We start from the raw sequence: 72,089 nt of genomic DNA, 5'->3' as shown, positions 1-72,089 counted from the left end.
TGAGCGCGGGCCTGCGAACCAGAGGATCGCGGTTTGATTCCCAGTCAGGGCACATGCCTGGGTTGCAGGCCGGTTCCCTGCAGGCCAACTCCCAGCAGGGGACGCACAAAAGGCAACCATACATTGATGTTTCTCTCCCTCTCTCCTTCCCCTCTAAAGATAAATAAATAAATAAAGAAAGAATAAAAAATTTAAAAAAAATAAAAATTAAAAAAAAAAAAGAAGAAAAGAGAGAAATGCCAACATGCATGTGGAGAAAAGGAAACCCTTGTGCACTGTCGTGTTGATGCAGCTACTATGGAAAACAGTGTGGAGAATCCTCAAAAAAAAAAAACAAAAAATAGAATTACCAGTAATTCTGATGATCCAGTAATACCACATGATCCAGTAATTCCACTTGTGGTAATATATCAAAGGGAAATTAAAACAATAACTAAAAAAATATCTGACCCCCATGTTCATTGCAGCATTACTCACAATAGCCAAGACATGGAAACAATCTAAGAACCTAAGTGGCCACTGATGGATCAACGGATTAAAAAATAAGTTGTGGTATATATACTTGTGAGATATAGATATGTAGATATATAGATATATATGATAAATAATGAGGAAATATTACTATTTGCAGCAACATGGATAAACCTTGAAGACATTATGCTAAATGAAATGTCAGACAGAGAAAGACAAATACTGTGATCTCATTCATAGGAGAAATCTAAAAAAAAAAACCTTGTAGAAAAAGAGATCAGATTTGTGATTACCAGAGGCAGATCATGAGGGAAGGTGAAATTGGAGGACTGTAGTCAAAATATACAAACTTCCAGTTGTAAGACAAATAAGTACTGGGGATGTATGTACAGCACGATGGCTATAGTTAACATTGGTGTATGTTACACAGATACATAGAAAAATTGTGAAGTGAGTAAATTCTAAAAGTTCTCATCATGAGAAAATTTTTTCTTTTCTTTTTATTGTATCTCTATAAGATGATTAATGTTAGCCAAAGTTATTATAGTAATCATTTCACAATCTATGTAAATCAAATCATCATTTTTAGGCCTTAAACAGTGACGTATAGCAATTATTTCTCAATAAAACTAGTTGGGGGTGGAATTACAGCACCTGCTGACTCTCCTGGGTGCCTTATTTTCCCGGGTTTGCATTTCCAGATCTTAGACCTAACAGCATGGCTTCCTTTTCCAGCCCACAATGTTCTTCTCTTCCTCAGTCTTTACACCTAGACTAACAACTATACATCCATGAGCCAATGATAATTCTCCTACATCTTCAAAGAGAAAGAAACAAAGAAATTATGATCCTTGCCAACCTTTATAAATTAGAAAAAAAACAGTTACTCTCAGTGCCTTACAGGCCAAACAAATTAACCACCGGCCTGTAATGTTTGGTCAGCTACGTTCTCCCAAGGTTGTCTTAAGGACATCAGGCAGAGCAGGACTGTAATAGACAAGCTCCTACCTTACTCAATATAAGTAGGTCATGCAAAAGTTGGTGGAATTTTGTAGTCTGAATACGAGTATTTAGATCCCAACAGAGTTGGCCCTTCTCTTTGAGACCAGTTGGTCTTAAAGGACTCTCCCCTCTTCTCTGATATTAGTAGGCAGCGGCTGTGCCTTCTACCCCCTCCAGAGTGAGGAAAGGCTATTATCTTTCTCCTGGATTTAGTGAATCAAAGAGAAGCCTGATTTCTTTTCTGATAAAAGAGATGATGCAAATTAGAGTTTTATCTTGCATGGAGGAGTGACAAAGTAGGGGAATGAATCCTACTTGATTACAATCTTCCATCATTCTGATTTTATAATTACTGAATAGAATCAATCAGCTTTCAATTGTTACCTTGGTGAAAGATTAAAACTTCATTACTTGTCCTACATACTTCACACTTTAGCAAATTTTAATAAACTGAATGCAAGAGAAATGGTTATACTATCTTTCATGATATTGGGATGCTAATGATATTTCTATTGATTTTAATTCACATTTGTTGGTCAAAAAGAGTCACATTCCAATGAGGCATAGAATTATATAATCAACACTAACAAATGAAGACCAGTGAACACTAAAATGGCCCAAATGAAATCATTACGCAGAAATATAAAATAATTGCTAAAAAAACTAGGGAGGTCTTATCTTCCTAATGAACATCTTTTACACTATACTGATTCATTTGTAACTCTTACACATTAGTGATTTCTCCATTAAGATATTTTAAGTGAGCACATAAAAAACACTTTGAAAAAACAAAATTGGGAGAGTACCAAATTATCAGTACAGGGGCGTCATAGAACCTCCCCCTAGAAGGTGAAAAAGCTACTAAAGATAGAAAAACATACAACTCTTCCTTAAACCATTCAAGGTTGAAGAAGTTTTTGCCCAGTAGTGGGAAAGATCAGAGTTATCAGTAACATAGAACAGAATAATATATAAAGGTAAAGCTTCTGTAGTCAGACATCATTGCTTCAAATAGCTTTGTCTACTGCTTCACTGAGCCTTAGTCTCCTCATCTGCAAAATAAGGATTAATACTAGCACTCACTTCACAGTGCTGGTCTCAGAATGAAATGGGATAATCTATACAGAGCATATTTCAGCATACATCAAACTGCATTTCCATGGTCAAAAACACCATTAAACTTTATATAGGCAAAGACTGTATATTAATTCTCCCAAATTTTCTTTCTGTTAAAATTTTTTCTTGCTTATTCTCTCTAGACAACAGATTAGACCATGCATCCTAGAAGGGTTAATCATTTGGGGGGGTGTTGTATCTAGAGTTCAGATTTTCAGGAGGCAAAAAGTACGGGTTCAAGAAGAGGCAAAAAAGCACAGACTCTTAAATGTTCTGCAATCTGAACCTTTCCCCCCACAGCCCAAGTCCTTAGTAGACCTATAAAAATCATGATAAATGTCCTCTGTGGGATTCAATTTCTTGCAAAAGCTGGAAAAGGCAATGTTTTGTTTCAAAAGGCTGTAGAATGTAAAATATAGATGGCTCTGGGGAAACATGCAAGTGGAGAGTAGGGAGCCCAGCCTTATAAGAACAAGGACATGCAGAGACTCATGGGAAGAATGTTAGCTATGTCTGAGACAAGAGGTGGGAGGTGAAGAAATGAAAACGTGGGTCCCAGGTGGTATTACTGGGGATTCCAACATCAGATCAATTCTTCAAAGTGCCATTTTCTCAATTCAAGTATCACTGGACTTCCTTTCCATTTGAGTTTCGCAAGAACCTCCTTATACCAGTTCAACATACTATTCTTCAAGTTCCAGTTAAATTCATTCTGCCACCATTTTTAATCAGATTTTATTATCCCACATTTTAATTTAAGGTTATTCGAAATTTGTAAACAAGGTGATATTGAGGTTTCTTGTTATCAAAGCACTAGGTCAAGGCACCCCTCACATTAGCTGGGGGAAAAATTATCTAGGCCACCCATGCCCTGACTACAATGATGACAAGAGCAGCAGCTGTTGTTCACAGAGTGCTCACATGAACCAGGCATCATACTAACTGCTTTACTTGCATTAATGCAGCCCAATTAAGCAGATTCTGTTATTACTGATGAAAAAGCTGAAGTTGAGAGGTCACTTGTCCAAAGTCATAAAGTTAGTGATAAAACCAGAATTAGTTCATTCTTTCAGCAACAATTTTTTAGGCCAAAATATATCCAAAAAAGCTACAATTTTTTAATCTAGATAAAAGAGAGGTATGGCCCTGGCTGGTGTAGCTCAGTGGATTGAGTGCGGGCCTGCGAACCACACAATCGCGGTTCGATTCCCAGTCAAGGCACATGCCTGGGTTGCAAGCCAGTTCCCTGCTGTCTTGCAGGCCAGTCCCCAGCAGGGGACTCACGAGAGGCAACCATACATTGATATTTCTCTCCTTCCCTTCCCCTCTAAAGGTAAATAAACAAAATATTTTTAAAAGAGAGGTATGGTTACATTTTTAAGTATACAGGTTTACAGTTGTTTGCAAGGAAAATAATACAATAATTAGTCCTGGCCGGTGTGGCTCAGCTGATTGGAGCATCATCCCATAGCCGAAAAGTTGCAGGTTCAATTACTGATCAGAGCACATGCCTGGGCTGTGTGTTTGTTCCCCAGAGTGGGTGTGTATGGGAGGAAACCAATCAGTGCTTCTCTTTCACTGTTATGTGAAAACATAACAGTGAAAGAGATCATTTCTCTTAATGTTTCTCTCTCTCCTTTCACTTTTTTCAAGCAATAAAAAAGTGTCCTTGGGTGAGGATTAATTTTTAAATACAATAACTAATAAATAATAATATAAGAATAAACCCTGTGTTTTACATACTCCCAACTGTAAACCTACTTTTGCCCCATACTGTATTTGTTCACAAGAGCTGTGAAAGCAAACCGAGAGCAATCACAAATAAATGGAGAGCTATACTTCAAGAACCTTGTGGTTCTTTTTATTTTTCAAAATTAACCATAATGATAACTCCCATCCTACATGCCCTTGATGTGACTGTAACTCTCCTCAAGATATGAAGGTCCAGTTTCCCTCCATTGATCCCTAGTAGAACTTATGACTAACGGTGGAACTGATACTATGTACTTCCAAGACAAGTTCATAAAAGGGCCACAGCTTCTGCCTGGTTCTGTTAGGATGTTTGCTCTTGGAACTCAGCCAACAGGCTACGGAGAAGTCCAAGTATGAAGAAGCCACCTCTCAATGTTCCAGCCAAGGTTTCAGCTGAGATCTCAGCCAATAGTCAGCATCAGCCCATAGACATGTGAGTGAAAGAGGCTTTGGGGGATTTCAGACCTTCATCAAACTGAACCCTAATCTCCAAATCTTCCCAGCTGAGGCCCAGACATCAAGGAGCAGAAATAAGCTGTGCCCACTCTGCTGACTATACCTTTTCTGAATTCCTGACCTACAGTATCCATTAACATAATAAAACAGTTACTGTTGTACAGCAAGTTTGGAGTGCCATGTTATGTAACAATAGTAACTGAAAGAGCTTTCTACAAATATCATTGGTGTTTGCTAATTAAGCACCAAAGCATAAGAAGTGTAATATTGCAGGTGACTTACAGAGTCCTATGAACCTTTTTCTCAAGTTTAGCCAGATCAATCTTAAATTCTCCCAAAGAGAAAAACCTCTAAACTTAATGAGTGTTTCTGAAATATTTTTTTAAATGATCATAACAGATATTACATTATGACAAGGAAAAGACTTCAGGTATGACACTAAATGGAAAGAAAACAAAATATCAATTTTATATGCTATTATTACGCTAGGCAGAGATTGTTTATGCAAATGAAAAAAGTCTGGACCTTGGGTCAGGTGTCATGGCTCCCAAAAAGGAGGGTGGCAAGAAGGCCCTTCTGCCATCAACACGGTAGTGACCAGAGAAAACACCACCGACATTCACAAGTGCATCCGTGGAGTGGGCTGCAAGAAGCACATCCCTCAGGCACTCAAAAAGATTCAGAAATTTGCCAGGAAGGAGATGAGAACTACAGATATGTCCATTGACTCCAGGTTCAACAAAGCTGTCTGTGCTAAAGGAATAAGAAATGTCCCACACTGTATCTGGGTGTGGTTGTCCAGAAAATATAATGAGGATGAAGACTCACCAAACTATCTCTCTATACTAGCCACCTATGTACTTGTCACCATTTTCAAAAATCTACAAACAGTTAATGTGAATAAGAACTAATGGTTTATTGTCAAATAAAGTTATAAAACTACAGGGGGGAAAGGAAAGAAAGAAAAAGTCTGAAAGTCAGTGTAGAGACATTAAAATAGTTGATCTGGTACCATGGTAAAATCTCCTAGGAACTCATTCACATAGCTGTAAACACTTCCTTAGTTACATAATCTCTGCGTGTCTCACTCTTCTTTCCTATGACATTGGAATAATAATAGTATTTATTTCATAGAGTTCTTATAAAAACAAATGAGAGCCCTGGCTGGTGTGGTTCAGTGGACTGAGTGCCAGCCAGCGAACCAAAGTGTCGCTGGTTCAATTCCCAGTCAGGGCACATGCCTGAGTTGTAGGCCAGGTCCCCAGTAGGGAGCACGCAAGAGGCAACCGCCCATTGATGTTTCACTCCTTCTCTCCCTCCCTTCTTCTCTCTCTAAAAATAAATCAATGAAAATCTTTAATAAAGTAAAAAATAATAATAATAAATTTTATAAATTAATGAGGTAAAGCCTGAAATAGCACCTGACACGTGGAGATTAACAAACATTAGCTCTTTGTTATTATCTAATTCAACTCCTAATAATATAGATTAGATCATCTTTGTTAATACTGCCTTTGATTCTCAAACTTACCCAGTAATAAACACAAGAGGACTAGACTTTTTTTTTTAAGATTTTATTTATTTATTTATCTTTAGAGGGGAAGGAGAGAGGGAGAGAAACATCAATGTATTGTTGCCTTTTGTGCATCCCCTGCTGGTAGTTAGCCTGCAAGGAACCAGCCTGCAACCCAGGCATATGCCCTGACTGGGAATCGAACAGCGAAGGACTAGACTTTTATGTCCCAGTGTCAACTAAGGAAAGGAGCTGAGTCTCTCAGTCTCCATTATGTTATATGTACAATGAAGTTTATGCCTAGTTTTCTGAGTTCTTATGAAAATCAGCTGATGTAACTAACACATTAGCAATATCTGGTCAAAATCCCAAACGAATGCTATTTGTCTATCTTCTTATCGCACCAATTGTATTTGTTTGCTAGGACAGCTATAACAAAGTACCACACACTGAGTGGCTTAATCAAGAGAAGTTCATCATCTCACAGTTTCAAAGATTAGAAGTCTGAGACTGAGGTGTCAGGGTTGGCTCTTTCGGCTAGCTGTGAGGAAGAATCTGTTCCAGACCTCTTCCCCGGCTCCTACTGGTTTACAGGCAATCTCTGGCATTCCTTGACTTACAGACATATCCCCCTGATCTCTGCCTTGATGTGTGCACATGCTGTTCTCCCAGTGTGCATAGCTGTGTCCAAACTCCCCTTTTTATAAGAACACTAGTCATATTGCATTAGGACCCACCCTAATGACTTCATTTTAACTTGATTACCTCTGTAAAAACCAATCTCCAAATGAGGTCACACTCTGACACCAGGCGTCAGGGCTTCAACATATAAATTGCAGTGGGGAGACACAATTCCACCCATGAAAATCAACGAAGAGATGAAGACCCAATGCAAGTAGTCCACTCATTTAGGGAAAGCAGAACATAAATCCAGCAGACAATGACAACTTGCTCAATGTCTATACAAAGTAATGCGCAAAAACACTTCTTTTGAAATTCCAACGGCAACTCTGGCTGGGCCCTTTTATGAACCTCAAATTCAACCCAAGTCCATAAATCCTTGAAGAAAACCCATGCCAATTTTGTAGTTTCTGACAAGCTCCAGAGGCTAAATGGATCAGACAGAATTTCACTTGGTATTTAGGATTATTGAGTCTAACTTGAAACTTAATGCAAATTCATAGAATACAAGCCTCCTACAAATTGAATAGGAGCAAAGAGTAAGGGCTCATGAGCCATCTGGAATGCACATGCTCAATACTGAGGTTTTCCATCTCAGTAAGTGGGGGTTGGGGGCAAAGCCCAGGTTGGCAAGGTCTCACCATGGCCAACACTACAGTATTTGCCTCTCATGTGAATGTGAATTATTTCAAAAAGTGTGGTGCACATATAACAATAAAGTCTCACTTTTGAGCAAAATTTGAAACAATATGAATCTCCTTAGATGTAAAAAATTGTCAAAATTTGCAAAATTTCAAGATGGGCAAACTGAATGACTTGCAAACTGTATTTTTTGTTAATGCCATAGGACAGTGTCACCTAACTGGTTAACAGGAATGCCTGCCATCTTTGATCAGCAGGCAACATTATACCTGTACCTCCAGACTCCCACCAGTGATTTTAGTAGCCATTGTGCTCATTTTATATCTGACAGCTGTTAAGAATTAAAGTCACTTGAATAGTCTATAACAATGTCATCTGGGTGTTCATCTAAGTGATCACTCTACTACTGAAGAATACACTGGAAAATCAGGAGCTTTGACCTGGAAGTTAGATGTGATAAAAAGCAAGGGATGAAGTCCAAATACCAACCTCAATACAGTCTATTGTTAAATTAGGAGCATATACTATGTAAAAGATATAAGGCTAAGAAAACAAAAAGTAGTTAAAGCACAAATAGCCTACAATAGGTATAGGATTTTATATTTTGAGAATAAATCCCCTCTACGTCATAATTATTCTTATGGGAAAATTAGCCTCAAATTGTAAAGTATTCAATTATGCAATGCTTTCAGAAACATGTCTCTTACCCTGGCTGGTGTGGCTCAGTGGACTGAGTGACGGACTATGAACCAAAGGGTCACTGGTTCGATTCCCAGTCAGGAAACATGCCTGGGTTGCAGGCCAGGTTAGGCCCGCAGTAAGGGGTGCATGAGAGGCAACCACACATTAAGGTTCCTCTCCCTCTCTTTCTCCTTCCCTTCCCCTCTCTCTAAAAATAAACAAATAAAATATTTTTTAAAAAAGAAATAAACGTGCCTCTTGAATTATAGCCACCGTCTTCTACTTCCTTCACAATTTTATTGAAATACAATTTCTATATCATGAATTTCACTCTTAAGCATGCAATTCATTGATTTCTAGTAAATTTATTAGATTGCATCATCATCACCATAACCTAGTTTTAGAGTACTTTTATCACCCCGGTCAGATTTCTCAGACCACAATTAATCCCCATTCCTACCACCAGCCCCAGAAAACCACTGATATGCTTTTTGTCTTCTTAGAGTTGACTTTTCTGGACATTTCATAAGAATGGAATTATATAACACGTGGTCCTTCGTGTCTGGCTTCTTTCACTCAGCATGATGTTTTCGAGGAGCATCCATGTTTTAGAATATATAGGTATTCTATTCCTCTTCGTCACTCAATAGCATTTCATTGTATGGAACCTGTTGTTTGGGGGGCTTAAGTTTAGATGACCCAGAGTTATGGCTGCTTGCTAGTGTGTGTACCTGATGTAACTATGAATATCTGTGATAGATAGCACCCAGATACAGTCACCACCACCCCCTCCACTCTCTATGCACTCTCTTTACACTGAGAGGTGGAGTCTCTTTCCCCTCCTCCTCCCCCTTGAATCTAGGCTGGCCCGGTCACTTGTCTTGTCCAATATACGTAGCAGCAGTGACATCCTGAAACTTCTATGCCCAGTAAGAGAATGGCCAGCTTCTGTTTCCTCCCCTTGGAAGCCAGCCATCTTGCTATGAAGGAGTTAGGGCTGGACTACCTGACAATGAGCCGTCACAAAGAGAAAGGCCTTCTCTCAGCGTTCCAGCCCCAGCCAAGGTCCCAGTTGAATGCAGCTGTGTGAGTCACTGGAGTTACACCACACGGAGCTGAGAAACCACCCAGTTTAGCCAAAGCAACCTGTATGATCATGAGAAATAAGAAATGATTATCATTTTAAGCCTCCCAGTTTGGGAGAGATTTGTTATTCAGCTATAGATAACTGAAACATGAGTTAACCAAAGTCAATTCTTTGGCTGTCTGTGGTACATGATTCCTAATATTTATATGCTGAAACCTTGAGACAAAATTTTTAAATGCGCTGAAGAGAATCACCTGGGGACCATTATAAAAATAGATTCTCCATCCTCCCCCTCACTCCCTCACCATGATGGATAAGGAATCTGTAGCCAGCTGCTCCCATAACTGTGTATAAGTTAATTTAATAATCTCACCAGGGAAGCTATTTCAATAACTCAATTAAATACATCTTCTGAATTTTGATTAAAGGAAAATCAGCATGATAAACATGGTGCATAAGGACACAAAAACTATCATCATACAACCCTTATATTGAAAAACTTTAGAATACAGTTACCAAAAAAACTGATGTGAATATCAGATTAATATGTAATCAGCCTGTCCTCCAGGTTGCACAACTCCAGGGGGCACCATTCACATCGAAAATAATGGGAACAATGTCTCCCTGGAGTTATATAACCGACTGCCCTGAAGATCCCAAACCAGGTAGTTTTAACTCATACAATGTTACGTTTCAGTTATATCTCAGTAACGCTGGGAGAAGGGAATGCCCCCTTTACCTGTGGAAGGCCATCCCTGCCTCTTCTCCATGCTTTCAGTCAGGAGTCATTGCCTCCAGCCTGGTTAATCAGAGGACCTCATCCTCTGGCCACAGTGATTGGTTCTGGGTGGAACACATGACCCAGTCTGAGTCAATGAGACATAGTCTAGACCTTTGCTAGCTCTGTAAGAAAGAGGTACTCTCTTTTTTTCTCTGGATTTAGAGTTGAAGATGTAAGCTTAGAGTTGTTAACAACGATACTGCCACTTCACAGGGAAACCCTATCTTAGAAGTAAACCACATATTAAGAAAACAGAACTTAGAGCTGTCAAGAGAAATTGGACCCTCTGGTATCAATTGAGCATCTCTTTCAGGGCACAATGAAAACTACTTCCTGTCTTGGACTTTTCAGTTCTGAGGAGAGAGGAGGGAGAAAAGGAGAGAGAGAATTTGTATTATTTAAGACAGTCTGAGTTGAAACTTCGGTCAATTTTAACACATCTTAGAAGCAGATTTTTAATCAGGAAAATGAGGATAAAAGTTGCAAACAAACTTAGGTGGCATCTGAGTATTTTGGAAAGTCTAAAGCGCATTGAAATATATACTTCTACCTTTTCTTTTCTGTTCTTGTGCGAGTTTCTTGCATAGTAATACTTTTAAGAACAAAACACTACAGCAAAAAAACAATTTCATGACCAGTTATGCCTGTTATGTGTTCAGGGACTTCTGATCCCATCAACTCCACGGAATTTTTCAAATCATAGAATTCCTTGAAACCAGGTCAGTAAAGTCCTATTTCAATGAACCACTTGTTCCCTAGGCCAGGAAATTAGCTTCTGCAAATAAAATCTTATATTAAAAATGGTGTTTGCAAAAACATCATTTTACCTGTGATAATATGCAAACATGCTTTGGAAATGAAATTGCCTTGTAAATTTTTGGTTGATGTGTAGTAAATTTTCACTGCTACCAATCAATTAAAATCTAAGTTCTTCCTGGTTTCTTGATCTTGAGACTTAGTGCTCAAAAAAGACACAGCCAAGTGGGATATCAAAAATGGCAGCTCTTTGGCTTTTATTAGAAAGTATTAAGATTTCTTTTCAATAATCAACTTCTTATTTTACTTCTGTAATTCTCTTTTTCCTTCATTTCTGCTTCTCCCTCCTTTTCATGCCTCTTTAATCTGGCTTTGAAATTTGATTCTTTGATTTCATCCATCTGCAATACTTATCCCTCATAGCCATTATCAGTGCCTTTGCACAAATTCATCTGATGCCTGTGAACATTAGAAGACAGGAAGATGCTAGGCATTTTGGTTGCAGCTTTAAAAATTAGCTAATAGAAGCAATATTTTGATATGCAAATTCCATCTTGATAAAGCCGTTACTTAAAAAGAAAACAAACAAAAACAATGACTTCATACTGATCCAGCCCCTCAAGAACTAACAGAGTCACATACTGACCTCCCCAGAAGAGTTCATCAGCATGAGGATGGTGACATTCTTCTCTTGTACCCAAATAAAACCCCCCCATACTTTTCTGCAAGTGCTACCAGTGAGGCATGAGGAGTCACAGTGAGTGGATTCAACTGATAAAGGCATTATATCTGCCAGCATTTAAATGTGCCCTTTAAAGACTAAACTCAACTCCAACATCCCTATTTACACTCTGGTGGTGCACGCGTGTATACATAGCAAACCAGCCATTAAGAAAGAAGCTTTGCATCTTCCCACATAATCCAAAAAGGTGGCATGTTATGATGTGGTAATTGAATCAAAACCTTCCATAAGAAAAAATATATTATGGACTCTATACATTCAAAACTGCCCTCTTTCTAAATTTTATTTTCCATTTTTTTACATTCTACCCCACCTTGACAGTGTGCTCTCCTTGTAAGTCATTCTCTAGCTAAGCTGAACTCATTACTACTTAGGGTGGCAGATATGACAGCAAAAAGATGATGTCACCCTTTAGCCAAATTGCACTGCTATTACAGAACCGCATGTGCTCTCCTCATTCATTTATCTTTGCTGACATCGCTCCACAGGAAGATTTTCCAGGGCAGCTGTGAACTCCCTTGGCAACCAAAGTGGTGGAGAGTGTACATTCATTTTAAAATCCCAAGAGGTAGAATTTAGTAAATCTTGACTTTTTAGAAATGTATTATGAATAAGGAGACATCAGATGCTTTAACCTGTTTTGATTAAAAAGCTCAAAGAATCTCGAGCATGAAAAAATCCCCAACATTTATTCTCATTACAGAAATATTTTCTTCATTTAAAGGCATGCTTTTGACCCACATAAATATCATGCAGACTGAAGTAATGTATTTTGCAAGTATATGCATATACACTAAGAAATGACTTTACATTTTAGTTATCTTTTGATTAGGAGTTGGGCAAAAATTAGTAAAAGATAATTATGCAGGCTTCCATCCATGAAGGTAAAAACAGCTTCAGAATCAAATGCAGACATTAGATAAAAAGGGACCTTTTGAAGAGGAAAGCAGGTAATCAGAGAAATGGTATAAAAAGCAACCTGGGAAATGAGAGTGAAAAGAAAACCCAGGAAAAATCAGTTTCATTTGAGGGGTACTTTCTCCCATAGCTATCCATCCTTTTTCTTTTTTCCCTGGTTCTTTTGAGTAGTAATTTTAATATATATCTTAAATTGTGTATATAGATTTATATATAATATATACATTATATATATACATTCCATGCACATAGAGAAAATTCCAATGGTACAAAAGGACATACAAAGACTAGGAAATCTCTCTCCCACTCCCGACCTGGCCCTCTAGTATCCACTTCTTCCTCACCCACCCAGGTAAGCACTCATCACTTTCTTGTACTGCTCTATTTTTATGAGCATGCCATGGACCCCTTGGCTACCTGATGAAGCCATTGGATGCTCCTCTCAGAATAATGCTTGAAAATATATAAAATAAAACACAAAGAATTACAAAGGAAACTAATTATGTTCACATATGGTTCTGTCCATGAAGCCTTTAGGGACCCATAGACTCCAGCATAGGAGCCTCTGCTCTTACAGTTCCCATGCATGTGCAAGCACATACATGTACACGTCTATCCTTTCCCACAAATGGAAGCGTGCCTTCTCCAGCAGGTGCTGCTGGAGCTCTACCCAGATTTCCTGCACAGCCAGTGCACCCACCCCCCAGCTGCTGGGTGTGCTGGCTAGTAATGGGTCACAGTAGCCCCCTTCTACAGAGTTCTTATTGCCACTACCCAATCAGGTGGCACACTGCAGCCAACACAGGGGTACAAAATGATGGATGACTCTGGTGCAATTCACACTCCAGAACTACCAGTGGGATCAGGCCAAAGCAAACATCCACTGAGACCACCCCCTTGCTAGCTTCTCTCTCTCTCCCCTGCTCCTGGGAGCATTCTGTCCCAAAAGCACAGGAATCCCTGTCTCCGTCTTAGCTTCCAGAAGTACTGATGTAAGACACTTAACCATCCTTACCTTCACTTTTCCACTTACTGATTTCTTGGAAAAGATTCCATATCTGGACATATGGAGCCATTGGATTCTTTTAACAGCCCATACTCTTCCATTAAATGTACTTACCATCATTAATTGAGCAGTCATTTTCAATAGTTCCTCTCTGAAAACTTAAAAATATAATTTTTACCCATTTAAATACTATTATTGCCTTACCACATTTTAAGTATCTAGTTAGTTGCTGAGAGGTTTTCTTCAACCTCATTAGCTTCAAGACTTTAGCACCTTGCTATATATACCTTGCTATAGATCTCAAAGCAATTTATCTTTAAATTTGACAAACTATCAAAAGATGCAGCTGCCTCCTTGCCCACAGCCTGATCCTGTTGACACCAGATCAACAACCAACCTCCATTCTGAACAGAGGAAAACAGGGACCTACAAAGGCTAAACATGGAACCTCAATTCACTACTGGGCCTCATCGTTTGCCTCCCTGCTGGTGAAAGGAATCGATGTGACTCTTGATTCTCACAGGAAACAGCTGGAGCTTCTGCTCTCGCACACCCCTTCCAACAACAAACACGTAAGTATTTCCAAAGACAACACAGCGTAAACCCCAAGGGGAAGAGAAGCCGGCTCCTCTCTGTCCTCCCCCACAAACTGAAAGGTGGTTTCACCCCATGGGATATCTGTGTTTGAGGCTGAGCCCGCACCTTTTGAGGAGACTTCCTGTGTGCAGGAATTTGCCACAGTAAGTTCCACCTCCCCAGAACTGAAACCAGAACTCACTTTTCCCACCCAGAAGTTGCTCACAGTGTACACAATGACAAATCGTGACCTGTAGAGCGAGGCCAAGAAGCAAGTACTGCTCAGGATCCATTTTCTAGCCAGGAAGGAAGTGATGGACAGACCTAAGGTCGCCAAGCTGGTGTGCGCAGTGGGGTCTCTGCTGATCCATTTGGCCAGGTTAAGTTCTATATGAGTATAAGAATTAAGACCCAGCCCTGGCTGGTATAGCTCAGTGAATTGAGCGTTGGCCTGCGAACCAGAGTACCGCGGTTCGATTCCCAGTCAGGGCACATGCCTGGATTGCAGGCCAGTTCCCAGCTTGGGACACGCGAGAGGCAACCATACATTGATATTTCTCTCCCTCTCTCCTTCCCTTCCCCTCTGAAGAGAAATAAATAAAATCTTTAAAAAAAAGAATTAAGACCCAATAATTTACTCTGTATTCATTTGTCATTCCCTCATAGGTTTCATCTTCCCCCAACCATAAAAAGATGCTCAGTTTCACTCAAAATCAGAGAAATACAAAATAAATTAAGATAAATATTGTTTTCTATCTATCAGACTGGTGAAGATGAAAGGGTTCAATGAACTATGTTGGGGAGAACATGGGTGGAAAAATGCTGCCAGTGGGAGAATAAACCAGCATAATCTCTACAAAGAGAACTGGGCCACTAACCATCAAGTGCAGGAAGCAAAACCCTTGACCCGGCAACTTCCCAAATGGGAATCTGTTCTGTAGATCTGAGGCAAGCCCAATTTCTCTTCAACGGGCCAGACAGTAAATATTTTAGGTATCCAGGATATATATCACTGTTGCGACTACTCAGCTCTGCTGTTGTGGCATAAAAACAGCCACAGAAAATATGTAAACAAATGGGTATAGCTGTGTTCTAATAAAACTTTATTTACATAAACAAGTAGCAGGTTGAATTTGGCCCACAGGCTATATAGTTCACCAACCCTGCTAGGTATTTTAGCACATATATACAAAAACTTACACTGTTCACTGTATTCTTCACAGCAATAGCCTAAGAATGGAAACCACGTGATACACAAAAAGAGAGAACAGGCTAAAATGTGACATATCCATTCAATGGAATGATTGTAGCCACTAAAAAGGAGGAAGCACCTCTACGTGCACTGAAAAGGGTTGACATCCAAAATCCATCAAATTTGTTTTAATGCAAGGTACAGAACAGGGGGAAGCATGTTTCCATTTTTATTAAGAATTCATATATGTACATGTTTGTGTTTGTTTATCTAATCATAGTACATATCTGAAGGAGGGAAACTAGATGGCCATCAGACACACACATAAGGGCAACTTTTTTTACCCTATGCCCTTTTTCACTCCCTTGAATTTTATACCATGTGCTTCACTGATGAGGAACAAGTAAGTAGTATTTAACTTTTTAATGCATGTGATTTTTTAGTAGTGCATTGGATCAGCAAGTATAGACAGAGAAAGTGTGGTTCCAGATGGCTGACCTACCTACTTCCAAAGTCCCCTTCCATGGCCAGAGACTGCATTGTGTCCATCAGAGGCCATCATAGCGGGAATCTAGAGACCTGGCTTCAAGTCCAGCCTCTGCTTCCAACTCACCATGCTGCCCTGGGCCACTCATCTCATCTCTCTGATCATCCATCCCTTTCCTCTTCTGAAAAACAGAGTCAATAGTGCTTTTGTGAGTTATGTTATATAAAATAATATTACTGTTGCCCCAACCAAGTGTCTCAGTTGGTTGGAACATCGTCCCATACACCAAAAGGCTTCAGGTCCAGTTCCCCATCAGGACACGTACCTAGGTTGTGGTCAGATCCCCAGTCAGGGCACGTTTGGGAAGCAACTGATCCATGTTTCTCTCTTACATCAATGTTTTTCTTTCTCTTTCTCTCCATTCCTCTCTAAAATCAATAACCATATCCTCAGATGAGGATTAAAAATAATCACAATAATAGAGATAATACTAATACTAATGTTATTAGTATTACTATATTAATTCATATTAAATAATACTAATATTAATTGTATAATAATACTAAAATAATAATAATAATGTTATTGGAAAAATCTGTTAATGTCTCTGAGCCTCTTTCTTCAACTTCAAAATCAAAAAGTTAGACAAAAAGAGCCTTTCAACTTTCAAATGCATGATTTCATTCATAAAGTTTTCACTTATAAGACTTCAGGCAAAATCATGAACTTGGCAAGCCAGTGAGGATCCCTTTTTGTTTATCTCAAGAGAGGGACCACCAAGTCCAAAAAGGAAATAAGATATATGTTTGTACTTAGAAATCCAGTCCAAAGTGGAGGTGGAAAAGGAATGCCTTCTTCCAGGGACAGCACATTTTCTTGGTCCGGTCAACCCACCAGCAGTTGTCAGAAAGCAACTTTTTTTTTTTGAGCTACCTCTGGGTATAGAACAGGCACTGTTGGGGTGCAGGTGGAGTAGTAAATGTCACTCATCAGGAGGATAGGCAATAGTATCAAATAATAGACTCATGAGGGCTGACAGGACAAAGAAATGGAAGGATCTAGGTCACGGGGGGCAATACAGGAGGGCCTCCTGCCCCATCCTGATTTCTGGCCTCTGCTAAGAGCCATCAGTGGCATTGGTTTGGAACTCCAGGGAGATGACAGTATGGTGACAAGGAAGAGCAGTTTTGCACTATCCTATTTCTGAGAATTTCTGGTTATCATTAAACAAAAGTTTGGAGAAGTTAAACCAATAGGAAATCACACACACGTTGAGTTACAAGGTAGCAAATGTTGTGAAATCCATTTTCAGAAAAGGCCAACTGGGTGAGAGTGTGCTAAGGTGATAAGGAGCAGAGGTCTCAACACCATCTCAGCCTGTGGAAGACTTTCGTTTCCCTTCCTTCCTCATTTCCATGCGCTCAGGAGCAACTACCCAGATGCTTTGAAAAGAATGTCATGAAGACTCTTCATGTCTGGGGCTTTAAAGAATGTTTTACTCTGGAGTAAACCATTTTTGCCCTTTCAGTCTTAGCACCAAGGCAGCCAGTCCAAGTTAAGAGGTTTTAACAAATCACAGACTCTCCCCAGAAATGCAGAGAGCATGGTGGGGAGTACATCTCCAAAAATGATGGGCAGGGACAAAGGAAAGAGAATAGGAGGGTGGGATTTCTAATGTGAATTAGAGAATTGCACTTTCTCATTGAGAGGTAGACCCCGTAGTGTACTTGCCTTCAACTTTACCAAATAGTACTAAATTATTTTCCAAAGTGGTTAAGCCAATGTATCCTCACACCCACTTCACACAGGATATTATATGACTTCTTTTTTCATTTTTTGCCATTCTAATATTTATAAAGTGCTTTCTTGTTTTAGTTGCAATTTCTAATTACTAGCGAGGTTGAGCACCTTTTCATATGCATTTGAAACCTGTGACTTTACCCATTTTCCTATTTGTTTTAGTTTGTTTCACATGGGTTTGTAGGAGTCTCTTATATATTGGGGATATATATATATATTCTTGAAAATATATATGTAGCTGAGCAGATTTTTTATTTTTTACACAAGAATTCGGAAACTAAAATATCATCAATCAGTTCTATAATGTAAAATTTAATTAATGGGTTTCTTATGAGAAAATAATCTCACTTGATTTTCTGCTCTAAAAATGTTATTAAATATTTTGTATCTTTGATTATGATGCAAAAAAACAAAAACTCTACAGGCTAGTTCCTAGCCTGTCCAAAATATTTCATCATAGGATCCAATAAAATCAGATACAATAGAAGAAATTTCTCACAGCCTTTTTTAAAACTTTCTATGTCAGTCAAAATAAAATCAGAAAACCCATGGTACACACAAATTAGGCAAATTTGAAGGACTGATTACACAGCCTGCGTGGATACGGAGACGCCATGAGAGGGCAGCAGTGAGGCACAAAGGGGAAGGAGAACTGGCCAGAACAGAGCCTAGAAAGAGAGAGTGGTGTGGAGTGGGCTGCCTAGGCAAGAGCAGTGGCCTTCTGCTGAGAGACACAGCAGCCTGCGACAACCTCCTAGAAAAGAACCAAGTAAATAAATACTCTACCCCATGTTCTGCTCTCCCTGCCTCCCGTCTCCTGCAGAAAGCCAGAGAACATAGGTGTCTTCACTGTAATCCATGCCAGCGGCCTCGCAGGGCAAAGAATGGTAGGAAGAAAGGTGGAGAATGGGTGTCAAGGGGCACACTGAAGAGATCCAACACCCTTGCCCAGCCGAATCACATCAGATTCTAACCCAAGTGTGTGAGAGGCAGATAACCTAATGAAGCTATGAGGAATTTTGGAGCATTTTTCTTCATTCCTGAATATGAGTTTAAATCATGAGTTGCTAAACTGAGAAATCCACTTGGAATTCTGTACAAGGCACAGGCTACAACCAGTAAAAAGTCATTTAATGAAAATCAGAAAGGTTAAATAACTCAGAATTTCCTATAAACCTAAGTGCTCTACTTGTTCTTTTTACTTACATGTTCAGGATAACTTTTTGAAATTATATAGGAGTAATAAGAATACGGAGGTGAAAGACTGATAAAAGAGGCAGACACATAGTTCATAGAATACTTTGTCTCCTGTTTTCCATCTTCCATCTCTGCCAAGGAGAAGGATGATTGGACAGAGACCAGTAGAACACTCATGCAGATGAAAGACCTAAAAATCCAAACTGGTGGAGAAATTACAAGTGAGCCCCTGCGTTCACAATATCAGTGCCAACCTCCTGGTCCCGACAAACTCCCTCCCTGCCTACTTCTGCAAGGACTTGGTAATAGAAAGAGCTGCTATTATCAAAAAACAATGTCAGAAACTGGGGCAGGAATGGGCAAGCAATTCTCAGACAGGTTTTCAAACACCACTTGAAGCAAAAAGAGAGTAACAGAGAGCACTTAAATGTGCCTAGGAGCCAGAAAGGACAAGTCATGATTTAATGAACTAACAGCACTTCCCTTTCTATCCATACTCTGTCTGACCAGTAAATCAGAGGAAGCCGTCAACACTCTGCTTCAGCATTGGATCCCAGCATTTGACAGAGGCTCTCGCATTGTGAACGAGATGGAGGAAAGTGGCCCACAGGATCCCAAAGATAGATGTTAATTATGAATCAGTGTCAGCCCAGTGTCTCTAATGCCCCGAGATTCTGTCTTCAGAGTTGTCCCCTTCATTGAATAAGTATCTGAGTGTACAGCTGGCTTGCTTTTCCATTTCTCTAATGGCCAGGAGACGTAGTCAATGTATTGAATGGCAGAGTAAAGATCCAAAGGCCATAACAAAAATCTTAATTGGAATAAATGTAAAACCCTACACTTATTACCTCTCTCTTCCAAAATCTACCGAAGTGACAGTAGACAAGTTTTTCCTTAAATAAAAGTGTAAGTCTACAAGAACAAGGAGAATGTGTAGTTAGGAAATGTGAACAATAATTTGAAAGATGGAAAGCAAACAGTAACTGATTTGGCAGAACCCACCCCCAAAGTGCCTGCAAAGAGGGATACCAATGAGAATGAAACCAGTTCACCTGGAAGCGTCCTGGGAAGGCCTAAAATTAGGAGGCCCAGATTCTGCAGAAGGGAGCAGTGAAAATCTGAAATCTGTGAAAATATTAACAGATGAATGGCTAAGTAAGAGTGTTTCCATTCATTGAAGAGGTTCAACAGAAGTTAGACAAATGCTAATCAAATGTTATAAGAGAAGTTCAAGCTTTGAGTAAAAACTTGGCTCAATGAACTTTTAAAGTCCCACCATCTCTGAAATCCTAAGATTCTGATCACTGGACTCCAAAAGACTTTGGTAACTTCTACACGTAGTTCCTACAGGCTTCTTATAGGTGGCGCTGTGGTACAAGACGAGCCTCTGCAAAGGGCTACTCCTGCCTGATTTTCCTGGGCTATACTAGAGTGTCTATGGTAACACATAATAATGAGAATGTTTCTGAATTATTAAAATAAGAAACGTGAACCCATTGATTCAGAACACCTAGGTACTGTAATTATGATGACACATGAGCCTTTGTATGCATTAATTTGTCATCCCTCTCAGCTCTGGCCTTCTGCCTTATTCATATCTCAGTTGTGACCCTTCAGTGTATGTCATTCTTGGACAGCAAAATAAGTCATTTGCCAAAGCAACTGCTCCTTCACATCCCAGGTGTCCTGCCTCATTATGCATACATTTTACCTTAAGGCTTATGAAAGCATGGGGCTTTATCTCCCTTGAGTTAAATAATAATAATTAGTGATAATAATAATAAAATAAGAACAAAACAACTTTTTATCCTGCACAATTTTAGGCTAATATCTCAGATATGATTGTCTCTAGTCTCCTCCTTTCCCCATAGCTAAAGGAGATTTATATTTTGCTTTTTAAAAGTTATTACTTACTATCTAGCTCTTCCTGACAAATTTTGCCACTCACCAAGGAACGCCTACATCAACTCCATAGATTCAGATAATTCTGCTTCTACATTAGGTCCCAATTCCAGGAAAACTTTCCAACATTAGGAATCTATAAAACTGTCCAATCCACCCACTTTTTGCATAACTTCCCTCTTTCAACACACTGATTTTTTTTCCTAATGCTATTAGTCCACCCCAAAACGTGGGTGCTTCTTTTTATGTTGAGTTTAATCTAATTGACAAAAAATGGTGAGTTGAGTGGGGGGAAAAAACCACACTCATTCTTCCAGTGACTAGATTTTCAATAGTAATGGCATGCTTGTGCCTGATTCCAAGTACATGTCCTAACTTGGTCCATTATATGCAGTTAAAAAAAAAATCAAGCCCTGGCTGGTGTGGCTCAGTGGATTGAGCGCGGGCCTGCGAACCACACAATCGCGATTCAATTCCCAGTCAAGGGCATATGCCTGGGTTGCAGGCCAGTCCCCAGCAGGGGTCAGTTCCCAGCAGGGGACGCACGAGAGGCAACTGTGCATTGATGTTTCTCTCCCTCTCTCCTTCCCTTCCCCTCTAAAGATAAATAAATAAAATCTTAAAAAAAAAAATCAAGATATCCAGCCAAGATGGAGGCATAGGTAGACACACTGTGCCTCCTCGAACAACCAAAATAAGGACAAAAACAATTTAGAAACAAAATAACAACCAAAACTGAGAGAAAATTGAACCGTATGTAAATCCGACAACCAAGGAGTTAAAATAGACACATTCATCCAGACCAGTAGGCAGGACGGAGTTGGGCAGCCGAGCGGAGAGGGGATGTGGCACAGGAAGTGGTGACACTGGGCGCGTGAGAAGGCACCAGGCAGACCCTGGGTGCCCAGGCGGTGGCTGGCAGACCCCGGGCGTGGGGTGACAACAAGCAGATCCAGCAAGGCAGCAATTGAGAAACAGGGCACTGTGCGCAATGTGGCTAGCTGACCAGGCAGTGGTCCCACATTCACGTGCAGATAACTGAATGAGACACGGTCTCATTTCAGAGAAATAAAGCCTCAAAACACTGATTGAAAATACCTGTGGGGGTTGAGGCGCAGCAAGACTCCCAGCCTCACAGGAGAGTTTGTTGGAAAGACCCACAGGGTCCTAGAATGCACACAAGCCCACCCACACAGGAATCAGCACCAGAAAAGCCCAGTTTGCTTGGGAGAAGTGGTGGAAGGGACTGAGATGCAACCGAGAGCAGAGTAAAGCTCCATTGTTCCCTCTCGGACCCCGCCCCCACATACAGCGTCACTACTCAGCAACTTGGGTTGCCCTGCCCTGGTGAACACCTAAGGCTCTGCCCCTCATATGTAACAGGTGAGAACAGACCAAAACATTATGGCTCAAGCAGAAAAACAGCTCAAAGACCCAGAGGCAATACTAAGCAACCAAGAGATAGCCAACCTATCGGATGCACAGTTCAAACCACTGGTGATCAGGATGCTCACAGAACTGGTTGATTTTAGTCATAAATTAGAGGAACAAATGAAGGCTACACTAAGTGAAATGAAATGCACAGGGAACCAATAGTGATGGAAAGGAAACTGGGACTCAGATCAAGGGAGTGGGCCAGAAGGAAGAAAGAAACATTCAACCAGAACAGAATGAAGAAACAAGAATTCAAAAAAATAAGGAGAGGCTTAGGAACTTCCAGGACATCTTTAAAAGTTTCAACATCCAAATTATAGGGGTACCAGAAGGGGAAGAGGAACGGTCACGAGTGGAAAACTTATTTGAACAAATAATAAAGGAGAACTTCCCCAATCTGGCAAAGGAAATAGACTTCCAGGAAGTCCAGGAAGCTCAGAGTCCCAAAGGAGTTGTACCCAAAGAAGGAACACACCAAGGTATATCATAATTACATTAGCCAAGATAAAAATGAAGGAGAAAATCCTAGAAGCAGCAAGAGATAAGGAGACAGTCACCTACAAAGGAGTTCTCATCAGACTGTCAGCGGATTTCTCAAAAGACACCTTACAGGCAACAAGGGGCTGGCAAGAAGTATTCCAAGTCATGAAAGACAAGGACCTACAGCAAAGATTGCTCTATCTAGCAAAGCTTTCATTTAGAATGGAAGGACAGATAAAGTGCTTCTCAGAGAAGGTCAAGTTGAAAGAGTTCATCATCACCAAGCCCTTATTATATGAAATGTTAAAGGGACTTATCTAAGAAAAAGAAGATAAAAAACATGTATAGTAAAATGACAGCAAACTCACAATTATTAACAAGCACACTTAAAATAAAAACAAAGTAAGGAAACAACTAGAACAGGAACAGAACCACAGAAATGGAGATGACATGGAGGGGTAGCAACAGGGGAGTGGGAGGAGGAGAGGGGGGAGAAGGTACAGAAAATAAGTAGCATAGACGGTGGGGAGAAAATAGACAGGGAAAGGGCAAGAATAGTAGGGGAAATGTAAAAGCTAAAGAACTTAAGACACATGGACATGAACTAAAGGGGGGAATGTGGCTGGGACGGGGTGTGCAGGGTGGAGGGGGATGAAGGGTGAAAACGGGACAACTGTGATAGCATAATCAATAAAATATATATTTTTAAAAAGAGCAAAAAATCAACTGAGTAAATGTAAAGGTTTAATTGGCTTTACTAAACCATTCACGGTTCAGTAAAGCTCTAGTAGGGCCCAATAACTTGCATTCTTGACAAATCTCCAGGTGATTCTGAAGCTTTTGACTCTGAGATCACATTTCAAAAACAACTGCTTTAGCTCTAGGTTGATGCTCCTTAGATACGGTAATAAGTTATACGATTTAGAATGCAGCATCTATGAGCAAGGAACTTCCAAGTTCCATTCCCCTCAGCAAGAGGCCCTGGGCACAAAACTTTTAATATGGGCTGTGAGCAGGCAAGCCATACTCTGATATTTTCCCTGTCTAACCTTTTCCGAAGTGAGGTTCAACAGCATGCACTGAGAGCCTACCATGCGCCAAGCCTTCAATGTACTAAGCCCTGGAGATACAAAAACCAGGTAATTTTAACTTGCAATAATCAAACACTCAACTAAATGATTTTAGTAGTTTGTAAAAAATCAAGTAATATGTTTTGGTTCTCTTTTGAATATAAAGACACAATAAAAGAAAACTACAGAAATTCTCAAAATTCTCTACTCAAATACTGTGGTGGAAACAGAAGAGTGAGAGGTGCATACCCAAGAAAAGCATATCCAAAAAAATTAATATAAAAGAATTAGCTATGAACTACTCAGAATTTCTAACTCTAAGTAAACCAGAAGATATATTATGATGAAGCACACTAGGCTCTGTGCTTTTAAAATCCAACTGTATGCAAAGGAGTAAAGTTGAGTTTATCTGAAAAGGAGGAGATATTCATCAGATCTGTAAGAGACAGGAAAAAGCCAAATACAGGGTCCAGCACAAATGACACCATTTTTCATTACAAAATACTAAGCATGTAATTCTGTAACATAACAATATCACACTCAAGCACACCATTTGACATTTTAGGTGAAATGTTCAAATTAAGACTATAAATTATTACCCTACCAACCACACTCAACCAGACCTTGTACTTCTGCCGGACCTTGTATATAGTGGCTTTAGAAAAAGTCACGTATAACCAGCCTGTGAAGAAGGTTCTGTGATGAATAGCAGTGTGCACTACTTTTCCTTGACTGGAGAACCCCAGAAGAAAAGGCTACAAGCCCGCTCCTTCCCTCATCATCCATCCCAGGTTGCAGAGCTCTGCCTTCTCTTTTCTGGCTTTGGCTTCACACTCTGCCCAAATTCACAGTGGATTGTGTTGTATTATATCGTCCTCTAGTGGTTTCAAAAATATCTTGTCTTCCTTTCCCAAAGGCAGTATTCATCAGAGGGCCACACAAACAGGTGGTGCTTAACAAACATCTGTTAAGTGGACTGGAATGAATGACAGAGATGCAATGGGGTGATTGTGACTAGACAAGGCAGCTTGCCTGGGGGAATGGGTAGTTATTTTAGGCTCAAGCTCCTTAGGCCATCACTGATGTCCCTTTAAAGCAGGTAATGCCATCCAGGTTGCCTCTTACACAGTTTCAGGAAATGGAATGTAACATTTGGGGGTACCCTAACCTGGGAGTGCAAAAGTTCTAAAAATGATACCTACCAGTTCTTTATTGATGAGGACAAATACAGGGGGTTGAAGTGTTTAAAGTCGGTCTCTTTTCTGGAGTATTGTGCATTGTCACAGTCTCAGTCATGGCCAAAATGGGAACACCTCATGTCCTGAGTAAGAAAACCGTGTAAGCTTATTGTGGGGGCCCGCCAGGCCATAAGGGGACCAAGGACAGAGTTCTCCACTGTGAGAATGGTGGACGAACTTGGTTTCTGGTCCCTGGAGCCGGCGGGTACCTTGACACTTTCCTAACCTTCTAGTTCCCAGCCTTGAAAGACACAACAAGACCCTGGCGCAGGTGTCATGTTCCCAGATGGTTATGAGAACTTCTTGCCCTTTTGATAGCTTAAGGGAGTGCTTGAACTTTGAAAAACAACATTGTTTCTAGTTCCCTGCAGTCTTGCTTTAGGCATTAACAGTTTGTATTTAAGACAGCTGTTCCTTGAATAAATTCACCATTTTGCCAGCAGAGCTTATGGTCCTCTCCATTTTTTAAGTCCCTCGCCTCACCTCGTGACCACGCTTGCTGCAGCGGGCTGCGGCAGCTTATGGTTCATTAGTCTTTCTTTTGTATTAGCTTAGTCTACTGTGGGATGCGTTTGGGGTTTTTCTTCTATGGATCCATTCAATAAGTGTTTGTTGCTTCTGCTGTGTGCAGGGTACCATGATGGTCAGTTTGGGAAAGGGTCCGAGGAGAGGGTGGAAGTGCAAATGAGGCACACCTACACTCTCAGAGTGCTCACCACGTAGGGAGAAACCAGAGTACACACAGTTTTTTTTAAATACTTGGATGTAGAAAAAAAGTATAAATGCTACAGAAACATGTATAGTGAAAATCAAACCTCCTTCATCTTTGACTTTCTCTCACTGTTGCTTTTTTCCTTTTATCCTTTCAGACAGTTTCTCTCTATACACATAAATCAATAAATTCTTATTTTCTTTTTGCACAAAAGGAAGCATAAAACAACACATTGTTCTGCCTCTTGTGTTTCATTAACTACAAATAGAACTACCTCATTTAACTGCATAGTATTTCATTGAATAAATATACTGTCAATATTTATCAGGAATAATGTCACTAGCTGTGTAACACTAGGCAAGTTACTTAAACTTTCTGTGCTTCAGTTTCCTTACCAGTAAAGAAAGGATAATAATAGTACTAACTCATAGAGTTGTTGTGAGGATTAAATTGTTACATTAAACCCTGCTTAAAAAGAACAAGTATAGCCCTGGCTGGTGTAGCTCAGTGGATTGAGCGTGAGCCTGGGAACCACACGATCGTGGTTCAATTCCCAGTCAGGGTATATGTCTGGGTTGCAGGCCAGTTCCCGGTTCCTGGCAGGGGACACACAAGAGGCAACCATACATTGATATTTCTCTCTCTCTCTCCTTCCCTTCCTCTCTAAGATAAATAAATAAAATCTTTTAAAAAAAGAACAAGTATAAAGGACACATGGACAAAAACAAGAGCAGGGTGGAAACAGGAGGAAGGTGGGGAGGGCTACTGGGGTGGGCTGGGGTGGGGGTAAAATGCAGAAAACTGTACTTGAACAGCAATTAAAATAAAATAAAATTTCTTAAAAAGTTGCTTAAAAGAGTGCTTTAGACCTTATAAAAGCTAAATAAATGTTTTTATTATTATTAGCACATATTACAGTTTTGCTAATAATTATTGCACTACTAATATCCCTATAGTTATGTATTTGCATAGCTGTGCAATGTATAGGTTAAATTCCTAGAACATGTACATATTACATTTTGATAGCTATTGCCAAGTTGCCCTTGAAAGAGGCAATATGAATTTATCATCCTACCAGCAATACAAGAATCCCTGTTTCCTCACACCCTTGACTACGGTCTATCATGAATTTTATCAGACATATCATTAAATGGGTGACATTAACTTTTGTGGGTAGATGTGTCAAGAACTGTGAAGAGACGAAGATTTTTCCCCTGCTTGCGAGCTCACAATTAGCCTGCCACAGTTTCCTGGAAGCTGACAGAAGGCCCAAGACGCCTGGCTCAGAGACAAAGGACTTTGTCTCTCATTAGGCAGCATGCCCTCATATTGTGTTACTTCGCCTCCCTTCCCCCACCCCCAATCATGCGTCCCACGATGATGGCAGCCCAAGGACAATAGAAGCTAAGCATGCAACTGAGTTTAGGAGACTCCAGTCTTTTGAAGAAGCTGCTAACAACCCTGCCCAACCTTTGTTATAGAGGGAGGCATTACATAGAGACCTGGCCTTTCCCTGGATAATCAGCAACCACCAAGGCAGCAGAAAACAGCCCTGAACTAATTAACGGTCATGCGATCCAGACCTCTGCAGGCTAAAAATAACATCTTGACCTAAGTTACGTTCCACCTGAACCTTAAAGGAGGATGACCTTGGGGTACTTTCCTATGAAACCAGACAAAGGGACATAAGAAAGGACCTCAGAGCTGTCCTCAAGACCTGAAGAAATGATTCATTACCTTTACCTCTCCTCCAACCAATCGTCTTTCAGCATGACCCCAAACCCCTACCCATGGTGTCCAGTGATTTTGCCCTGTATAATCTGCAATGTACCTGCCATCAGAGAGCTCCAGCTTTTGAGAATCAACTTCCCATTCTCCTGGGTAGCACTATTCATAATAAAGTAGCCAATATTTCTCCACTGCAATCCTCGGTGTCTAGAGTTTGGCTCTGCTGGCTCTAGGTGGATGAACTTTCTGTTCTGTAACATGGTGAGTCTGGAGTACTTTCTCCATTACGATGCAACATGTTAGATGATGTTTATGAGCATTGTACTGCTCCTTAGACTGAAATAAAATACATTTATGAAATCTATGAGCCACTTACTGTTATTCAAGGTTTTATACCATTTCACCAGTACCATTCAGTGTTCTTAATTACCTGCTTAATTACCAATGATCTTCATTCTGACTACTTCATGCAGAAATTTATTAAGGGAAATTGGGTAATTCACGGAATCTCTGGGAGGACAGTGTCCTGTTCTGAAGCTAGATAGTCAGAAGCAAGGCCCACACTCACAATGGAGAGAGGCCACTCTGCCAAAAACACAGCTGCCACCACCACTTGGCGCTAGTGATGCTTAGGAATGGACGCCAGAAGCTCAGCCACTGCTATCTCCATAGTCCTGGATGCCTCCCTCACACTGGAAAACCAATGTCCCCACTCTCTGCCTCCGTAGCTGAAGCCACACCTGGGGGTGCCTGATTGGTGAAACCCAGGTCATACACCAGAACTCCAGTTACAAGAAAGTCTGGAAATGTGAGCTTTCTGGTTTCATCCTTGAGAAGGTAGAAACTATAAAGTGGGAAATATTATATTTGCTGCAAAATATACGCAGCCTTGTAGTGACACTGTCAGTAAGTCCTTTGCCCAAATCCCCTTGGATCCAGTTCCTATTTTCACCCATGCCAGGAGCACTCCTAACAGCTAGCACCTTCTTCTCTTTGTCAGAGAACTGCTCCCAAAATATCCAAATTCCCTTATGCCATGTTCTGAGTGTTTGTGCCCCCTCCACGATTCAGGTGTTGAGATCCCACCCTCCAAAGTGATGGTATTAAGTGACAGGCCTTAGGGTGATTACTAGATCACGCAGACAGAGCCCTCATGATTGGGATTAGTGCCCTTCTAAAAGAAGACCGCAGAAAGCTAGCTTTCCCCTTCTGCCATTCGAAGACAGCAAAAAGATGCCATCCAAGAACCAGGAAGCAGGACTTCACCAGACACCAGATCTGCCAGCACCTTGATCTTAGACTTCCCAGCCTCTAGAGCTGTGAGAAATAAACGTGTATTGTTTATAAGCCACCAGTTTATGGAAGTTTTTTATAGCAGCTCAGATGGATTAAGACATCATGCCACACCCTTGCTTGTCTTTCTTTCCTGTCCCATTTTTTCACTCTCTTACCAGTTTTTCATGGGAACGTTTACTAATAAATCACTTTCACACAAATCCTTATTTCAGAGTTTGCTCCTGGGAAACACAAGTATCTAGAACTGGACCTAGCACAGGGTAAGTACTTGATAAACATTCATTGGAAGAAGAAGCCAGAGCTCAACTGCCACCCATGACAATGCCCACCATACTCTCTGATCCAGATTCCCGAGGGCGCTTAAGAAATGGGCCCTCAAGAAATGGGCCCTCCCCATCTGGTTCACTTACATCATTGGAATCAATTGTTACTTATGCAATCAGGAAGAAAGTCACAAAAAAATTCACACTGAAGTGCACTTTGCCCAAATAGAAGGTAATCTTACCTTACTGGTTATATAATAGATAATATAACCCTTTGGGAGTTAAACTCTGTAACAGAAAATAATGCCAAGCATGAAAGGGTTTTCTAAAAATTAAACAAAACAAGAGAATTCCTGGTACATGGTAGCCTCCCCAAAAAGGTAGTTCCTTTTCTTGCTCCTCCCAACTGTGCTTAGAGGTTCTCTCAATTTCTAAATTGAGAGAAAATGTTTCATCTCCATACTTGTCACTGGGTATAAATGAGTCAAAACTAGATTTTTAAAAATTAATAACTGGGCTTCAGGAGAAGGCTCAGCCAGCACCAGGCAGTATGATTTGGCAGTGCTGACGAGAAAAGGATGGCCCACGTGGTCAGAAGGTTGGTTATATACTAGAAGACTAAACAAATAAGTCAATACATTGAGGATAATGGGAGCTAGGTGTCTCACTATCAGAGAAGAGAGGTAAAAATACAGAAAGGAGAAAGGCTATGATAAAACATGTAAGGTTGGAATTGGGAGTATCAACATGAACTCCTAGTTTCTGACAGATAAATGATAAATAGAAAGATATATCTATGTATCTAATATACATACATACGCATACATACTTCGATGTGTGTTTGTGTGCAAACACGATTCCTAACTCAGTCAAAATAGCAGTGAGAACACCAGCAACAATGAGCATACTCAACATCCCATACCTGGTACACAGCAACTCCTTGGAGAAATGGCTAATTCCAGAGAAAAGGTGGGGAAAAGTATATAATGAATCTGGAACATCTTGTACCATAAATATGGAAATTCTCAAAGAATGATAAAGATATGTCAAAATGACACAGGAGCCAGCCATGTTGCTCCCATTGGCTAAGTCTGGGAGAATTTGGGGCCTCAAAATAATGACAGCAATTGATTACAATCCACTGAATAAAATAGAAACATATGAGCTCATACTGATACAAATAAGTAGGTAAATAAATCAAGAGACAGGGAAGTTTTACCTGACAGTAAAAGGTCAACTAATAAGTGTAAAAGGGGTGATTACCATTTGGAAACTTTTATAGTAGTAACTGTTTTGGTCAAGGTGCAGAATAGAAAATAATATGAGTGAATTAAAGTTTGATCAGGAAAAGAATCTTTAGTATCTTTAGAATCTCAAAGTATCTCTAGATAAAATCTTATTCATTAATATTAGATTACAAAAACTGGTAGACATTATCTTACCAAATGATAACAGTTAACTTCACCAGTAATGAAACAAATCAGCACCACGTGCCTTCTGATGTGATGCACTGAAAGGAACAGAGATTCACTTGTGATGTTCCTACCAAAAATGCATATCCCGAATTTTGACAATGAGGAAACATCAGACAAACCCAAACTGGTGAACATTCTGCAAATAACTGCCCTGTCCTCTGCAAATATGTCAACATTGTGGGGAAAAGGAGAGACCTGGACACCTCCGGGTAAAAGAAAACCAACCAGACACGACAATTAAATGCAATACTGCATCCTAGATTGGATCCTGGAACTATACAAGTTCTGCCATTGTTAATATGACGAGAATGGTTTGCACATCGATGTAACCTGGCAGCCAAGGAGAGTGGACTAAAATGCACACGTGTGAACAATGATGACTTCACTGTACTAGTCAGTGGGGGTGGTAGAAGCCATTGAGTGAGCATGTGTACTGTGTGGGTGTGGCATTCAAAATGACTGAGCGAGTAGAGGAATGAATCTGCATCAAATTTTGCATTAAGCTTGAATATTCCTCCATGATAACTATTTGGGTGATTCAGAGGTCATAGCTATGCATAACTGGTGATTGGCAGCTCCATCACAACAATGCATCTGAATAGTTGTATAATGAATAGTACAGTCCTGTAAACTATTCATTATTTACAGTGCTCAAATCCCATTTTCTTTTCCAAATCCCAGTCCTCCAATTTCCTATTAGTAAAAATAATTTATTAATTACTATATACCATTCACTGCTATACCATTAACACATAATCCTCCCAAGAAAACTAAGACACAGATATTACTATTTCTATTTTACAGATAAGAAAATTGAGGTACAGAACGTACCAAGTGACATAATTATTATTATGTGGCAGGGCTGGGATTCAAACAAAGACATACAGAGGAAACCACGTTCCTGACTTTTTAGCAACAGAAAAAAATCCCTCTGCTCCACAAGAATCCGCTGGGCCCCAGAAGGCCCACAGGCGGCGCTGCAGGGACCGCTATGCGCACCCGCCCGGTCACCGAGAGCTGTGGATGGGAAACGAGGATCCGATTCGTCACCCCGCAGTGGGAGGAGCCTAAGGCTCCGCGGTGGCAGGCGAGAGTTCGGTTGTACGCAGGCGTGGTGCTAGGCGCTCCCCCGGGAGTGAGGGCTGCTGGGCCCGATGACGTGGCCTGGCAACGTCTGCAGTGGCGTGCCTCCCGGGAACCCCGGGCCTCCGGAACTGCCCGCGGCCTAGTCCAGACTTGGTTGTGCTTGTGAACTGCTTCCGTGGGCGGTGGCGGCGGTCCGGCCTGCGGGAAACCCAAGCGGCCACTGTCATGGGAGAGTGACATGCCTGCGCCCGCGGTTCCGCGGCAGCGACGAGACATGAGGAGAACCCGCGGCTGGAGCAGCGGTGGCGGCTCCTGAGCCCCGGAATGGAGGAGAAATACGGAGGGGACGTGCTATCTGGCCCCGGAGGCGGCGGCCTGGGGCCGGTGGACGTGCCCAGCGCTCGGTAAGACACTGATCCGGCTCCTCCTCCAGAACGCCTCTCCCCGTGTCTGCGCTCGCGGGGTCCCTCCCTCGCGGACCTGGACGGCCGCTGCCCTGGACTCCTCCCGGGTGCGCGGGGACCGCGTCCCGGTCAGCCCCCTGACAGCCCGGAACGCCCTCCTTGGTTGAGCGCGCGCCCTGGAGCCCTCCGTCCTCTCTCGCTATGCTTCCAAGCTGCTTCTGGCTTCCATTGGCTCCTCTGTTCCCGCTGCAGAGTGAATGCTCTAAAATCCAGGAAGGTTCCACTTGAACCGGTGGTTTTCAGGGCAGACCGTTAACCTTGGCACTGCCAAGTTCACGTTAGAGGTTTAAGGGGTGCGTTGGGGAGGCAACCCATTGATGTGTCTCTCTTCCTCCCTTACCCTCTCTGTAAAATCAATAAGCATGTCCTGTGGTGAAGATAAGTATATATATATATATATATATATATATATATATATATATTGGACTATGGACAGTAGATTAAAGTATTATATTAAAGCTTCTGGAGCTGGTAACTGCTGATTTTGTAAGAGAATGTCTATGTACTTAGTTCAGTTCACGCGAAAGGTTTTCTGATTGAAGAGTATTTCTGTAGGCTGTTTCTCCTTAAAATAGTAGTTCAGTGACTACTTAACCTTTCTGATATCTTCCTGCGTAAATTAGGGGCAGTTATCACCATCCTGTCTTCAGGCGAACAAACGAGAACACAAAGAGATGAACTGCGGTGTTCAGGTTAACTCTCCCATCAAGAATCCAGCCCATCATCTAGTCTTCTTTTCCTTCCTTGGATTTTGTTAAATAAGAAATCTGCTCATTGTCCAAAAAATCCAAACAGTACAGAAATTCCTAGTAAAGAGCGAAAATTTCTCTCTAACCTCCGACCAATTGTCAGTGGATCTAGCACTGTCCTTTACTAGCCAATATCCTCACTGTCTCCTCCCACCCAAGAGGTAAGTACAGTGACCACTTTCCATTGAGCCCTTGACCTGTCCTGAGCTCTGAGGTAGTGTCAGAGATGCATGAAATACAGCCCAACGATTTGGTTGGAACTGGTATTCATTGCCTTCATTTTTTAATGAGATTAGGGTTTTCTCTTTCTTGAATACTTCCTTTGAGACTGAAGGGTTGTTTTGATAAGTACGTTGATATTGTAGAAATAGCATTATTAATGACTATTTTTTGCATGAATAAGAAAGAACACAATGCTGGAACAGACTTTAAAGCACCTGCACTATTAGAGTACAAATTTAATTTTCTCAGCTACTTTGAGCAAATCATTGTAAATAACAACATATCAGATATTTACTGCGACATGACAGTTAAGTGCAATAAGCAATTCTGGTCTGGATTTGGTGGCACAGGTAGAAAATTCTGTAAAATACAGTACTAGATCAACTGTCAAAACTGGACTATGGCCCTGGCCTGGTGGCTCTTTTGGTTAGAGCGTCATCCCATGCACCAAAAGGTGTCAGGTTTGATTCCTGGTCAGGACACACACCTAGGTGGCTGGCTGCATCCCATGTGGGGGCACCGTTAGGGAGGCAACCCATTGATGTGTCTCTCTTCCTCCCTTACCCTCTCTGTAAAATCAATAAGCATGTCCTCTGGTGAAGATAAATAAATAAATATATATATGACTATGGACAGTAGATTAAAGTGTCATATTAAAGTTCCTGGAGCTGGTAACTGCTGATTTTGTAAGAGAATGCCTATATGCTTAAAAAACACAGGTATTTAAGGGTAAAGGAACAAAATGTATGTAACTTAAATAAATAATTCAGAAAAAAATTAAATCTATATGTATTTAGAGAAACAAATAAGGCAAATGGGACAATACATTAACAATTAGGGAATCTAGGTAAAGGGTATACTATTCCTACAACTTTTCTGTAAACCTGAAGTTATTTTTGAATAAACAGTTTAAAATTATTTGCTCAAGAGCTTATTGTCTCAGGTAGATGTGGGAAACAGTCCTTTGCTATCTTATTTGCATTATTTACTTAGCAGAGCTGCCCTTCTATTGTAATTCATTGCAGAATCAAATTCAGCTCAGGACTGGTTGAATTTTTAATAGATTCCAGGTTGTAAGAGTTTTCCTTTGTAAAGACTAACCATCACCTGGCTGGTGTAGCTCAGTGGATTGAGCGCGGGCCTGTGAACCACAGGATGGCGGTTCAATTCCCAGTCAGGGCACATGCCTGGGTTGTAGGCCAGTTCCCAGCAGGGGACTCACAAGAGGCAACCATACATTGATATTTCTCTCCTTCTCTCCTTCCCTTTCCCTCTAAAGATAAATAAATACAATTTTTTTAAAAAAGACTAAATATCAAATACTGCTTATAATCTGCAACAAAAACTAATTGGAAAATCTTTTAATTGTGGATTTTTTATACTTGTATTCACAAATATAAATTGTTTTAAATGTTTCTGTTTTGGCATCTATAAGTTCTCTGTAGAAAAAGACAGAGGGTGACAGCCAACATTTGTTGAGCTACTCTCATGTTCCAAATGCTTTGAGTATAGCATCTAACTTAACCCTTACCACAGAGCTGCATACTAAGTAGCAGCATTCTTGCTTCACAGATCAGGAAACTAAAAATTAGAAAAGTTAGGTAAGTTTTTCATGGTCACACACCAATAACTGAACTGGGAGTCATTTATCCCAAACTCCATGCATAGTGCCTTCTGCATAGTAAACACTTGAATATTTATTGAATTATATTTGAATTACATAGGGAAGATTGGTTTTTATTTTATTTATTTATTTATCTATTAATTTTATTTTAGAGCCAGGGGAAGAGAAGAAAGACAGACAAAGAAATACCAATCGTGCCCTGACTGGGGACCAAACCTGCAGTCCAGGCATGTGTCCTGACTGGGAATCGAACCAATGACCTTTTCGTTTGCAGGATGATACCCAACCAACTAAGCCACACCAGCCGGGGCTCTTTGTCTGTTTGTTTGTTTGTTTTTTAAACTGGACAACTGTGAGCTGTTTCAAGTGAGCAAAGCCCAAGAAACAGGTTTGAACCCAAACCCAAATTTCAGTAATTCCAGGTTTGTAGAGACCAGTGATACCTTTGATGAGACAGTTAATAGCAAATGATTTTTAAGTTGGGGGAGTTGGATTGGTTCCCGTCAGTTGCCCAGAGAGTCAATAAGTGGCTGAAGGGCCACTGCTCCTGTTCAAGAGCCTCCTTTTTCTCCCCCCTATTCCTTTTAGTAAATTAAGCTATTCGTTGTTTCCCTCTGCAATATGAACTATGGAACATCTAGCTGGTTGTGTAGTATGGTTACTTAGCCTTAGCTAGAGTATCGTTTTCAGCCCAACAGGAAAACTTCATTAACTGAGACTTTAAAAATCAAAGTGTCACCCTGACTGGTGTGGCTCAGTGGATTGAGCACCACTGGCCTGTGAACGAAAGGGTAGCTGGTTGGATTCCCAATCAGGTCACATGCCTGGTTCCCTTGGACCAGGTCCCTGATGGGGGATGTGCAAGAAGCAACAACACATTGATGTTTCTCTCCCTCTCTTTCTTCCTAAACAAAGTATCCAACTTTCGAAATTAAAAAGTAAATTCTCTAATTCAATATAGTAAGAAAAAATCTTTGATGTACATTATGTTAAGAGCCACATAGCAATATCAAAAGGTATACTATTGTGATTACACCTAAAGTATGTGTGTTCATTCATACAGAAACAAAGGAAAAGCTTTGGAAGGATGTACATACCCAGTTGGTTACCAGTGAGAGGAAATTGGGAATTATTTTATTTAAAACTTTGGAACAACCAGCTGCTCAGGAATTACTTTTATAATCTCTTTTTAATTAAAAAGGGAATAAAGAAAATTGATGTCAGAAAGGTTATTTTTTGAAGTGGGAAGGGAGGGAGAGAAACATCAGTGTGTGGTTGCCTCTAGTGTACCCCCTACTGGGGACCTGGCCCACAACCGAGACATGTGCCCTGCCTGGGAATTGAACCAGGGACCCCTTGGTTTGCAGGCCAGCACTCAGTCCACTGAGCCACACCAGCCAGGCCTTGCTCCCATCTTCTTAAAACAAGTATATTAAATATAATTTACCTTAGTGAATTCTGGTCATATTGAACATAATCTGGTGAACTGGGCTTAAATACAGTCTTCAGTGGCTCCTTCCTAGTGCTAGAGTTTTGCATATGCTCCTCTCTGTACTTTGAAATACCCTTTCCTTTTCCTTGCTTCAGAATTTCTAGTTAGTCCTTGTGTACACACTTACACATGTCAAACTTTAAGGGAAATCTGTGCTTTCCTAGTTAACAGTTACATAGTTCCTTCCATATCTGTTCCTTTAACTATTACTTACCTGGGCCACATAAGTAGTTCTTTTTCTGCCTATCTTTCTAAGCCCTCAACTCCTTGAGGACAGGGTCACTTTTATGTATCTAGTATCTTGTATAGCACTTAGAAATGTGTTTAGTTGTAAGTAACCAAACTAAGAAAGCTTTAAACAAATAGGGATATATCCTTACATCAAAGAAACCAGGGTTTGCTGGTATTTGCTCAGCCCCTCAGTGATAGCATCTGGGACCAGATTCTTTACCTTTGCTCCCTGTCATCCTAAGCATGGCTTTCATATTCAGGCTTGTAAAATGTATAACATTTTCTTAGGTAAGTTTTAGACAAAAGCCCTCCCTTGAAGGCAGAAGGACAAAAAGGTGAAGGAAGTAGTTCTATCTATATCTTGCCCTTTATCAGGAAGAGGGAAGGCTGTACATGAAGGCATCCAGTCAGGCTTCCCTTGGGTCTCATTGGCCACATATGACATCTAGCAGATAGTGTAGTATGCAAGGAATATTTGGAAAATGGCTAAATAGGTCCAAGAAAGAAGTACAAGGCTCTTGCTGAGATAAGATTTCCCAGGCCGCTGTGATTTTTTAATGTACCTTTATTTTTCCTGGTCTTTTCTTTCTTCCCTACCTCGATGACAGTGTTGTTGTTCCTTATGTCCGTGTTTCTATCCTGCTGCCTTATTTTTACTCCTAGTCAGAAGCTTAAGGAGGTTTTGAGTTTTCCTCTACTTGATTTTATTCTTTTCTTTAGTTTGTATTTATGACTGAGTTGCTAGTACTTCAAATTGCCAGAAGCTTGACAGCCTCTTATGTACTAATTTAATGCACAATATACAGGGTCTGGCAGAAGTAAGGCCTGTGGTTGGTAGGGTACTAACATGGGTGTAATACTTTAGTTTTAATCTGAACATTTAACCTAAAATGTCAAATGGCATGCTTGGGTGTGATATTGTTATATTACTGATTTACATACTTATGATTTTGTATAAAGATTTTGTAATAAAAAAGTGGTGTTATTTGTGCTTGACCCTATATATTACTGTACTGTATGTTACTGTATCACATAAGAATAATTGTAGACTTATTCTTTCATTTGGTAAATATTTGCTGAACACATTATGTCAATCCCTGTGTTAAGAGCTGAATAAACAAAGGACTGCTAGCTCAACTCCTATTTGTATTGGCTAATTATGAATTGCTATCATGACCAGAGTATATAACTAGCATTAATATAGTTAAAATACTTACATCTATATGACTCTTCTCTAGCTTAAATGGGCCAGTATCTAAATCTTAGATTTTAATATGCATTTTGTCTTTCATATTTAAGATGATTTTATTCTTCATGTGGGACAGTGTGAATGTATAATTGGAAACAGTTTAGAAGATGGGAACCTTCAAAGCCTTTTGGGTGAACTTTGATTTTCTATGTCACATACTAAAAGAGCATACTTAAGAGACATGGGCTTGACCCTGGCTAATTCTGTGGACTTCAACTTGCCTTGTTTGGGTTTGTTTCATTTTTGGTGTATGAATATTTATGGTTTCTATAATGACCCTACTAGTTATATAATTAGAAAAAAAGATTACAGCATTTCTTGTGATTTCAGTAATACCAAAACTTGTTTTTGCTTTTATTTTTCAGGTTAACAAAATACGTTGTGTTACTGTGTTTCACTAAATTTTTGAAGGCAGTAGGACTTTTTGAATCATATGATCTCCTGAAAACAGTTCACATTGTTCAGTTCATTTTTATATTAAAACTGGGGTGAGTGTGCATGGTTCTTTTTTTCTTACTATTTTTTATTTCTTTGAAATTTCTTTTTTAACTAGGTATCTTTAGGAAATTTTACATAGAATATTTTGAGACAGAATATTCAAGATTAGCAGTACAAAAAGGTTGATTTTAAAAAAGAAAAAAGTGCATTCTAGTAGCTTGCTAAAACATAGATTTTACCTTTGTGTTAATGAGGTTTTTACAAATTTATGGTTTAATTGAAGACAGCTAGATTCTCATTTTGCTAAAGCAACAATCTGTTACAGTATCTCGCCTCAGCTAGCCTCTGAAAAGCTCCATTTCATATGCCCAAGGGAATAAGAGGCAAGCAAATAATGTCTTAGTTTTTTAATAAAAATAGTTATGACCTCACAGACTCACTAAAAGGGTCATAGGGACCCTAGGGATTCCCAGGTCATAACCACTGGTGTAGTCCAGCGTTCCAGCAGAAATAGGATGCTACCTGACACTTGTCTTAACAGAGACATCGCCTATTTTCTAAGTTAAACCATGCTGGCCTATGTTTACTGCATGTTCCCCTCATAGTATAGCATTGTCATATAGTATAAATTTTATATTCTTTGTATAACAAGAAATTCTCTCCAAATAGAGATTCTCTGTACCTTGAGATTGATAGTGATCATCCTCTCTGTTAACAAAAATCTGTTAAAGGTTCTGGAAATGGTAATTTTAGTAATAATTATGGAAAGTGATACTTGACTAGGAAATTTTAAGCACTATCTATATGCATTTTTACATAACTATTTTGGGAGTGTAAAGGTAAGGACATATAATCAGTACTTTATTCATTTCCATTATTTCAAGATTTGTTATTACTAAATATCAGAGAAAATTGTAATTATTTTCTTTGGTATTTGAAAGTATAAAAAAATATTGAGACTTTTCTTTCTTTCATGGCTTGTGAACTGGTTCAGAAGGCAATTACAGAAGAAGAGGTCCCAAAGTGTTCTCCAGTATAATTTCTTTAGAGGTTAACACTTTCAAGTTCTAATATATTTGTTTAAATAAATGTCTTTACTTAAATACACCTTGTGTACAAGATTGATTAATATATTAATGTTTCAATATTCACAGGACTGCATTTCTTATGGTTTTGTTTCAAAAGCCATTTTCTTCTGGAAAAAGTATTACCAAACACCAGGTGAGTTTTTTGCTAAGTCCTTTTTTTCTTAGGTGCTTCCCATTTAGTGAGCCAGATAATAGTGTTCTTTCTTTGATCAGGGTCATGTAACAAATAATTTAAGTGCAAAGCAGAACGTTTCCAGATTAGCTTTGTCTATTCAGAATTCGAGCTTCAAGAATGAACTCTAGGAGACTTCCAGTCAAGATGGAGGCATAGGCAAATACACTTTGCCTTCTTACACAACCACAGAGAGAATTACAACTAAACCTCAAAACAACACCCATAACTGTCAGAAAATCAAACTGTATGGAAGTTCAACAACCATGTATATAAAAAAGCCAAGTACATCCATACAGGTAGGAGGGGCAGAGAGGTAAGGAGACACAGTGTGGCATGGAGAGGCAGCAGTAGAAGGGGTGGTCCCTCATTCATGTGTGGTGGATATAAATTGGGAGGGATACCTTGGGAGTGAGCAATCCCAACCTCAGGCCAGACTGCACAGCCCAGGGTTCCAGTGCCAGGAAGATAAATCCTTATAACTTCTGGCTGTGAAAACCAGTAGGAGTTGGGGCAGCAAAAGAAACTGCCAGATATTCAGGGGAATCTGCTTAAAGGGCCCCCATGGTCTTAGAACATACACAAACCCGCCCACTCTGGGATTTGGCAGCAGGGCAACAGCTGGAAGGGCTCCAGTAGCATAGGGGAAGTGGGTAAAGTGACTGGAAATGGGGTGAGTACCACACAGACCTCCAGAAGCCAGGCAGCACTCTCCCCTCTCCAAACCCTCCCACCACACAGAGCCACAAAGCAAGGCAGGTTGTCCTGCCCTGGCAATTACCTAAGGCTTTGCCCCAAACAACTTACAGATGCCTTTTCTAGAACAGGCCATGCTACTAAGACAGGGAGTCAAAGCAGCTCTACCTAATACATAGACAAACACACGGAAGCTGCCAAATTGGGGAGACAAAAAAATATGGCCTAAATGAACAGAATAAAACCCCAGAAAAAGAACCAAATGAAACGGAACTAACTAACCCATCAGATACACGGAGTTCAAAACACTGGTGATCAGGATGCTCAAAGAACTCATTGAATACGACAACAACACAAAGGAAAAAATGAAGGTTACACTAAGCGAAATAAAGAAAAATCTAGGGCAGGAAGCCAGGATTCACATCAATGATTTGGAAGGTAAGGAAAAAATTAACATTCAACCAGAACAGCAAGAAGAAACAAGAATTCAAAAAAAACAAGACTAGGATAAGAAGCCTCTGGGACATTTCCAAAAGTACCAAGATCCAATTCATCAGAAAGCCAAAAGGAAAAGCAGAAGAGAAAAATTGAAACCTTATTTGAAAAAAGAATGAAAGAGCTTCCCTGATTTGGTGAAGGAAATAGACATACAAGTCCAGGAAGCACAGAGATTCTCAAACAAGTTGGACCCAAAGAGGGCCACACCAAGACACATCATAATTAAAATGCCAAAGGTTAAAGATAAAGAGCGAATCTTAAAAGCAGCAAGAGAAAAGCAGAGTTAACTCCAAAGGAGTTCCCATAAGACTCTCAGCTGATTTCTCAAAAGAAACTGCAGGCAAGAAGGGACTAGCAAGAAGTATTCAAAGTAATGGAAAGTAAAGATCTACAACCTAGATTGTGCTATCTAGCAAAGCTATCATTTAAAATGGAAGGTCAGATAAAGTGCTTCACAGACAAAGCAAAAGGAGTTCATCATCACAAAGCCATTGTCACATGAAATGTTAAAGGGACTTATTTAAGAAAAAGAAGATCAAAACTAAGAACATTAAAATGACAACAAACTTACCACTATCAACAATTGAATCTCAAACAAAAAATTGGGGACTTCCAGCCAAGATGGAGGCCTAGGTAGATACTTGCTTCCTCACACAACCAAAGGAAGGACAACAAATTTAAAAATAAAAAACAACCAGAACTAGCCCTGACTGGCGTAGCTCAGTGGATTGAGCACGGGCCTGCGAACCACACAATCGAGATTCGATTCCCAGTCAGGGCACATGCCTGGGTTGCAGGTCAGTTCCCAGCAGGGGACTCACAAGAGGCAACCATACATTGATACTTCTCTCCTTATCTCCTTCCTTTCCCCTCTAAAGATAAATAAAATCTTTAAAAAAAACCACCAACCAGAACTTTCAGGAAATAAAACTATATGGAAGTCCAACAGCCAAAGAGTTGAAGTAGAAACATTTCTCCAGACTGGTAGGAAGGGCGGGAACAGGTAGCCAGAGAGAATGGGATGCGTAACAAGCCAGCAGCTGTAAGATGGGGAGGGCGAGGCAGCAACTGATGGAGTAGGCAGTCCCACATTCACATGTGGATAAGCCAGGAGGAACAACTGGGGAGCAAGACAGACCATGCAGCCCAGGGTTCCAGTGCAAGGAAACTAAAGCCTTAAAACCTCTGGCTGTAAAAATCTGTGTGGGTTGCGGTGGCAGGAGAAATTCCCAGCCTCACAGGACAGTATGTTGAAGAGACCCACAGGGTCCTAGAACATAAACAAATTCACCCACCCAGGAATCAGTACCAGAAGGTCCCAATTTGCTTGCGGTTAGTGGGGGAAGTGACTAAAAGCCAGTTGAGAGCCAGGCAAGCCACATTGTTCCCTCTCTGACCCCTCCACCATGTACAAGCGCCACAATTACTTGGCCCTGGCAAATACCTAAGGCTTTGCCCCTTAAAATGTAACAGGTGTACCAAGACAAAGAAATGTTCCCTAAATGAAAGAACGGATCAAAGCTCCAGAAAAAGACTAAGAGACAAGATAGACAAACAATCAGATACGGAGTTCAAAATACTGGTAGTCAGGATATTTACAGAAATTACCGAGTACACATGAAAATAAAGGAAGTAAAGGCTATGCAAAGTGAAATAAAGGAAAATGTACGGGGAGCTGATAGTGACAGAGAGGAAACTGGAACTCAATGATTTGGAACAAAAGGAAGAAATAAACATTGAACCAGAACAGAATGAAGAAATAATTCAAAAAAATGAGGAGAGGCTTAGGAACCTCTAGGTCAACTTTCAATGTCCCAACATCCAAATCATGGGGGTGCCCGAATGAGAAGAACAGCAAGAAATTGAAAACTTATTTGAAAAAATAAGGAAAACCTCCCAATCTGGCAAAGGAAATAGACTTCCATGAAGCCCAGGGAGCTCAGAGAGTTCCAAAGAAATTGGACCCAAGAAGGAACACACCAAGACAGCATAATTATGCAAAATTAAAGATAAGGAGAGAATCTTAAAAGCATTGGTAGGTACAAAATAGATTGTGGGAGGTTAAGAATAGTATAGGAAATGGAGAAGCCAAAGAACTTACATGTACAATCCATGGACATGAACTAGGGAGGAGGAATGCTGATGGGAGGAGGGGTGCAGGGCAGAGGGGGACAAAAGGGAGAAGAAAACAGGACAACTGTAATAGCATAATCTATAAAATGCACTTTAAAAAATTCAGCAAACAACCAGAACAGGAACAGAATCATAGATATGGAGATCATTTGGAGGATTATCAGTTGGGAGAGGGAAGGGGGAGAGTGGGTGAAAAGTTACAGGGATTAAGAAGCATAAATCAGTAGGTACAAAATAGACAGGGGTGTTAATAGTATAGGAAATGGAGACTTACATGCACAACTCGTGGATGTGAACTAAGGTGAGATTTGCTGAAGGGAAGAGGGGTACTGGACAGAGAGGGACAAAGGGAAAAAATGGGGGCAACTAATAGCATAATCAATAAAATACATTTTTTAAAAAAGAATGAACTATAAAGTGCTAAGATAATGGGGTGTTTAAAAAATGCAGAAGAGGGTAGAAAAATTTTAAAGCATGCATATAATTTTCTTTAGTACAGGATCCTTATTCTGAAAGATTTACAAATCAGACATGGAGAATGCATGCCCCAGAGCCTCATACAAATGTCACTGGGAGGCAGATAGAGCATAGGGGTTAAAAATGAGGCCTCTGAACCACACAATCCCGGTTCAATTCCCAGTCAGGGCACAGGCCTGGGTTGCAGGCCAGTTCCCAGCAGGGAACTCATGAGAGGCAACCATACAGTGATATTTCTCTCCTTCCCTTCCTCTCTAAAGATAAATAAAATCTTTTTTAAAAAATGAGGCCTCTGGAGTCAGATAAATTCATTTAGTGTCCTACTTACTAAATCTTTTTTTTTTTGAGCAATAATTTTCTCATCTGTTAAATGGAGATAATATCTTCTTTCCTTAGAAATAAGTGAATTAATACATCTAAAGTTCTTAAAATAGTGCCTGGTATATAGTGAGTATGCAATATGAACAATAGTAACTATCACCCTCATCATCATCATCATCATTATTTTTAGGTATCTGAGGTTCAAAAGGCATATGAGAAATGTCCTTCATTCTGTATAATCCTCTAACATTATCACCTGTTCAGATAGCAGCTATACCCTACTAGATGTTTACTTTATGCCATAACTTGGAAACCTGTGCCATGATTTTGTATTTGAATGATAAATTTAAGTACAATACCTGTGTTTTAGAGACCAAAGACATTTTTAAAAGTATGATTAATATTTTGAACACCATCTCAACTTTTTTTCCTCTCATTTCAAATAATTCAAGCACTGAATATTACCAATGGAAAAGAATTTAAAGACCAGCTCTGGCCAGGTAGTTCAGTTTATTAGAGTGTTGTCCAGATACACCAAAGTTGCAGGTTCAATCCCCAGTCAGCACACATATAAGAAACAACCAGTAAATAAGTGAAACAATAGATCGATTCATTCTCTCTCTCTCTCTCTCTCCCTCCCTCCCTCTCTCTCCCCCCTCTCTCCCCACCCCACCAGTTCCTGTCTCTCTCTCCCTCGAGTCTATAATTTTTTTTATTTTTGAAGAATTTAAAGATCAAAATGTTAAATGTTCCTAGCAAACTAGTGAGAAACTAATAGAGGGAAAAAACAAAACTACTGTACAGAAAGAGATTTCAAGAGCTAACATACAGGAATATAGAAAGGAAAGCAGAATACTGCCTTGCAAATTAAAATTTAATCAGGGGATCTTAACATTTTCTGTTTAATTTTAAAATACGTAATTATTTAGCCTTTAAAATTTTGTCACCATTATTTTCCTACATGTATTATTTAAGATTTTCAGATATTTAGCAAAACATATATGACTAAAATTTTTAAAATTTTGTTTTCATTTATAGTGGATCAAAATATTTAAACATGCAGTTGCTGGGTGTATCATTTCACTCTTATGGTTTTTTGGCCTTACTCTTTGTGGACCACTAAGGTAAATAAAAATGCATGTTTTGAATGTTTGTTTATATTTCTTCATGTTTAGTATTAGTTTTATTGCATTAGGTTTTATGTCAGCTATTTATGTCAAATTATGTACAAATGCTTCTATGATTCCCATAGCATTGGGTACAACTCAATGAATGTATATAAATATATTGAGTACCTGTGTAGTTTGTGGGCTGGTTCTTTGGTGAATACCATTAACATACTATTCATGATCTGTAATAGGTATTTTACTAGTTAGAATCCAAACAGTTTCAGAAAATATTTGGCACAAGTGGATTTTTTAAAAATTCTTTATAGGTGATCCTGTTTAGCAGCTGAAGTGGTAAATAAAATCAACCAATAAGGAAGAGAGCATGATCTTTAAAAACTTTTTTAACATAAACTCTGAAAGTATTTTAGTGCCCACAGAAAATTTTTAAAAGATACGGTTGTAAACAAATATCTTGGGAATAGTGCATTAATACTTGGATTAAAGATGAAGTAACTCATATTTCATATTCCCCTAGATCAATATAGAGTAACCTTTTTATGTAAAGGGGCCAGTGTGGGGGAAAAGTGCTTAAATTACAGGCCACTTAATAGGAATTGTAACATGGGCAACTATATAAGCATTATTTCAATATTTCTCCATCTCTAAAGGGTTTTACTTGTTGAGTAAAAGTATAAGAAAAAGTACCTTGCCATTGATGATGGGGAGTGTGAGGATGAGAGGTAAGGAGTAAGATGAAGGGTGTTCTAAGAATCTGACTTGGAATAGTGGCATGACAGAGTAGAAAGTGATGGGTGGGAAATGCTTTGTGAAACGCCCTTTCCCCTCTCCCAGCCAGTAGAACAACTTCTGGGTTTGGGTCCCTTTGGGTTGTTTACCCTATACTTTGTCAGAAGCGTAGTGTGCATAATTTTAGCTGTCACATTCCTGTCCATGACAACACTGCATTCCGAGTGGTGGGAAAGCTGGTTGCAATTTCTCAGCTTGGGGAGCACTTTTTCAGTTTATGCTTGATTGGTGGTATTACTTATTATTCTCTAATTTTTTTAATTTCTCATTCATTATGTTTTCGTCTGTATGTTACTAAATCACTGTCCCTATGTGTTAGGATAGGGAAGGAAGGGGGGAAATTGTTAAATTCTACTTCCTGCCCTTACAACCCCTCACAGCACTAGTTCCTCTGCCAGCACTGCCCCTCTCATTCTCTTACTAAAACCGTCACACTGTTTCTTGATTTAAAGACTGCTTTGGGGTTTCATAGGCTGTCTTCATTTAGTTCAGTATTATTCTACTAATATATTTATTTTCTTGAATTGTAATCTCCCAGATATTAATAGGACTAAAATTATGATTGTGTTATATTCTCCTTACAGGTCTTAGGGTAAAGAGGAAAAAATTAAAATTTTAATGAGCAGCTGAAAATCTGTTACTATTTAAATCTTGCAGGCTCCCTGTGGCTGGTGATAATGTTTTTATTTTTTTTTATTTATACTTATAAAAAAGTAAATAAAAATAAATCTGTTTAAATAATAAAATATCCCTGGTTGGTGAGGCTCAGTGGCTTGAGTGCCAGCCTGTAAATCGGAAGGTCACCATTCTAATTCCTAGTCAGGGCACGTGCCTGGGTTGTGGACCAGGTCCCCTGTTGGGGTCATGCAAGAGGCAACCAATTGGTGTTTCTCCCTTTCTCTTTCTCCCTTCCTTCCCCTCTACCTAAAATTAAATAAACCTAAATAATAGTAAAATGAGCATTCATGTATTCAGCACCCAGGCCCCAAAATAAAACCTCACCAGTCAGTACCTTTGAAGCCTCCTGATTGTATCCCCCTCTCCTCTTACCATTGGATGTAACCAGCATCTTAAACTTTGGTTTTTCTTCTCTTGATTTTCTTTATAGTGTTACCATATATGTACATATTTCTTTCTTTTTTTTAAGATATACTGAAAAGTTTTTATTACATCCAGTTTTTACTCACTGAGCCTAGCAGAAAATGTTACAGGTCTCATTGTCATCACTGCAATAAAGTTACTATGATGGAAGCAAAACCTGTGTCTTGTTAATGTGTAGCCACATTAACAATTTCTGGACACATGTACAAAAACAGTGCCCATTTTCATCTAGAATGAGGCTTTGTACATATTTCTTTTATTTCATGTTTAACATTGCAAGTTTTTTACTTTATATAAATCCATTGCATGCATTTTTACGGCATACTTTTTACATGCACTGTTATACTTGAGATTTGCCTCATTTTGATGCATGTAGCTTGTATGTATGTGTGGTTCATTTATTTTTATGGCAATTTTTCTGAAATATAATTTATGTACCATAAAATTCCCTTTTTGTCTTAGTCCATTGGGGCTGCTATAACAAAATATCATAGATTGTCTTATAAACAACACATTTATTTCTCACAGTTATGGAGGCTGAGGTGTTCAAGATCAAGGTCAGGTAGATTCAGTGTCTGCTGATGGATTGCTTCCTGGTTCATAGACAGCTCTTTTTTTGCTGTAACCTCACATGGTGGAAGGAGCAAGGGAGCTCTCTGTGGTCTCTTTTATAAAGTCACTAATCCCATTAATGAGGGCTCTACTTTCATGACCTAAGCACTTCCCAAAGGCCCACCGTTAGGTACATTAGGAATCAGATTAAACATATCAGTGGGAGGTGGGAAGGCCACACAGACATTTAGTCTATAATACTTTTAAAGTGTACAATTCTGTTTTTCTTAATATATTCATGGAATTTCATTCACTCTTATTGCTGTATAATAGTCCACTAAATGTATACATCATCCACTCTCTTATCAGTGGGCAGATTGTTTCAGTTTTGTACTTAGAAGATACTAGCTAACAATGCTAATATCTTCTAAGTATTTCCTGGCTCACAGATACAAGAAATCTGTAAGTAGTATTGTTTGATATTTATAGTTTCAGTCTTTGTAAGATAGGTAGGTAGGTAGGTAGGTAGACCCCAACATATTTTCCAGAGCAGTTTACCTATTTATTTTTCTCAGGAAATCAAGGGTAAAAATGTTTCTTTTCTTTTACTGTAGTTGAATTGATGCTTTTTGATGAGATCAGATTTCATGAATGATAATGTTTTGTTTTTGTAGGACTTTGCTGCTATTTGAACACAGTGATATTGTTGTCATCTCACTACTCAGTGTTTTGTTCACTAATTCTGGAGGAGGACCAGCAAAGGTAGTATTTTCCATTATTAGCTACTTGAAAATTGAAAATAAGCATGTGAAATGTTATCCAAAGCAATAAAATAGTATAGTATCTTTTACCATATGAAAGAATGCAGGGACATTTTCTACTAATTTTTAATTTTTCCCACAACTTTTTTGTTTTTTACCTTTTAACATCATTTTATGTTCCTAGGAAGCTGCATAAATAGTGAAGTGGTCTTAGTGCCCTTCACTCAAGTTTCAGTAGCAACTTCTTACCCAACTCAATTGTACCGTCAAAACCAGGAAATTGACATTGATACAATCTATAGACTTTATTCAAATTTCACCAAATTTAAATATGCTCATGTGTGTGCATGAGTGTGTTTGTTTGTGAACAGAGTCAAGTAACCACCAGCAAAATCAAGATAGAAAACATCTCCCTCATGCTGTACCTGAACCCTTCACCACCTGATTTTTAATTCCCTTTCATCATTTTTAGAAAATACCTAACAACTTCTGTATTTAAAATCTCATGAACATTTTTTTGATGACTGTCTATACAACATTTTGCAAACTATGTATCCTTATTAATCTTAAATAATTTAAGCGTTATCCCTTTTTTTGTAAATGAGTCAATCTAATTTTAAATTCTTACAACTACAGTGTTTTTATTTACAAAATTAAATGTTTCCTGTGCATGGTGCATTATTCTAGGTATAGGGAAAAGGAAAAATAAAGACAAATAAAGTACAATAGTCCTTTAGACTTTCAGGCTGAGTAATGGAGACAGATGAATAAAATAAAGTGAACAAAACAACATGCCAAGTAGAACAGAGTGAGAGACTATAGATTCCACATTGGATCATTAGTATTGACGCATGTGCCACTATTTAAGCTTTTCTCCTAACTCATAGAGTACTCCAAAATAAACATCAAGTGAATTAAAGAGTTTGGTGTAAAATATGTATAAAAACATAAGGCAGAAGGACTTCGCCAAGATGGAGGCGTAGGTAGAAACAGTGTGCCTTCTCCCACAACCAAGTTTGAATACAACAAAGGTGTAGTAAACAAAGACGCAGCCAAGGAACAGAAAATTGAACTATATGGAAGTCCAACAACAACGAACTGTTCAACTGGGACCGGTAAGAGGGGCGGAGCCAGCAGCAGAGCAGGGTCAGGAAAGATCCCCTGACCCAGGCACGCAGGCAGCCTGGGTAGCAGCACGGACCCAGTGAGGGTGCGGGGCAGGTGGACTGCGGGCACACATTCGCACTCAGATAAACCAGCAGAGGAGTGAGCAGTGAGACGGACCTTGCAGGCCCCAGCGGGCAAACCCAGTGAGCGTGCAAGGCGGCAGGCTGACCGCAGTCACACATTCGAGCGTGGCTCTGGCAGCAGGAGGCGGCAGAGGGGACCACCATTGCTTTCCTTTGACCCTGCCCCCACATACACCGTCACAACCCAGCAACTGGGTCGTCCCACCCTGGTGAACACCTAAGGCTCCGCGCCTCAAACATAACAGGTATGAACAGACCAAACATTATGACTCAAGAACAGTGCCCCAGAGCCTATAATTCCAAGCGAAAAAGAAATAGCAAACCTCTCAGATGCACAGTTCAAACCATTGGTGATCAGGATGCTCACAGAACTGGTTGATTTTAGTCACAAATTAGAGGAACAAATGAAGGCTACACTAAGTGAAATGAAAGGAAATGCACAGGGAACCAATAGTGATGGAAAGGAAACTGGGATTCAAATCAAGGGGGTGGACCAGAAGGAAGAACAAAACATCCAACCAGAAAAGAATGAAGAAACAAGAATTTAAAAAATTGAGGAGAGGCTTAGGAACCTCCAGGGCATCTTTAAACGTTCCAATATCTGAATTATAGTGGTACCAGAAGGGGAAGAGGGACAGCTACGAGTGGAAAACTTATTTAAACAAATAATAAAGGAGAACTTCCCCAATCTGGCAAAGGAAATAGACTTCCAGGAAATCCAGGAAGCTCAGAGAGTCCCAAAGAAGTTGGACCCAAGAAGGAACACACCAAGACACATCATAATTACATTAGCCAAGATAAAAATGAAGGAGAAAATCCTAGAAGCAGCAAGAGATAAGGAGACAGTCACCTACAAAGGAGTTCCCGTCAGACTACTCAGCTGATTTCTCAAAAGAGACCTTACAGGCAAGAAGGGGCTGGAAAGAAGTATTCCAATTCATGAAATCCATAGACCTAAATCCAAGATTGCTGTATCCAGCAAAGCTTTCATTTAGAATGGAAGGACAGATAAAGTGCTTCTCAGATAAGGTCAAATTCAAGGAGTTCATCATCACCAAGCCCTTATTACATGAAATGTTAAAGGGACATATCTAAAAAAGAAGATGAAAAACATGAACATTGAAAGGACAGCAAACTCACAGTTATTAACAACCACACCTAAAACAAAAGCAAACCAAGAGGACAGCTAGATCAGAAGCCAAACCATAGAAATGAAGATCACATGGAGGGTTAGCAACAGGGGAGTGGGAGGAGGAGAAGGGGGGAGAAGGTACAGAGAATAAGTAGCATAGACAGTAGGTAGAAAAATAGATAGGGGGGAGGGCAAGAATTGTAGGGGAAATAAGAATCTAAAGAACTTGAGACATGTGGCCATAAACTAAAGTGGGGGAATGGTGGGGGAGGGCGTGTGCAGGGTGGAAGGGAATGAAGGGGGGAATAGAACAACTGTAATGGTATAATCAATAAAATATTAAAAATATATATGTGTAAAAATAATAAAATATAGGTAGAGAAAAATATAATAAAGATTAAATAAAGTAAAAATTAATTTAAAACATACATATAAATAAAACTAATCTATGGGCAGAGAAGAACTTTCTAAGCATAAAAGCAGTTAAAAAAAATCATAGCCTTGAAGAGAGATGATGACTTAAAAATCATGCTCAGTAGGATTATGCTGAAGCCAAAAAAATCACAAAGTCACTTTGTAAGGTATATAAATGTCTAATCACCACGTTGTACACCTGAAACTAATATAATACTTTATGCCAACTGTAATTGAAAAATAAATTTAAAAATAAATAATTTTTTAAACCACAGGGAAAATTCAGTACATTGGACTTCATAATGATTACAAGCTTCTGTATAACAGAATTCATTGTGCAAAGAACAAACTAACAGCAACAAATTGCTACACATAAAAGCTTTACATTTCGCCCTGGTTGTTGTGGCTCAGCAGATTGAGCACCAGCTTGTGAACCAAAATGTTGCCAGTTCAGTTCCCAGTCAGGGCACATGCCTGGGTTGTGGGCCAGGTCCTTGGTTGGGGCAGGTGAAAGGCAACTGTTCCTCTCTCACACAACAATGTTTCTTTCTCTCTCTCTATCTCCTTACCGCCCTCTCTCTCTAAAAGTAAATAAATAAAATCTCTTTTTAAAAAAAGTTTTACATTTCATTGAAGTATAAGTCAGTAAAGAAAAACAAGTAAAATCTTCAATGGAAATGAACAAACAGGGAAAAACAGTTCACAAAAGAAGTACAAAGGACTGGAAACATTTTGAAAAAACAACCCTTGCTGCCCTACCTAGCTGCATGGGTCAGTTGATTGGAGCATCTGTACACCAAAAGGTTGTTGGTTTGGTTTGCTCCCCAGTTGGGGTGCATGCAGGAGGCAACCAATCAGTGTTTCTGTCTCTCTCAAAAAATCAATGGTAATGTGTCCTTGGGTAAGAACAAAACAACAACAAAAACTTTGCTGTACCAATAATCAGAAATGAGAGTATAGATTTTGCATCTCCTCTCATTAGTGTCAGTGATGAACCTCAGCATTTATCCAGGTGTCTGTGTTTTTCTCCCGTGGTTGTGACTAAAGAACTACAAAATTCTCACTTGCCCTCTTTGTTAATAAAAAATTAGATTACTGTGTGTATATTTGAGTGACGTTGATGTTGCCATATCCTGATTCAATGAAAATTACATTTTAAATTGTATGGTTTATATATACTGACTTTTGTCAAAATATCTACCAAAATAATTGAGTAATGAGTAGAATAGGATCCTCCCTTTTCACTTTTAATTTTTATTTAGTGGAAGTATCTAGTATTATACCTGTAAATTTATAAATATAGAATGTATAATAATGCTATTTACATTGCTTTTGTACTCCAAATTCTGAAGTATTTGCATAAACTAAGCTAATATGTCCTATCTATAATTTTCTTTTGTCAAAATCCTTTCCCTGAGAAATGTAGAAGCTAAAGACCCTATAAGTGTGACACATGGACATGAACTAAAGGGGAGGAATGTGGGTGGGAGGGGGTGTACAGGGTGGAGGAGAGTGAAGAGGGGGAAATGGGGCAACTGAAATAGCATAGTCAATAAAATATATATTTTTAAAAATCCTTTCCCTGGAATGAGAACATAAAAAGTTGATCAGCTTTTAAGTGCCTTACACCTTTACAAGATACTAGAAATAACTTTGCTAATTTTTTCCCCTGTACACCAAAAGAAATTTTATTGAAGTATAGATTACTGGTTATTTAAAAATACATGGGAAAAAGACAAAAATACAAAGAAATTATCATGCAACTGATTTCTAAAGTCAGTACTCCTGAAATATAAAACAATGATTATCACTCCCAAAAATCAACTTAAAAATTGATTTTTAAGTTGGTCTATAACTCTTTTCACTCAATTTTGTTTACAAATGTTACTGGGTTTTTTAGTTTCTCCCCATATCAGAATGTTGGTTTTTTAACATATTTACTTCTCAAAGTCATATACATTTATTTCTTATAATTAATTGCAGCAACTATAAGAAGTTTCTTTAAGTCACTAGAATTCAGTATAGTTGCTGCTTTGGAAGTAGTTACCATATTGGGTTATCTACACGAGGACTCATGTACTGAAAGTCAAAATACTATTGGATAAAGTATGAAGACTGAGAGCTGGAGAACTAAAAGAAGATGCTGTTATCTTTTACTGCAGATCTGCTAAAAATAAAAAAACACCTCCATTGTTTACTTGGAGGTAAACAATGCCATTGTCTGCAAAGGCAGCAAAACCCACTTTGTTTCAAAATTAGAAGGCTGACTCAGAGGCTGCTTGTAAGATGCCTAGCTATCTTCTCTCACCAGTCATGAAAGTGGATGTTCATAAACTCTATAACTTTATAAATGTAAAAATGATCTGATCATCAACACACAATGTTGAGTCAACAAATGAAAAAAGTACATTCATAAGGTAGAAATTGGTTTTTATAGAACAAGATGGTACATATATCCTTTTATGTAACACAAGAGGAATATATATGTAATAAAAGCAATCTATAATAAACTTGTAAAGAGATGATTTCGATTTACATTAAGTCAGCTTAAGCTAACCATGATTGAATGATTGGAAAGTTTCTTCTCCTAAAGTAATAACCATGCATTATAAGCTAAGCTGGTCTTAGTTTCTTATAAATCTCCTATTTCATTGGATTTATCTACTACACCCTCACTTTATAACCATTTAATTTATAAGCTGGGCCTTCCCAGGCTGCCTGTAAAGCCTCACCAGAAATATACCAGATGCGTTAAGCACAGGCATCCTCTAGTAAAGATCTGCACTTCAAAACAGCGAATGAAGAACCAGCAATAGGCTCTCCAGTGTAAATACCTCTCATTTCAAACCATCATAGAAACAGTGCAGTTTACCAACCATTCCTTCATTACAGGCAACTCAGTAGCTATAAAAATTTTTCTTTAGTTTCATAACCTTTCAATAATTGTTAATTCCAAAGATCCAAACACCATGTAGCTGTGGCATTTTGGGGATTAGCACTCAGGAGAGAAGCTGTGTTTAGGATGAAGTGAGTTTGATCATAGTTCATGTAGAAACTTGCCAGAAAAAAAATAGAATTATTGAAAAAATTGTGAAAAACTTCCATGAAGATGTAAATTGTACTCCATAATTCAGTTGTTCCCATTGAGTTAGGAGCCTGCCTTGCTTTTCCCTCATCAGTAGTCTCAAAAGGTGTTCCTTTTACAGCATGCAAAAACAGATACATACCCAGAGTATGTATAACATTTGTTAAGTTTCAAGCAACGGGAACACTGAAGAAGGGAATACAAAGTAAGACAATATGAAGCAAGCCAACTCCCAATGCCATTCCCATTGTGAGCCACATACCCCAGCTGTTCATTACCTGGGTATTTGGATTCACCTCGCTGTGGACAACTCCAACATTCATGTTTGCTCCACCACCCCCACTCCTGGCAGCCTACTCAGAAGACCTGCTTGGCAGCCAGGGCATCTCCTCAAGACCAAATCACTTTGCTAATTTTCTTGACATGCCCTCTTAGTTCTTTTCCCTAGAAGAGTGATAACTAGAATATTCTTGTAAATTAAATTCCACATGTTGTAGAATACAATTGTACTAATTATTCTGTATCTACTTGGACTTTTCAGTCAGAAGCAAAGTAACATTGGCAAAGATAATTCTTCAAACAAGGACCGTGTGTGCATGGTAGCAACATGGCAATGGAAGTTGTCATTATTATGTGTCTTAAATACCCTTAAAATACCCTGCAGAATTTATTAAAGCTCTTTACTTTTATCTTATTGTTAATACTGTAAAGTTATTGTAAGGGCTCTAATGTCATGTTGTCTTAATTGTTTATTGCAAAAATTTTTTTCTTTAGCATTTGTATAATTGTAGTTCTAAAAATCAGTTCTTGAAAAAGCCATTTAGATTATTCTCTTCATTTTCAGACAAGAGGGGCCGCTTTTTTCATTATTGCTGTGATCTGCCTATTGCTTTTCGACAATGATGATCTCATGGCTAAAATGGCTGAACACCGTATCCTTTTGCAGTAGATCAGAGTTATTCAGTCTTGTAGAAAAATAGAAGAAGACTGGTAGAATGGGAAATGGAGTGACTGAACTAAACTGTCAGAAATTTAGGAATAGTAAAAGTATTTTAGGTTATCCTCGTGCAAAAAAAATGATTTGCAACTCAACAAAATCAATCTATTTGTTCCCCTGTAATTTACATGATTGTTTTAGAAGTCAGTGGCAGTTATTAATATGAACTTTTTTGAGATTAAATGAAAAATATTTAGTGTATTTTTGCCAGAAAAAAGGTTCAAATTCCTTGATTTCATATTCACTGTCTTGCTCTAAATTATTATTTCTGACTAAGCCCCTACTGTTCTCTTATGTAAACCCAACTTTCGAGTCAAATATGTCTATATTTTTCTTTACAGATATAACTTGTTCTTTCTTATCATATATCTTTCATTGCTCACTCCATCTAACAGACTCAGAACACCATTTTTGCTCACTGCCCCAAAACTTCTTGGTTATCCCATATAAATTTACTTTGTTACAATGAAAGAGGGTGCCATGAATTTGAAAAACTACAGATTGCTTGTGAAAACTCCAGAATAGCTGGAAAACTCCAGCTATTCTCCCCTCCCCCAACCCCTGCACACACACACACACACACACACACACTCATTTGATTTTTGCTTACATTGCTGAGGGTTATGTGCTCAATGACTTAGAAACAGATTTAGGACTAATTTTAGTTGTCATTCTGAAAGAACAACCTTAATTCCATTTGATAGGAGTGGTCCAAGGAGGCTCCTTGCTCTTGTCCCTTTGTTCTGTATATATACTCGTATGTCTTTTAGAACTGCTAAAATTTAACAACTATATCTTAAGCACTATTACAATTGTTTTGGAGACAAAAAAAGGAATGCAGACCATCCAACTTATTGATCATATCACAAAATTAAATTTTCAGTTGTTTTTAAGGAAAATTTTATTGAGGGCAGTTAGGTTTTGGGCCCCCACACTAGTCTGTAGTCAATCTAAAATAATGTACCAAAAATTCCAGGAGGACTTCAGGGTTCAATGAGTTAATATTTGCTGTTTTTTCCTTGACTTCTACTCACTTAGCTGAAGGACATCATGACAGTGCTCTAACTCACATGCTTTACACAGCCATTGCCTTCTTAGGTGTGGCCGATCACAAGGTATGTTCTTTTCCTTGTTGCTAATGTTATCAAAAGATTCTGAAAAGTTGTAGCAACTATAATTATAAAAGTATATTTAGGGTGAGTTACCAGTAATTTACAGTACTGCCTGCCATTTAAGTAGTTTAGGAATTTGGCATGTGGAAAAACATACTAGTTCATTTCTTCAAATATTATGTATTTAAGGATTGAAATTGGGCTGTGTGTATTTCTAATGAGATTTATCTAATTTTATTCGTAGGGTGGAGTATTATTGCTCGTACTGGCTTTGTGTTGTAAAGTGGGTTTTCATACAGCTTCCAGAAAGCTCTCTATAGATGTTGGTGGAGCCAAACGTCTTCAGGCTTTATCCCATCTTGTTTCTGTCCTTCTCTTGTGCCCTTGGGTCATTGTTCTTTCCATGACAACTGAGGTAAGTAAGAATGATCAGGATTTATTGGTAATAAGAAAAATGAATTGCTATTATAAATTTTAGTTCGGTACATTGTATTTTATTTCAGTTTGAGGTTGCAAATGGCCTAAATTATCTTTGCTTTTTTCTTTGTAGTTTTTGATAATTTTTTAGTTAGTTGTATTGTTTATAGAAAAATCAAATCAAGTACCATTACATTTATATATCCTTCCTATGCCTATGACTCAAAGGAATCAGTTGAAACAGTTTATTATCTACCATGTGTTAGGCATGAGGATTATGGATCACGTATTTATGAAATGATTAAACCATGCTTTTGTTTTTCATATTTTGGGGAATATTGGAGAAACATGCCAGTATCTTATAGCTCATATATTTTGGCATTTTCGAAATTATATTGAATCATGAGGATATTTGTTTATAGTAAAGGGATTAACTTAATCATCTTAAAAGATATGAACTTTATACCTATGTGATATTGACAAAAAATTTTTTTTTAATTTTTAGAGTAAAGTCGAGTCTTGGTTTTCTCTTATTATGCCTTTCACTACGGTTATCTTCTTTGTCATGATCCTGGATTTCTATGTCGATTCCATTTGTTCAGTCAAAATGGAAGTTTCCAAATATGCCCGCTATGGATCCTTCCCCATTTTTATTAGTGCTCTACTTTTTGGAAATTTTTGGACACATCCAATAACAGACCAGCTGCGGGCTATGAACAGAGCAGCACACCAGGAGAGCACTGAACACGTCCTGTCTGGAGGAGTAGTAGTGAGCGCTATATTCTTCATTTTGTGTAAGCGTTTTTCTCCTTAGCAAATTTCTTCTTACGGATTCTGATGCTTACATCATTTACTTGATTTGGGAATTTGTTCAGTGCTTGCATTCAGTGCTGACAGATACTGTATTGGTTTTCAGTAGCTTAAACTTTTAAACTTTGCTAATATTCTTTTTTTTCTCTCTTTTTAGCTGCTAACATCTTATCATCTCCCTCTAAGAGAGGACAGAAAGGTACCCTAATTGGATATTCTCCTGAAGGAACACCTCTTTATAACTTCATGGGTGATGCTTTTCAGCATAGCTCCCAGTCAATCCCTAGGTTTATTAAGGAATCACTAAAACAAATTCTTGAGGAAAATGACTCTAGGCAGATCTTTTACTTCTTGTGTTTGAATCTGGTAAGATGTTTAAATATTATTGGCATATCTTAAAAGCTTAATCTACTTTTTACACTTTTGTTATAATTTTAGTAATTCCCAGATTTCTTTGTAATTACAAATGGGCTAAAATTACATTTTCTCTAAGTAGTAGAAAGATTACAGGATCATATTCAGACTACTTAAGCAAACAATTTTTTTATCGATTTTAGAGAGAGTTAGGGAGAGAGACAGGGAGACAGACATTAATTTGTTGTTTCACTTATTTATGCATTCATTAGTTGATAATTGTATATGCCCTGACTGGGAATTGAACCAGCAACCTTGGCATATCAGGACAATGCTCTAACCAACTGAGCTACCCAGCAAGGGCTTAAACAAACAGTTTTTGAGGCATTAGAAACATTGGCTTAATGTGGTGCTTCCAGCCAATAAATATAGTAGTTCTAAGGATTTTAACTCTCTCCTTTTAAATAATTTATGAGATGGACATGTCTGAATAACCTGGTTTCTTAAAATTTATATGAAATACAGCTTAGTAGAAGTGCCAGTTAAATAACTAAGGAGGCAGTTATATCTTCAAGTAAGGGTTGGGTATAATTGTGGTTATAATTTGGGCTAATTGGGATAAAATCTTAATGACTAAATCTGCTAAGTCTCTCTTGAAATGGTATTTCCCAACACACTTCCTTATTTTTTCCTTTTTAACATATTTTAGCTTTTTACCTTTGTGGAACTATTCTATGGAGTGTTGACCAATAGTCTGGGTCTGATCTCAGATGGATTTCACATGCTGTTTGACTGCTCTGCTTTAGTCATGGGACTTTTTGCTGCCCTGATGAGCAGATGGAAAGCAACTCGGATTTTCTCATATGGGTAGGTACACTGACCGTTGTCAAGGTGAGGTAGTACAGTGGAAGTCTTAGGTGCAAACTCCATCCTAGAGAATAAAATTAAATTGTTCTTAATGCAAATAGTTTTTCAGAGTTTTATTTTTTTCATTTGAACTAGATAAGAAAAAATGGACTAAACATTGAATAAATACTGATTGACAGTAAACTCAAGATTTTACTCACTGACAAATCTCTCTTACAGGCAATTAGCAAAAATTAGTTAAATATCGAGTTGTTTGCTCAACCTGTTTCTTGCAATGGAATGTATATGATCATTCACGTCTTTGTCGTTAGAAAGAGTATCCAAAAATGAAGGGGCTGTACATGAAATACCCTTTCATTAAGTGAGTAATTCAGTTTAACAAACATTAGAATCCCCTATTCATACAAGGTATTTTGATAAGACCTACTCTAAATAGATTAATAACTTCAGCCCTTATTTTCAACTGTTTATATGTGAAAGATCATTGAGCAAAAAATACAAATGATTCTGGTATAAAGCAGATTCTATGTGCTGTGACAGACATACAGAGCACATTAAGAGCTTGAAGGAGAAATAACTTTTTGCTAAGAAATTAGAAAGGCTATGTGTAAAAGAGGGAACACTTATATACTGATAAATATATAAAATCTCAACAAACAAACAAAAAAATTTTTTCAACAAACAGATGTAAGTCCAGAAAGTACTTTGGAACATGTTAGTATGATGTTAAAAATCTTGGTAATTTTCTAATCTTGCTATTTATGTATTGAAAACTTGGACTTGTTTCCTCATTTGTAAAGTCATAATGTTACACTTTTAAAATAGTTATCATTTTCCTTTTCTAAAAATATATTCTACATTTTTAGGTATGGTCGAATAGAAATTCTCTCTGGATTTATTAATGGACTTTTCCTAATGGTAATAGCCTTTTTTGTGTTTATGGAGTCAGTGGCTAGATTAATTGATCCTCCAGAATTAGACACACACATGCTAACAGTAAGTCTTTATTTTTCTATTTGAATTTCTGAGTGCACTCATACAGTTTTTTTCATGCTAAAGTATTACTGTTTGTAGTTTCTCATCTATGAAGGTTTTATTTCCCTTTTTATTTAAATTGGCATAACTTCCTGTCTTGTTATCTACCCTGCTGGCTCTTAGAAATGTTTTCCCCCCTCAGGCTGTGATGGGGCTCTGGGAGCCTGGCTGGTCCTTAGCAAATACACCATTCCCTGCGGCTCTTCCCTCTACTGCCCTAGGGAAGAACCATTTCTTTTGACCCCGCCCCCTGGGCTGCTAAGATAACTCTTCTGGGCCCCACCCCCCTCCAAATTATCTTTCTCTCCTCTTCCACCCTCCAGGGCCCAGAGCCTTCACTAGTAATGGGGTATAATTATTTGAATGTAATTTCTTTTTTCCTGACTCTTAGAATTAATCCTTTTCTCTAATATTTTAGTAGTCAAAATACACATTCTAAAATGTGTATAACATACTAAAACACACAGATTTCTTTCTTATATCTATCTTCCAAACAGACTTATTAAATGTTTTTGTTTGAAGGTGTGTTCTTAAATACTTAAAGAAATTTGTTAGAAATAGAATCAGAAAAATACTATTTTTAAAGCTTTACTTCATGAATTATAGTACTGCTATGGCCTATACCTTCAGATCTACCTTTACATTTGTTGTTTCTTGTAGTGGGTCTTCCCCTCCCTTACTTCTAAAATTCAACTTCCCTCAAGACTTTGCTTCTTTGTCTGGTGGCATACTTTCCCTTAATCTCTCTCTTTCCTCCTCAAAGTTCATTAGATTTCCCTTTCTCAACATTCCCATTCTATCTTGTGCATTCCTCCTTTAGCAACACTGAGTTATAACTTGTTTAATGTGTCGTTCTTCCACAATTAAGATGTGAAATGTCTCAAGGCCTGAATTGTGCATCATTAACTCTTTAAGTGCTAGCTAGCACCTGGTTTATAGGAACTCGGCAATTAATGGATGAATGACTCAAAGCAGTTATGAGTCTTGTTGGTGGGAGTATATATTAGTGAAATGTTTTTGGATTACATTTTGGAAATTATTTTGCATTTTAAATGCTCATGCCTTTGACCTTTAATATTTTATACAGAAATATTCACACAAATGTGTAGAGGTGCAAAGATACCACTGTTTATAATGGGGAGTGGGAGAACAATGGCCATCAATGGAAGGACTATTTTTTTAATTTTTTCATTGATAAAATACTATGCAGCTATTAAAAAGAATGAGGTATACATATAAATACTGGTGTGAAAAATACAAGATGTACTAAGTGAAAAAAATTACAAGACAGTATTAAAATTCAGTCCTATTCTTGATTTTAAAAGGTGTGTATATATGTACATTAGTATGTTCATAGAAAAATGTACTATTCTCTTAGGAGTGACTAACTTTTGGCAGTATAATTTATTGGGGCTTTCATTTTCTACATATTTTGTTTTTTATGATAAGTTATATAAAAATGAAAAGTATTTCTCAGTAGAAGAGAAGTATTTACAAAGTGAAAGAATCTCTTTAAGCAGTATTTGGTTTCATTCAAAATTCATTAACCTTCAAGCTCATAAAGCTAACTGAAATTTTTCTCCCTCTCTCCCACCGTTCCTCTCTAAAAATAAATAAATAAAATATTTTAAATAAATAAGTAGAGATTACTATTAATGTTTGCTTTTTCATTGTACCTGTTTTTTACTTTGGGAAATTTTACTTTAAGATTCAATAGACTATGTTTGTTTGCAATCCACTAGTTAGTAAATTATAATCATGACTTTATAAACTATTGAAATTTACGTAGTAATATAAACAAGATTCCTGGTATAACGTATACTTGCTCTAGTAAGCAGTATTTTCATACTCTTTTTTTTTTAATAAAAGAAAACTTAGGCATCATTTATGTATTTGTAAGTCATGAACCAAGTACATATTCTTAATCACTTAATTAAAACAATTTCAAATCGTTCTACTTGTCAGTACTTTGGTATCTTTTTTAAAGATTTTATTTATTCATCTCTAGAGGGGAAGGGAAGGAGAGAAGGAGATAAATATCAATGTATGGTTGCCTCTTGTGAGTCCCCTGCTGGGAACTGGCCTACAACCCAGGCATGTGCCCTGACTGGGAATCGAACCGCAATCGTGTGGTTCGCAGGCCCATGCTCAATCCACTGAGCTACACCAGCCAGGGCTATTCTAAAATTTTTTAAGTGTGGATTTACTTAATGAACTTAATGAGGTTTTACTATGAATACTTTTAAAACTGTAAACAGAAAAACATATAGCTATACACTAACTTTTAAGTAACAAATTTATTTTTTAAATCACAAATTTAAAGGTTTTCTTTTCTCCCTTTTGCTAGCCAGTCTCAGTTGGAGGACTGATAGTAAACCTTATTGGTATCTGTGCCTTTAGCCATGGCCATAACCATACCCATGGAGCTTCTCAAGGAAGCTGCCACTCATCTGATCACAGCCATGCACACCACATACATGGACACGGTGACCACGGGCACGGTCATAGCCATGGATCTGCAGGTGGAGGCATGAACGCTAACATGAGGGGTGAGTCCTTGCCAAACATTGGCATACCTTTCAGCCATGTTGTGAATTGACACTGTTTATTTGTATTAAGTATTGGGCTTCCAGTACAATTTTATTTTGGAAAAACAATCTGTGGCTAAAAAAAGGAGTATGAAGTCATCTGCTATGGAAAATGCTCATGTTCATTCATAAATGTAAATTGCTGTAATTATAGAGTCCTTTTCATCATATGACAGTTGCATAAATATTTTCTGCAAGGGAAACACTGAGCATGCCATTATGAACTTTCGTTACAAATGAACCAGGAGATTTTGATTGTACTGTAAAAAATGGGGGAAATATCACTTACTATATTTACTTATTTATCCTGTGTTTAATATAAGTATTTGGGTAATGTTAGGGTTGGCTCATGTACAGTTTCTAGGAAGCCTCCCCATATAAACCACACTACCATAAAACCCACCACAGTGTTGTGTATCTGCCCATATCCTTACCTTTTTACCACCCGGTTGTGAATTACTTGAGGGTAGTGACAATGTTTTAGTCATTTTGAAATACCAGCCCCTAGCAGTGATGGGTGCCTAGTAGGTACCCAGTAATATTTACAGCATGGATAAAAGAATTAAATTAGATGTAAATTAATTTTAATGTTTTTATATATTTTACTTCTAGGTGTATTTCTACATGTTTTGGCAGACACACTGGGCAGTATTGGTGTGATCGTATCCACAATTCTCATAGAGCAGTTTGGATGGTTCATTGCTGATCCTCTCTGTTCTCTTTTTATTGCTATATTAATATTTCTCAGTGTTGTTCCATTGATTAAAGATGCCTGTCAGGTTCTACTTCTGAGACTGCCACCAGAATATGAAAAAGAATTACATCTTGCCTTAGAAAAGGTACTGTGTATAATTTCTTCTCACTATTTTTTTCTCTTTTAAAATAGCATTTGAATGTAAGTTGACCTAACAAGAAATGTGCAAGATATGAATGAAGAAAATACAGTTTTATTTAAAGGTCATAAAATAGGGACTGGATAAATTGAGAAAGATATTTTCCTGGATGGGAAACTGTATTGTGAAGATGCTGATTTTCTTTCATTTAAATCCCAGTGTAATTGTCTCTCATTTGGACTTCGTTTTTGTTTTCGGGGGAGGATAAATCATCCAGTATTACTTGGAAGCTTATTTGGAAGAGTTAATGCTTCAGAATAAACAGAAAATGCATAAATTTACAGAATTAACTAGTTAATTAAAAGGATCCTATCCTGTCATTATAAAGTTACAAAATTAACTAACAGAACTAATGGTTTTGTTCTTGAGCAAGAATAAACACACAGATTAATTCTGATTTTAAAAATCAGAAACAGGCCCAGGAACTTATGAACTTCAGAATATACCAAAAATGACAATTTAAATCAATGAGAGGGAAAGGGTTGACCTAATTAACATTTCTACGTGGTGGAAAAGAAAAGCTATATATATCTATGCCACACCATATCAAGATATATTTCCAACCCTGACAGGTATGTGACTCAGTTGGTTAAACAGGCAGTTCATAGTTTTTTCTATGAATTAGAAAAACAGAATGTTTTTCAGCTTGTGGTTTGCCATATCATATTAAAGCAATTAGGATCTGCTGATGAAAAGTTAGCATTTAGAATATTTAAGGTATAGCACCTTAACCCACTGTTTTCATAAATAAGCATGTTTTTCTCATTATTTCATTATTAGTGAATATACATCTTACTAAAAAAAGGTTTTGATTTTAAAATAATACCTATTACGGAAATATAGTACAAAAAAGGAGGATCTCATATCATTCTTCCACCTAGAAAGAAACACTTTAAAAAATTATTTTTCTATATAAAAATATGTTAAAAATAAGAGTGGCAATTACAAAAAATAGCTCCTTTGTACTGCTTTCTAAATTTTCCTCATTCAATTATGTCATGCTGATAAATATTCTAATACATTTTTAATGGCAAGGGTAGTCTCTATTTAACCAGCTCTCAATTGTTGATCATAGAAGATATCTTTCAAATGTGTAATAACAAACAATTTGCAAATGTGTGTATCAGTTTAAAGAAAACCATGTAGTTTATTGAACATATCCACTGTTCAGTGTTGGCAGAGTGCATCTTACATAGATGAAAATTGATGTGCAACTATTGCTTACAGAGACACCTGTCCTTCCTATTCAGAGTTACCTTCCTTGACATCATTACTAAATCAAAATATTTTTGGCACCCTTACCTTAAGACCTTAAGCTAGTTGACTCTTCTTTTCCTTTCTCACTTCTGGGCTCTCCTTGTTATCTCTTTTTTGGTTAGCTTAGTATTGGTTCCTGGACCAAAAACACTGCTTTGTTTTAAGTTATAACCTTTAAGTCCATTTATATCACCTCTCCTTTTATTTGACAGATACAGAAAATTGAAGGATTAATATCGTACCGAGACCCTCATTTTTGGCGTCATTCTGCCAGTATTGTGGCAGGAACAATTCATATACAGGTGACAGCTGATGTGCTGGAACAAAGAATAGTACAGCAGGTAATAATCTTTTGTTTTTATAGTAATTTCAGTTGAGGTAATTCATCCACAAAATGCATACATTGTAACTCACATAGTTCAATAGTAATTCAACTGTTTAAAAACATCAGTTTTTCAGTTAAGGATAACATAACATTTCTTTCCATCTAGGTTTTTTTATATCCAAAACTGGTTAAAGTAAAATCAAGTTTTATTATTTAGAGGATCAGCTTAAGTTAATGTAAAATAAAATGTATTTATGATCCACCTTGATTCCCAGTAGATCATCAAGAAATAAGTTATTATAAAAGTAGCCCAAAATTAATAATAATAATAATAATGTTGGTAGGGTATATGCATATGCTATGGTTGGAGATAGAAATCAAAATAGTCCCTGTATTTCTGTCCTAGACATTCTGAATTGGAAACAGTAGCTGTTTTCCTATACTACTTTGAATGTGAGATCAGAATTTACTGGTTGTCTAAAAGCCTACCAAACATTTGCCCATATAAATAATAAACACTATTTTGAGGACTTATCTCTGCCTATCTGTAGCTATAAAAAAATGGAATATCAGCCCTGGCCAATGTGGCTTAGAGAATTGAGTTCCGGCCTGCAAACCAAAGGGTTGCAGGTTCCATTTCCACTCAGGGCGCATGCCTGAATAGCAAGCCAGGTCCCCTATAGGGGCACACGAGAGACAACCAAAAATTGATGTTTCTGTCCCACTTTCTCCCTCCCTTCCTTTCTCTAAAAATAAAATAAAGAAAATCTTTTTTTTTAAAAATGGGTATCAGTTAAGACATGTGCATTAAATGCATTAATCTAAATGCTTTAAAATGTATGGATTTTTATAACAGGTTACAGGAATACTTAAAGATGCTGGAGTAAACAATTTAACAATTCAAGTGGAAAAAGAAGCGTACTTTCAACATATGTCTGGCCTAAGTACTGGATTTCATGATGTCCTGGCTATGACAAAACAAATGGAGTCCATGAAATACTACAAAGATGGTACTTACATCATGTGAGATAACCCAGGAGTGTGAACAATGTGATTAAATGACTATTTATAATGTTGCCAGAAGGAAGAAAATTGCACACAGTTGTACAGAAACGTTTTGCCATATTTGAAAGAAAATGTTTAATGTTCCCTACTATTGGATCAAGGAATCTTTCTTAAAAGAAATTTAAATACAGAATGAAGCATTCATTGTTCAAGGAAAATCATCATTTGAATTATGTGTATAATAAGAATTTGAGTAAACATGATGTATCACATCATCTTTGAAAATGAATATATAAATGATGGAATCAAGTGAAGACCAAAATTATTTCTGTGTTTACTTTTCTATCAGAAAGCATCTCCATTGTAAATAATGTATTTACATGTTTATTACAAAGACCCAGATGAAAATTTTTAGTCAATTTTTTGCATAGCCCGAGATAAAATAGGAATAAAAGTTCTATATTTATGGATTTTCTGTAAATAAAACTAGTTTCTAATTATAACTTAAATTCATTAAGTAAAATCTGTATTGCCACTTTAAATGTAAAGTAAATTATTTGGGAAGACTTCAACCACTGGTATGAGACAAGCAGTGAGAATAGGAAAGTATAACATTACAGTTTTTGATGTATTAAAAAACCAACCACTGTGTAAATAAATTTTTTTACTTTTGGTAATAGTTGCAAATGAATAATTACTTTAGTAGGGTAAAGAACTCATACTAAGTTTTGTCCATGTTATTCATTCACTTGTCTTCTGCTTCTAAAGTGGAATATTACATTTCTTATTATGCATCTGGCATTCCTAATTGCTTACCAAGCTGGTATCCAAGCAATGCTAAGTTTTTCATCTTTCATTTAGCTCCATATGTTGTGGAATAGCCAATTGAGAGAATCACAAATAATTGTCAACTCAGAGTTGAATTTTCTGCCTACACATGTAATTTTTTTTAATTCCTGGTACATGTAAATATATAAGAAATATCAAAGCATAGGTAGTTTATTTTAAAATTTTAATAAGTAAATCTTGTCCATCAACACTTGGGCACCATGAAATCAAAATACTCTATTTTCTATAGTTAATATCTAATTTATATTTTTAATTTCCAATTTAAACTGAGTGTACAGCCGAAGAGACTCTGTGCTAGATATGTAGTAATATATGCAGTTTTATAAACACCAAAGAATGTTGTCCAAAAGAAACTTGAATACCTGTCTATTTATAAGAATCTGAATATTTTTCATTCTTATACTACAAATTTTGATAAGGGGGATGAATTAATTTTAGTATGGGTACTATTTCTTATTTATAACATAATGGCAAATGTGTACTGTTAATCATATTTTTGTCTTAATATGTGAGAGGTTTAGAAATTTCTTATAAGTTATTTGGATATTCCTTGTCTTCTCTTTATACAATATCTGGTCCGGAATCTACAATACATATTAAAATTTTTTCAGTGATGGGAAAATAATTGCATATTGATGTTTCAGTACAATTTTTATACATTGAAAATTTTTTAGTAGATAGGTACAATGAATATTGCACCATTATTAAATTTATTATTTCCCCTAGAAGGCATATAAACAAGAAAATAAAATTGACTGAGAGAAAAGGTAAAGGCTGAAGGTTAAGTAGGTGCAGGTGGAAAGTAGGCAAACTCCAATTTTGAGAAGCACCTGGGCACTGGTTGCAGCACATATAAATCATGACTTTAAGCAAATTAGCCTCTCTGGGTATCTTTATTCTCATACATAAAGGAATAAAATCTGCTCAAATTCACAGGGTTATGAAGAGCGTGAATTGAAAGTTGAACAGGGCTAAATAAAAGTTACAGAATTGTTAATATTTTAATCTTCAGAGGTAGCTTTTATTAATTTCTCTTTTTTTCCTGTTACAATCAGCATCTAAGAAATTAATTATGTATTAAGTGACTAAACGAGCTTGAAATAATACCCAAAACAGCAGTTTATTTATAGTTTGTTTGCCTTAAGAAGGGTGGTGGTGATTGCTTGACACACCTATTAATTTCTCTTTCTTTTCAACTATTGTTTTCCCTTATTACCAATTTAGGCACTCATGATTTCCACTTAGAATAAACTTTACATCTTTTATGACATGGATTTATTATTCCTGTTATATAATAATTGATCAAACTTTAAGCTTTTTTAATTACCACAGAAGAATGATTAAGCTATAAATAATTAAATATCACTAAAGGATTCTGGTTTTACTTTAAATTTAGATTATGATTCTCTCCTAAAATACCCACTACATTAATGCAGACATGCATGTCTACTAGTGTTAATGGACAAATGGTGAAAATCAAAAGAATAAATGGCAAAATCCTCTAAACTGTCACTCAGATACACAGTTCTCTCTAAAAATTATTACACTTGTGCCCAGGCTGGTGTGGCTGAATGGACTGAGCACTGGCCTGTGAACCGAGGGATCACTGGTTCAATTCCCAGTTGGGGCACATGCCCGGGTTGCAGGCCAGGTCCCCAGTGGGGGGGGGGGCGGTGCAAGAGGCAACCACACATTAATGTTTCTCTCCTCTTTCTAAAAAAAGAAAAAAATAGTAGTAATAATAAAACTTATTACACTTATTAGTTTCTAGTATACCCTTCTAGATATTTTATGAATATCCAAGCAAACACATGTATGTATTATTTTTTACTTAGAAATTATTCCATAGTTGAAACATTAAAAACATCCTTATTGTTTTTCTTAGCTGTAGAGTAAAGCTACTGATGGACTTTTTTTAGGTTGATTCCACTCTTTTGTTACTATAATGCTGATACAAATAGCCTGTACAAACATTTTGCATATGTGCAAATAAATATGTGGAATAAACTCCAACAAGCAAAGGGTTTAGAGCAGAGATGTCAAACTCATTTTCACTGGGGGCCGCATCAGCCTCATGGTTGCCTTCAAAGGGCCAAAATAATTTTAGGACTGTATAAATGTAACTACTTCTTAACTGTTAAGGAGTTGAAATTACATTACGCCCTTTGAAGGCAAGTGCAAAGCTAATGTGGCCCCCCAGTGAAAATGAGTTTCACACCCCTGGTTTAGAGCATTTATAAATCTGAAAAATACTGCCAAATGCACTCCATAGACATTGTCCCCGTTTTTAATCCATCAGGAATGTTATATGTCTTAAAACTGAAATTTTAAGGCACTTCTTATGGCTTTAATTTGTATAAAGGTTAGATATGCAAAGATTACATATCGATGCTAAACTGAGTTCATTTTAAAACCACTGATGTATATTTCCCTATTGGAGTTATTTTTCAGAAGTAAAATGTTCTAGTAGATTGTAAATCAAAAAGGTAAAGTTGGATTTTTTCCTGTAAAAACACTATTTTACATTTATTTTTTAATATATTTTATTGATTATGCCATTACAGTTGTCCCATTTCCCCCCTTCATCCCCCTCTACCCTGCACACCCCCTCACCCACCATTCCCCCCTTTAGTTTATGTCCATGTGTCACAAGTTCTTTAGATTCACTATTCCCCATACTATTCTTGCCCTCCTGTCTATTTTCTACCTACTGTCTATGCTACTTATTCTCTGTACCTTCTTCCCCCTTTTCCTCCTCCCACTCCCCTGTTGCTAACCCGCCATGTGATCTCCATTTCTATGGTTCTGCTCCTGATCTAGGTGTCCTCTTAGTTTGCTTTTGTTTTAGTTGTCGTTAATAACTGGGTTTGCTGTCCTTTGCTGTTCATAATTTTTATCTTCTTTTTCTTAGATAAGTCCCTTTAACTTTTCATATGATAAAGGCTTGATGATGATGAACTCCTTGAAATTGACCTTATCTGAGAAGCACTTTATTTGTCCTTCCATTCTAAATGAAAGCTTTGCTGGATAGAGCAATCTTGGATGTAGCTCTTTGGATTTCATGACTTGGAATACTTCTTTCCAGCCCCTTCTTGCCTGTAAGGTCTCTTTTGAGAAATCAGCTGACAGTCTGATGGGTACTCCTTTGTAGGTGACTGTCCCCTTATCTCTTGCTGCTTCTAGGATTCTCTCCTTCATTTTAATCTTGGCTAACATAATTATGATATGCCTTGGTGTGTTCATTCTTGGGTTCAACTTCTTTGGGACTCTCTGAGCTTCCTGGATTTCCTGGAAGTCTATTTCCTTTGCCAGACTGGGAAAGTTCTCCTTTATTATTTGTTCAAATAAGTTTTCCACTCATGGCTGTTCCTCTTCCCCTTCTGGTACCCCTATAATTTGGATGTTGGAACATTTAAAGATGTCCTGGAGGTTCCTAAGCCTCTCCTCATTTTTTTGAATTCTTACTTCTTCATTCTTTTTTGTTTGGTTGTTTTCTTCCTTCTGGTCCAGTCCCTTGATTTGAGTCCCAGTTTCCTTCCCATCACTATTGGTTCCCTGTACATTTCCCTTCATTTCACTTAGTGTAGCCTTCATATGTTCCTCTAATTTGTGACTAAAATCAACCAGTTCTGTGAGCATCCTATCACCAGTATTTTGAACTGTGCATCGGATAGGTTGGCTATCTCTTGGTCACTTAGAAGTATTGGCTCTGGGGCATTGAGCTGTTCTTCTTCTTGAGCCATAATATTTTGGTCTGTTTGCGCCTGTTATGTATGAGGGGCAGAGCCCTAGGTGTTCATCAGGGTGGGGCGACCCAGTTGCTGGGTTGTGATGCTGTATGTGGGGGTGGCATCAGAGAGGGGCAATGGCGTTTATTCTTCTCTGTCTTGGATTTCGGTCCTCTCTGCTGCTTCCCGCAAGTAAATTGGGCCCTCTGGTACTGGTTCCAGATGTGTGGGCTTGCGCACCCTCCAGGACCCTCTGTGAACCTGGGAGCCTCTCCTGGCACCTCGATCCCAAAAAGTTTTTCCAATTGGTGCTTTTAGGCTTTAATTCCCATCACTGGGGCCCTGGTTTATGCAATCTATCTCACTGCTCACTCCTTTGCCTGGTTTATTGGTCTGACTGAATGATTCGTTGTTGTCAGACTTCCGTACAGTTCGATTTTCTGTTTTGGTTGTGCTTTTGTTAGTAAATCTTTGCTGTCTTTAAACTTGGTTGTGTGAGGAGGCACAGTGTTTCCACCAACACCTCCATCTTGGCTGGAACTCCTAAAATTGGATTCTTTCATCTTTTTTTTTTACATGTTTTTTCTACCCACAGTCTGGTTTGACCAAAATGGCTATTATATTTTTTCATATACAAACAGTGTCATGTTACATTTTTTTCTCTGGTGATATTTTTACAGGTGTACTAACATAAAATAAAATACACAGATTTGAAGTGCTCAGTTCAGCCCTGGCTGGTGTGGCTCAGTAGATTGAGTGCCAGCCTGTGAACCAAAAGGTCACAGATTGGATTCCCAGTGTAGGGAACATGCCTGGGTTGCAGGTCAGGTCCCTGGTGGGGGGCACGTGAGAGGCAACAACACATTGATGTTTCCCTTTCCTCTCTTCGCTCTAAAAATAAACAATCTTTATTAAAAATAATAATGAAGTACTCAGTTCAGTGAAGCGGGGAAGGTATGAAGCAACTAGAACTCAACACAGTGCTAGTTTGGCAAGTTAAATATAACATCCACCCTGTGACCTAGCAGTTCTACTCCCAAGAAAAGTATGTCCAGGGGTAGGGGACGATGGGGTAAAGGGTTTTCAGGAACTACTATAAAGGACACATGGACAAAACCAAGGGGGAGGGTGGAAACAGGGAGGGAGGTGAGTTTGGCTGAGGTCAGGGGGAGTGGGGAAGGGAAATGCAAACAACTGTAATCAAACAACAATAAATTTTTTTAAAAAGTATGTCCATAAAAGACTTGTACAAGGATTTATGTGTTCACAATAAGCAAAAACCAGAAAAAAAACAAATGTCCATCAGGAGAATGGATAAATTGTGGTATAATGGAATTACACCATTCATAATTACACCATTCTTGAGTCCATTCATAATGGAATACTACTCAGTAATTTTTTAGATTTCTGTTACAAACAATATATGTTAATCTCAAAAACAGTGTTAAGTAAAAGAAGCCAGACAACAGTTCATACTGTATGATTCCATGTATATATAGTCCAAGAACAGAGAAGACGATAGAGCACAGAAAGTCATTTTTATTAATTTTCTGTTGCTGTCATAACATTACCACAAATTTAGTAGCTTAATGAAAACACAGTTCTGCAGGTCATAAGTCCAGTATGGGTCTCACTGGGTTAAAATCAAGGTGATTTCCTAGAGGGTCTAGGGAAGAATACATTTTCTTCTTCATTCAGGTTGGTTAAATTCAGTCATTGTGGTTGGAGGGCTGAGGTCCCTGTTTCTTTACTGGTATTTCCAGCTTATAATGGTCACCTGCAGTCTTTGGCTTGTGACACCCTACCACCCACACCCACACCCACACCCCCAACCACCCACACCCCTTCCTCTGTCTTCAAAGCCAGGAACTGGGTTAGATAGGCTTCTGCTTCAGATTGCTCCTGCCTCTTCCACTATTTGCATCTTTGACCACCTCTTCTGCCTTCTTTCTCTACATTTGATGTAGTTACAGTGGACCCACACAGGCAATCAGGATAATTCCTATTATAAAGTCTTCAAAGTTCCTTTTGCCATGTAACTTAGTCACAGGTCTGTTCATGTTCACAGGGCTGGGCATTAGGACAAGGACATTTTTTTTAATTTTTTTTTTAATTTTAGAGGGGAAGGGAAGGAGAGAGGGAGAGAAATATCAATGTATGGTTGCCTCTCATGCACCCCCTGCCAGGAACTGCATCCCCTGCCAGGAACTGGCCTACAACTCAGGCATGTGCCCTGACTGGGAATCG

At 38.2% G+C, this 72,089-nt stretch overlaps 1 protein-coding gene, 1 non-coding gene and 3 pseudogenes across 2 annotated transcripts; 3 read left to right on the top strand and 2 right to left on the bottom strand.

Annotated features, from left to right (window-relative positions):
* Positions 1–5,328: 5,328 nt before the first annotated feature.
* Positions 5,329–5,745, top strand: LOC118998555 (60S ribosomal protein L31-like; annotated as a pseudogene).
* A 25,926-nt stretch (positions 5,746–31,671) lies between these two features.
* On the top strand, positions 31,672–65,899 carry SLC30A5 (solute carrier family 30 member 5). Its single transcript, XM_037062822.1, has 16 exons — positions 31,672–31,944; positions 37,937–38,059; positions 39,164–39,230; positions 44,433–44,518; positions 47,638–47,725; positions 54,450–54,537; positions 55,641–55,717; positions 55,959–56,129; positions 56,637–56,925; positions 57,099–57,307; positions 58,005–58,162; positions 59,029–59,158; positions 61,545–61,746; positions 62,398–62,624; positions 64,148–64,276; positions 65,117–65,899. The coding sequence occupies exons 1-16, from the start codon at positions 31,865–31,867 to the stop codon at positions 65,285–65,287; spliced, it is 2,295 nt and encodes a 764-aa protein (XP_036918717.1). The 5' UTR covers positions 31,672–31,864; the 3' UTR covers positions 65,288–65,899.
* LOC118998876 (small nucleolar RNA SNORA1) lies at positions 46,511–46,652 on the bottom strand. Its single transcript, XR_005068964.1, has one exon. It is a non-coding gene; the product is annotated as a small nucleolar RNA SNORA1 (small nucleolar RNA).
* LOC118998923 (uncharacterized) lies at positions 50,586–50,659 on the top strand (annotated as a pseudogene).
* Positions 53,319–53,975, bottom strand: LOC118998593 (ORM1-like protein 1; annotated as a pseudogene).
* Positions 65,900–72,089: the final 6,190 nt, after the last annotated feature.

This window comes from Sturnira hondurensis, unplaced genomic scaffold (assembly GCF_014824575.4).
Source record: "Sturnira hondurensis isolate 20B ecotype Veracruz unplaced genomic scaffold, ASM1482457v3 Scaffold0014384, whole genome shotgun sequence".
Lineage (NCBI taxonomy): Eukaryota > Metazoa > Chordata > Mammalia > Chiroptera > Phyllostomidae > Sturnira > Sturnira hondurensis.
Note: the sequence above shows the minus strand (reverse complement) of the source record. Positions and strands in the feature narration are given on the sequence as shown.

Excerpts from the sequence above, each read along its gene's own strand:
- SLC30A5 (XM_037062822.1), top strand. The coding sequence starts at position 31,865 with ATGGAGGAGAAATACGGAGGGGACGTGCTATCTGGCCCCGGAGGCGGC. Across the intron at positions 38,060-39,163 it reads ATTTTTATATTAAAACTGGG|GACTGCATTTCTTATGGTTT; the intron begins GTGAGTGTGCAT and ends CAATATTCACAG. Across the intron at positions 56,926-57,098 it reads CGCTATATTCTTCATTTTGT|CTGCTAACATCTTATCATCT; the intron begins GTAAGCGTTTTT and ends CTCTCTTTTTAG.